The sequence below is a fragment of the Triticum urartu genome, chromosome 3, assembly GCF_003073215.2.
Source record: "Triticum urartu cultivar G1812 chromosome 3, Tu2.1, whole genome shotgun sequence".
In the NCBI taxonomy this organism is placed as follows: Eukaryota; Viridiplantae; Streptophyta; class Magnoliopsida; order Poales; family Poaceae; genus Triticum; species Triticum urartu.
In genome coordinates, this window is record NC_053024.1 from 588,893,977 (window position 1) to 588,965,052 (window position 71,076).

Sequence of the window (71,076 nt, forward strand, 5' to 3'; positions counted from 1 at the left end):
AATAAATATATTGCTCCTGGACTATCGATGTAATAAAGAGATGTGTGTTATTTCTGTTATTTCATCGAGTACTGTGTGTGCTAGCAAGTCGATCTAGGGACTAGCACGGTAAGCACAGAGACTTCGACTCTTACCGAGTCGGGTCGCTACAAGATGGTATCAGAGCACACGTTGATTGTAGGACGCGACCCATAGAAATGGAGAAAAGCCATAGGATAAAAACTATAGTTTTCATTTTCCATATATATCCTTTGGTCTCGTATCTTCTCTACTTCAATACTAATTTCTTCTCTTTTTCAAATGTAGATGTCGTCCGCCCTTGTTGAGTTCGAGCAGCCCGATGAGACCATGCCCTTTGGAAGGCAGCTGGTGAAGATCACGAAGCACCTAAAGATTGGGCTTCCCACATTCACTGGAACCTTCATCGCCACCCTGCCCGAGGAGACACGTTGGAGGATCGATGCTCATATCCCCAGACGCATCCTCGGAAACCGCACCAAGCCCATTTATTTCCATGTGGATACCGCAACATGGGGCTTGGGCAGGGGTATCGCTGCTCACATTGCTCTCGGACGCATTCGGGAGGTGTATGACGAAGACCTCAAGAGGACCTCCTTCGTGATGTATGGACGCCGCGACGCAAACGGAGATGTGGTGCGTACCCTGGAGGACGAGACGATAGCATCCCATATCCAGGACATGGAGGAGCACATTCGCATGATGGAGCTGGAGCTGTCCGACAACATGGTCGTCATCAAGAACCTCATGACCCGCAAGGCCGAGCTAGAGGAGGAGCTCCAGGACGCTCGCATCGAGCACGAAGGAGAGCTGGACACACTACAGGAGAAGATAGACGACCTGAAGCTTGAGGTCGAGGAGGCCGAGGAGAAGCTGGATGAGGGGGAGAACATCCAGGAGGATCACTCGTATGGTGCCTATGTCAGCCAGGAGAGAGACCAAAATGATGAGCTCGGAGATGACGACACGGAGAGGGATGCAAGGACACCCGATGTCAACATGGTTGACTGGTCCTCATCTGATGAGAGTTAGATTTTATACCACCATGAGAGTTTAGAAATTCGATTTCGTTATCCGATTAGTTTTATTTCATTTGTAAGACCTTGTCAAATCTTGTGACATGGCTTACCTTAGGTTTGATTATTTATGTGAACCTCTTTGTTTGAAATTGAATTGGAGTGATTTGAAGTTTTATTGCTATCGTGTGCATATGGGTAGTGTGATTTTACTCGCTAGGCCTTGTTCTATTCTAACTCCTCATCCACTCTGAAACCCATCAGATGCCTCCAAGACGTGACCCCGGATTCAACTTTCCGCCGGAGCTTACACAATTGATCCAACAACATAATGCTCTTATGCAGATGCTCATTCAGAACCAGAACCAGAACAACAACAACAACAACAACAACAACAACAACAACAACAAAAACAACCCACCGCCGCCACCCCCGGTTGACAGTCTTACCCATTTTCTGAGGCTGAACCCACCCGTGTTCTCCAGCAGCACGGAGCCGATCGTCGCAGATGACTGGCTCCGTAAGATAGGAAGGGAGCTGGCCACGGCAGGATGCAATGATGCGGAGAAGGTGAAGTTTGCTGCCCACCAGCTGGATGGACCGACAGCTGCTTGGTGGGAAAACTACACCACCACATACCCCATGGAGAATGTGACTTGGGATCAGTTCCAGCGGGCGTTCCGCACTGCTCATGTTTCAGCTGGAGCCATGATTCTGAAGAAGAAGGAGTTCCGCAGCTTGCGCCAGGGAGGACGCACGGTATCTCAGTATGTTGATGAGTTCAGTAAGTTGGCCCGTTACGCCCCAGAAGACGTGGCCACCGATGCAGCCAAGCAGGAGAAGTTTCTGGAGGGACTGGACGATGAGTTGGGAGTTCAGTTGACTGTGGCAACATTTTCGGACTATCAGAAGCTGGTTGATAAGGCTATCATTCTTGAAGGCAAGCACCAGTAGATGGAGAAACGTAAGAGGAAGTACGGTCACGGGAAGTATAGCTCGGGAGTTCAACAGAAACCCCGCTACAGCCCGTACTCAGGGAGTTCTGGATCAGGCACTAGCAAGTTTGGAGGGAATCACCATAACCATGGGGGCCACAGTCATCATGGCGGGAATGGACACAACCACCATGGTCACAAGCAGGGCAATGGTAATGGAGGAAATGGCAATCAACAGCATTTCAATTCTTCCACGCCGATGAAGAAGGACCTGAGTCACATCACCTCCTTCAAGTGCAAGAAGACAGGACACTACTCCAATGAGTGCCCTGAGGCGCAGAATGGAAATGGAAATGGCAATGGGAATTCTGGAGGCAAGAAGCCCAATCCTTTCACTAAGGGACATGTGAATCATGTCAATGTGGAAGAGGTTTATGAGCAGCCTGACGCAGTGATTGGTAAGTTCTTGGTTAATTCTTTTCCAGCACTCATTCTTTTTGACACTGGTGCATCGCATTCATTCATATCAAGGGGATTTGTGGATAAACATAAGTTGCCTACCATAGCTCTTAAGGCACCCATTCTAGTGAGTTCCCCAAGAGACGAGTCTATGGCTAGTCAGGGATGTTTCCAATTGCCTTTGAACATAGGGGGACATGTTTTTCCCACAGATATGATTATACTAGAATCGCAAGGGTTGGATGTAATCCTATGGATGGATTGGATGTCCAAGTATGAGGGAAACATTGATTGTGCTAGTAGATCGATTTTTCTCACCACCCCGGAGAAGAAGAGGATCAAGTACGTATCCAGGCTTAAGCCTAAGGGGACTCAGGTGAACTCTCTTACGGGAGTTGTCCAGGAAGAAGTACCAGTGGTGAAGGATTATCCCGATGTATTTCCGGATGAGTTACCGGGTATGCTGCCAGATCGAGAGATTGAGTTTTTGATTGAGTTGCTGCCAGGCACGGGGCCTATCTCCAAGAGGCCGTATCGAATGCCTGCTAATGATTTGGAGGAAGTCAAGAAACAGATTAAGGAGTTACTAAAGAAAGGGTATATTCGCCCGAGTTCATCACCTTGGGGAGCCCCAGTACTTTTAGTGGAGAAGAAGGATGGAACCTTGAGGATGTGTGTGGATTACTGCTCTTTGAATGAGGTGACCATCAAGAACAAGTATCCCCTACCGATGATCAATGACTTGTTTGACCAGCTAGAAGGAGCTAGTGTTTTCTCCAAGATCGATCTTCGATCGGGTTATCACCAGTTGAGGATTTGTGAGAAGGATATACCCAAGACAGCTTTTACCACAAGGTATGGGCTTTATGAGTATACAGTCATGTCCTTTGGTTTGACTAATGCCCCTGCCTATTTTATGAGCATGATGAACAAAGTATTCATGGAGTTCCTGGATAAGTTTGTTGTGGTATTCATTGATGACATATTGGTTTACTCCAAGAATGAGGAGGAACACGCCGAACATCTGTGTTTAGTTTTGGAGAAGCTCAGAGAACATCAACTTTATGCCAAGTTCAGCAAGTGTGAATTTTGGCTGAAGGAAGTCGGATTCCTTGGACATGTAGTGTCAGGTGAAGGAATCGCAGTGGACCCTACCAAGGTAGAGTCAGTCACGGAATGGAATGCACCCACCACAGTTGGCGAGATTCGTAGTTTTCTTGGGCTTGCAGGATATTACCGGAGATTTATTGAAAATTTCTCCAAGATTGCTAGGCCCATGACATCATTGTTGAAAAAGGACACCAAGTTCGTTTGGACTGAAGAGTGTGAAGCCAGCTTTCAAGAGTTGAAGAAGCATTTGGTTACTGCCCCAGTGTTAGTCCTGCCTGACGTACACAAGGACTTTCAGGTGTATTGTGATGCTTCACATCAGGGACTTGGAGGTGTTCTTATGCAAGAGGGGAAGGTTGTAGCTTATGCTTCACGACAGCTTCGACCTCATGAGTTGAACTATGCCACGCATGATTTGGAGTTGGCAGCCATAGTGCATGCACTCAAGACATGGAGACACTATCTTATTGGGAATCGTTGTGAGGTTTACACGGATCACAAGAGTTTGAAGTATATCTTCACGCAGAAAGAGTTGAATCTCAGGCAAAGGAGATGGTTGGAACTTATAAAGGATTATGACATGAGTCTGCATTATCATCCAGGAAAAGCCAACGTTGTGGCAGATGCCTTGAGCCGTAAGAGTTATGTTAATACCCTTACAGCAGGAGGTTTACCTCAGGAGTTATGTGATCAGCTTAGAGACCTTCAATTGGAAATAGTTCCAAGAGGTTATGTTGCCGCACTCGAGGTGCAGTCCACCTTGTTGGTAAGAATCAGAGAAGTCCAGAAGTTGGACCAAGGTATTGCTGAGATCAAAGAAATGATGAGCAAAGGGAAAGCGGAAGGATTCCGTGAGGATGAACAAGGAACCATATGGTTTGAGCAATGGATTTGTGTACCCAATGACCCAGAGATCAGGAAGTTGATTCTTAAGGAGGCTCACGACTCACCATATTCGATACACCCAAGCAATACCAAGATGTATTTGGACTTGAAGGAAAGTTTTTGGTGGGCCGGTATGAAGCGGGAAATTGCCGAGTATGTGGCAATATGTGATGTATGTCAGAGAGTAAAGGCAGAACATCAGAAACCAGCAGGATTACTTCAGTCGTTGCCAATACCTGATTGGAAATGGGATAAACTTGGTATGGACTTTATCACGGGGTTACCCAGGACCCGTTCAGGTTATGATTCCATTTGGGTGATAGTGGATCGTTTGACCAAGGTTGCTCACTTCATTCCAGTGAAGACCACCTATACAAGTGCTAAGTTGGCAAAGATATATATGACCAGGATCGTATGTCTGCATGGAGTTCCAAGGAGCATCGTATCGGATAGAGGAACACAGTTTACCTCAAAGTTTTGGAAACAGTTACACGAAACTTTGGGTACCAGGCTAGAGTTCAGTACAGCCTTCCACCCACAGACTGATGGGCAGACAGAGAGAGTCAATAAGATTCTAGAGGACATGTTGAGAGCGTGTGCGCTAGACTATGGGTCTAGTTGGGATGATAACTTACCCTACGCAGAGTTCTCATACAACAACAGCTACCAAGCCAGTTTGCAGATGGCCCCTTTCGAGGCATTGTATGGAAGGAAATGCAGGACACCTTTGATGTGGGATGGAGTTCGAGATCGCAAGTTGTTTGGACCTGACTTGATCAGGGATTCTGAGGAGAAGGTCATATTGATTCGTGACAGACTTAAGATAGCCCAGTCAAGGCAGAAAAGTTATGTCGATGCTAAACGCAAGGAAGTGATCTATGAAGTGGGAGATAGAGCATATCTTCGAGTGTCTCCACTTCGAGGTATTAAAAGATTTGGAGTCAAAGGGAAGTTAGCACCACGATTTGTGGGACCATACAAAGTTCTGGAACGTAGAGGAGAGGTTGCATACCAGTTGGAATTACCAGAGGCTTTGTCGGGAGTTCATGATGTGTTTCATGTTTCCCAGCTGAAGAAGTGTCATGCAGAGATGGCGGACATTCCCTTGAGAGATACAGTGCCACTCGAGGCAATTCAGTTGGAGAATGATCTGACTTATGAGGAGAAGCCTATTAAGATTCTTGAGACTGCAGAGAGAATCACTCGTACCAAGATCATCAAGTTCTGCAAGGTTCAGTGGAGTCACCACACCGAGGAGGAAGCTACTTGGGAACGGGAGGAAGATCTTAGACAGGACCATCCGCACCTTTTTGCTGGCCAACCCGAATCTCGAGGACGAGATTCATCTTAAGGGGGTAGGTTTGTAACACCCCAATTTTATTAATTTGGATGTTAATAGAATCATTCAATGCATATCATATTTCTTTGCATTTTTGGAGTTTTTGAAATATTCAAATAATATCTTTTCCACTAGAGAAAAACAAATGAGAGGGGATAAGATGACTTCCTCAAAATATAAAAGAGTGGGAAATTTTATTTTGAATATTATTTGAAGTTTTGGAGTTTATTGGTATTTTTTTATTTGCAAAAAGTGCATTAATTGCATTAGGAAAATATTTTCAAAATGTTCTATGCTTAAGTTAATGTTCATTAGGCTCTAAATATTACATAGTTATTTTAGAAATTATTGTGGTGTTTTTATAAATTCATTTGAATTGTTTAGGGACATTTTAGTCTTAGGTTAAAAAGAAAAAGAACACGCACTCACCCGCCCTGGACCGAAACCAGTTCGGCCCAGGGACGCGCGCGCTCAGCCAGCCGCGCCAGGCCAGCCGGCCCAGCTGGCCATTTGGCCCAAGGCCAGCGCCCCAGCGCCCGAAAACCCCCGCATCGGTCGACCGCTCGCGCTCCCCTCTCGCTCACCCCCTCTCACTGCCGCTGCCAGGCGGGCCCCACCCATCAGGCCATCCTCAACCTCCCGCACCGCGCGGGATAGACACTCGCCGCCACGCTCCCGCAACCGCCGGCCACCTCCCTCGCGGATAATGTTTATCCGTTCGACCCCGAGCCCTCTGCCCTCGCCTATAAAACCCCCTCGACCCCCTCTGTCGACCTCGCTGTCCCGCTTCTCCACACGCCGCTCACAGTCGCCGCGCTGCCCGTTTGCATCTCGCTGGAGCCACGCACCTCGCCGGAGCAATTCGTCGCCCGTAGACCTCTCCGACCCTTCCTTTTTCTGTAAAACTTCTTAGCCCGCCGAGACGCATCCTTTGACACTATTTTTGCCCCTAGATTCCATCGGAGACGCCGCACCGTCGACGCCGGAGCCGCCGGAGCCCGGAGGGCCGCCGTCTTCGCCCCGCCCCGTTCAGACGCCGCCGACGCACCCCGATGCCACCATCCGGATGCCCTCGACGCGCCGCACCTCCCCATCTTCTTCCCCGTCGACGAGGACCACCGCAGCCGCCGTCCCCTCCGCCACCGAGCGCCGCCGCCGTCCTCTACTCGTCGCCGGCCACCACCACCCGCTGTAAGCCGCCGCCCCCCTCGCCGTTAGATCGAAATCCACGGCCTAGATTAGATTAGGTTAGTGTTTTTTTAGTTGAACCGGTACGCGGTTAACCGCGGTTTTTATTTAAACTACCGGTCGGTTTCCTTTAGACCGTGCGGTTTTATTTAAACCGAGCGTCGTTTTATTTAGTTAGCTCGCCGCTGTTTTTCTTATTTAGCGGCCGTTCGCCGTATAGCCTCCGCAGCGGACACTGCTCGGCCAGCCAGGAGCCGCCACGTGGCCAGGGACCTGTCTTGCGATAGTTTCCTTCACTAATTAGTCCCTGTAAATAGCAGATTAGTCCCTGATCTTAGATTAGCCATAACTTTTTAACCGTAGATCCAAACTCGATGAAACCAGCGGCAAATTCTTCGTATTGTTTAGATCTATCCAGTAGCATAGCTTTTTGCAAACTTTTGTTAGATTCAAATTTGAATTTATTCAGATTCGAATTCAACTTCAAATAGCCATATCTCCCAAACCGTAGCTCCGATTAAGTTGATTCCTTTTGCATGCTGTCACCATAACTAAGCCCTATCACCTGGACCTTTGTCACAAATTTTTTTCACACACTAGGTTCTGCCCTTTATATTTTTACTAGTATGCATAGTAGCACTATACTTCACATCACTCCTTGAACCATAGGACTATGTTGTTTTGCACTTAGAATATTTTCATGCTAGTAGTGTGATGTTTGTTCATTTGGTTTTTCTGAGACTTTTGCTTCCTGTTTCTTCTTGGTTCTCTCTGAATTGTTGCTTATGTTTGTTTTCTTTTGCGATAGATTGTCGGAGTGCGAAGCAGAATATTATCAGTCTTTAGAATTCAACAGCAGTACCAAGGCAAGTTGCATCTTGATCATGTTTCATTACCTATGTTTTTATTATGCACTTAGTTCTTTGCGGTAGGACTGCATGGTAGGAAACTGGTGCCACATGACTTTGCTTTTCACCCAGTAGTTCATTGAGTAGGTCTGAACCATATAACTTTGTCACCATCGTTTTACTTTATGTTGCTATGCTAAGTAGACGTGGATTGGGGAGTGATCATTGTGAGAGATGAGTGACAGTGTAGTAAATAAGACCTAAGTTAAATAATGAACTACCTGGGCGGAAACTTGTGGGAATGGTGGCGAAGTACAGTGGGGCACACATGGGAAATCCATGGTGGTGCACCACTAGTGGACCGTCCGCTCAGGCTCAAAGAGATCAATCGTATTCTCATGTCTAGAAGCTTACGTGTGCAGCCACATGCCAATATGGGCTCTGGCTTAGTTGAGTAGTTAGTGTGCCCCTTCCGGGATGGGCTAGCAGATGTAGAATGATGTAGGTGTACCGGCCTATCCGTGGGTTAAGGGGGAACATTTTCGAAAGGCTATGTCTCGATCTTCCGATCATGGAGGTGGTCGAGTCTTGTGGGGAAAAGTGCACAACCTCTGCAGAGTTTTCAACCTAATCGATTAGCCGTGTCCCCGGTTACGGACAACTTGAGCATCTAGTAGTGGAAATGTCGGGAGATCTCCTCACCTTTAATTAAACAGTTGGGTTTTAAATGAAACTTGGGGACGGATGGAGTTGGATTTGCCAACTCATCCTATGCAAATGTGTAGTAGTAGAATAACAAGCTTTTCTAATAGGGAAAAACTAGCTTTATGCAAAAACTAAACTTAGAGCTTTCCACCAGCCAAACTGCATGTAAAAGTAGGTTCATTACACTATGATGTGACTTGCCAGTACATTCAATGTACTGACCCATTTGGCTGCAACTTATCACGTTGCAGATATATCCGACGAGGATTAAGGTGCGATAGGTCGATGTTCTACACTCAACCTTGCTCGTGGAGTTGGACTCATTTACTTCTTTGCTTCCGCAGTATTTGCTTATTGGCTTTAGCCCTATTTTGTAATAAATGTATTGCTCCTGGACTATCGATGTAATAAAGAGATGTGTGTTATTTCTGTTATTTCATCGAGTACTGTGTGTGCTAGCAAGTCGATCCAGGGACTAGCACGGTAAGCACAGAGACTTCGACTCTTACCGAGTCGGGTCGCTACAATAAATTCTAAAAATGATTTAAAACTTTAGAAAATTATATAAAATAAACCGTAGCTCAGATGAAAATACTTTGTACATGAAAGTTGCTCAGAACGACAAGAGGAATCCGGATACGCAGCCTGTTTATCCGCCACACATCCCTAGCATAGCAAACCTGCAACATTTCACCTCCGGTTCATTTGTCTGAAAACGCGAAACACCCGGGAAAACTTTCCCGGGGCCCCCCCCCCCCCCCCGCTGGTATCACCTATCCCTGCGTTAGATCACCTCTAGCACCGCGTATTGCCATGTTATACTTTGATTGCTCTGTTATTTACTATGTTCCCCTCTGTTACTTCTTTCTGGTAGACCCCGAGACTGCCGGTGACCCCCCAGTTCGACTACGGTGTTGACGACACGTCCTCCTTGCCAGAGCAACCAGGCAAGCCTCCCCCCTTGATCACCAGATATCGCCTACTCTTCTCTATACTGCTTGCATTAGAGTAGTGTAGCATGTTACTGCTTTCCATTAATCCTATCCTGATGCATAGCCTGTCCTTGCTACTACTGTTGTTACCTTTACCTGCAATCCTAATGCTTAGTATAGGATGCTAGTTTATCATCAGTGACCCTACATTCTTGTCCGTCTGCCATGCTATACTATCGGGCCGTGATCACTCGGGAGGTCATCACGGGTATATACTATCTACTTTATACATGATGCGTGTGATGACTAAAGACGGGTCGGCTCGAGGACCACCCGCGGTTGATTCACGAATTGGGGGCTGGAAGGACATACTTTCCCGACAGCCCTCTGTGTGGATATTTGTGGCGAAGCGACAAGGCAGGTTGAGACCACCTGGGAGAGAGGTGGGCCTGGCCCTGGTCGGCGTTCGCAATTATTTCAAGATAACACGTTTAACGAGATCTTGGTATTTGATCTGAGTCTGGCCACTGGCCTATACACACTAACCATCTACGCGGGGACAGTTATGGGCACTCGACGTCGTGGTATCAGCCAAAGCCTTCGTGACGTCAGCGACTGAGCGGCGCGTGCCGGATTGGACTGGAACGCCTGCTAGGCTAGGTCTGCTTCCGGTCGCCCTCGCAACGTGCAGGTGTGCAATGGGCCCAGACCCCTGCGCCATAGGATTTAGACCGGCGTGCTGACCTCTCTGTTGTGCCTAGGTAGGGCTGCGACGTGTTGATCTTCCGAGGCCGGGCATGACCCAGGAAAGTGTGTCCGGCCAAATGGGATCGAGCGTGTTGGGAAATGTGGTGCACCCCTGCAGGGAAGTTAATCTATTCGAATAGCCGTGATCTTCGGTAACAGGACGACTTGGAGTTGTAACTTGACCTTATGACAACTAGAACCGGATACTTAATAAAACACACCCTTCCAAGTGCCAGATACAACCGGTGATCGCTCTCTCACAGGGCGACGAGGGGAGGATCATCGGTTAGGATTGTGCTATGCGATGTTACTTGGTGAACTTACCATCTACTCTCTTCTTCTGCTGCAAGATGGAGGTTACCAGAAGCGTAGTCTTCGATAGGACTAGCTATCCCCCTCTTATTCTGTCATTCTGCAGTTCAGTCCACATATGATACCCTTATTCCATTTGATACCAATGCATACATATGTAGTGTAGCTCCTTGCTTGCGAGTACTTTAGATGAGTACTCACGATTGCTTTGCTTTCCCTTTTCCCCCTTCCTATACCCGATTGCTGCGACCAGACGATGAAACCCAGGAGCCAGACACCACTGTCGATGATGACTACTACTACTCGAGAGGTGCCTACTACTACGTGCAGCCCGCTGACGACGACCAGGAGTAGTTTAGGTTGATCCCAGGCAGGAGGCCTGCGCCTCTTTCGATCTGTATCCCAGTTTGTGCTAGCCTTCTTAAGGCAAACTTGTTTAACTTATGTCTGTACTCAGATATTGTTGCTTCCGCTGACTCGTCTATGATCGAGCTCTTGTATTCGAGCCCTCGAGAGCCCCTGGCTTGTAATATGATGCTTGTATGACTTATTTTATTTGTAGAGTTGTGTTGTGATATCTTCCCATGAGTCCCTGATCTTGATCGTACACGTTTGTGTGTATGATTAGTGTACGATTAAATCGGGGGCGTCACAGGAAGGACCATTCATAATCTCCCAAGTGTTGAGCAACAACACTTTCTGACATTATGACATCCTCAAAAGTGAAGAGACGAAGGCTACGGGGAACACAACACTCCTACGCCGATTTTACACATGAGTTTCCCTTACTCTTGTCATTACGTTTCTTCTTAGCTTTGTAGCATAATAACATTTCTGAGTCCGACTCGATGAAATAAAATTTGCATTCCCAATAACTACTTTGAGTGTTTCCGACTGTTCTAACTTGGCAGAAAGTTGTTGGCTTCATCACACTCGGGAGCTGGCCACGCTCGGGGGCTAGGCCACTAAAAGGGCTCAACCTAGCCAACAGTCTAATTTAGAACAAAGTCCACCCTTAAGGTGCAATCCTTGGAGAGTGTCCCTCGGCGGCTCGGCCTGTTCTCTTTCTACCTTAGCAAAGAAATCAAAGGTAACTCGGAAGATTGTGGTGACCTCTTGTCACCAGCTAGCCGACAATCCGTCTGTCTAGTTGGCAAGAAAAAAGCGAAGGAAAACCGAGCGACAGGACGATCAATTGCGAAAGATTCAAAGGGAAAAGAGTCAGAAAAAGCAATTTCAAGTGCAGGAAAGTAGTTAAGATATAAAGTTAAAACTGTAGCATCACCATCATCGGCCGGGCTTAGGTTTTACACTTCCACTCGGCATACCAAGGCAAATATAACTGTTTTTCAAACTCACTCCTCAGACTCAAGGTCAACATCAGTTAGCTCCAGAAAGTCATCCAAGTCAACAAAGGACGTTACCCGGCTGGCGGCACAGTGAAACCTTGGGAAGATCTCATCAAGGTTCACCTCTTCTCCTTGCTCGTTGACGGGGTGCCGTTCTTTAAAAGTTTTCTCTTTCGTTGTAACACATGAATATACGTGCTAGAAAAAGGAAGAAAAGAAGCAGGAAGAAAAAATGTGTGAACGATATCTTGGGCTAGCTGGGATATCCCCACAAGGACACGCGGCAGTTGGAGGACGCGGCCGAAGCGCAGCAGCAATCAGCAGAGTTGGTGGTTTGTTAAAGTTCCCCTTCATTTAATCATCACTGGCGGAAAAGCGCGAGAAGGAGACCCACTGATTTCAGCGGAGACCTTACTTAAATCTACTCCGACGAACACAGGATCTTCTCTCTCTCAAGCAGCGGATAGAGATCCCCTGTTCCATTAATTCCCCCCCCTCTCTCTCTCTCTCTCTCTCCCGGTCCCCCGGCTGGCCCGCGCGGGCGCCCGCCAGGTGTCGGCCATGCGGATTCCACGTGGACGCCGCCGCCCGCCGCCGAGTCTCCACCACCTCCTCCTCCTCGCCGCCCTCTGTTCCTCTGCCCTGAAAACCGCCGCCGCCGCTCCCAGTACAGGAGGCACCGGAGAAGGAGGAGGCGGCCTCGCCAGCGTCACCGGCAGCATCATGGTACGCCGACTTCTTTAGCACCTCCATTCGATTCAGCAGCATAGTGGCGCAGCGTGGTGATTGAGTTGAGACTGAGACCAACCAAATGGTCTCGTCGTCGATTAAAAAAGAATCAGATGGCGAGCGCCGAGCGAGCCCATTGATAGACCAGCAAGTCGCCTTTCGTGAACGATGGTGATTGCTCAGCGATTTAGCGAATTGCGTACTAGTCTGCTGGCTTGGCCTCGTACTATGCTACTGTTCATGTCGTGACCTTGCCTGTCAAGGTTGGCAGTTGGCTGATGGCACTTGGCACCAGCGAACTGTCCGCTTCCTGGAGTGCCCTACTGCAGTTAAGCCGTCCAGGCCGGCTGCTATTTTTTCTTTCAGGTGGTGGACTGGTGGGGGTGCCAAATTGCCGATGAAGGATGAGATTGCGCGATAAGAACTCGCTTTTGTTGTAGTGTTTTTGACATTTCGCAGCTGATTCCTGCTTATCACTGCATTATGCAGGCACTTCAGTTTTTTTTCTTTAATAATATCCGTGGTTCTGTTGGAATGTGACAATGTGGGCAATAAATATAGCTGGGCCTACTATTGGATTTCTTCATTAGTTTAGTTGGAATGGTGTGCCCAAGTTTCTGACTACAGGTGTTCTCTTGAGGATAAAAAGTGATCTGGTTTAATGGTTGTACATGGTACATGCTGCATGACACTACTAACTAGACGTTGCTCCCACACAGTCACATTTTTTCCAGATTGGTATATTTTTTCTTCTAAATGTCTGGTGTCTGACCATAAGGTCAATGATTCATGTGTAATTCGCTCTTAGGAAAGCTTTCTTATGGTTTATTATATTGTGGAAACAGACGTGGGCCGCGTGGCCACCAAAATGCGCATGGTTATCCTTGCCAACGAGTGGGAAGATTCATTCATATACCCTTGTTTCCAAATACCACAAGATTTGGAAGGCATGGACTTCTCTACTGTTAAATTTAGCAATGTTCTTCTCAATTTTTTATTACTGGGCCTATCGATTTACCTCTATATTTTCAGGACACGAAGGATGCTATTCCTGCAAAAGATATTTCGACAAAAGAACCAGTAGGCGGTGTGATTGCCTTGAAGGAGTCCATGAAGTACTTCGATGCTGATTTTTTCAATGATTCAAAAGTAATTACGAAGGGTTCCCTTAGTTTTCATGTCCTGATGTGCTAATATTTTTTCCAATAATTATGGTGTTAACATTGTTGTTTTATCCACCTATGCTCTGCTTGGTTCTGCCAGCTACGTGAGATGGAAAACGGCGCAAAAGAATTTAATGTGCCTGCATTTAGAGAAAATCGAAGGTTGGTGGCTATTAAGGATGGTGGATTGCATGACCCTTCTGTTCTAGTCTTCCAATCATCGTGGAGTAGCAAAAGCAAAGTCAAGGAGAGTGAAACGTTCGACTATCCTCAAGCCTCTATGATACAGCGTCCTAGCAATGATGAGGATATTGCCTTTATGTCGGTCAGTTTTATTAACCATTTTATCATACATTGGTTATGGACTTCAAATGAATATCTTTTGATTCAGTAATCTCCATGTCAGATAATTGAGCTTGGTGAGCTTATTAGGACAAAGAAAATAACATCACGTGAACTTACTGATGTATTTTTAAGGAGATTAAAAAGGTTTGGCTTTTTTTTTCTTCCTCACGTTTTTCACATGGACTTATATGAGTATAACATTAGACTGAGTATTGTTTGTTAATTATGTAGCATTTGATATTTTCATTAGGTATGGTGCTGTTCTTGAATCTGTTATTACATACACTGAAGATTTAGCATACAAACAAGCAAAAGAGGCAGATGACTTGCTGGAGCAAGGAAAATACCTTGGTATGTGACTATGTGAGAAATCTTCTGGGAATTATAAGATGGCTATTTGATTTTTCCTAAATCTTTTGTTTCATCGATAACATTTTTCGGCATACATAGCTTCCTGTTAAGATTGATTCTCACTTTATTGAGGAGGAGTGGAACAAAATGATGATCAGTAGCATCTTGCGCAACCTTCTACACGTGTTTTAAAACTCCGAAGGGGGGAGTCTCTCGATTATGTGAAATTAGTTGCAAGCAAGGCCATCCAGTGTCAGTACTATGCTAATGCATAAATGTTGTACTGACAACTTCTCATACTAGGTCCCCTGCATGGCATTCCATATGGCCTGAAAGATATAATTGCAGTACCACAGTACAATACAACTTGGGGCTCAAAGACATTCAAGAATCAAGTTATTGATATGGAAGCTTTTGTATACAAAAGGTCTGTTCATCTCTCCTGCAGCATAGTGTTTAAGCAATGTTTGTTTTTGAAATAAAACTGCAAGGGAGACCCCTGCCCTACAGTATGAATAGGCGCCCAAATTGACGTCCTATGGTCACTTTCTGTGTTTAAGCAGTGTTCTGAGTTCCATGTGTATCATCCTTCTACAGATTGAAGTCTGCTGGGGCAATCCTCGTAGCGAAGCTTGTGACAGGTTCACTCGCCTATGATGATATATGGTTTGGGGGAAGAACACGAAACCCATGGAACATTGAGGAATTTTCTACTGGTTCATCAGCAGGGCCGACAGCTAGCACCAGTGCAGGTTTACTTGTAAACATATTTGCACCTGTAACCAAACGAATAATATGTATACTAAATGAAACTTCTTTTCATTCTCCTAGGAATGGTTCCCTTTGCAATTGGTTCAGAAACGGCAGGATCCATAACATATCCTGCAGCTAGATGTGGAGTAACTGCTTTGCGCCCATCATTTGGAACAATTGCACGGACCGGCGTCATGAGCCTTTCTGAGAGTCTGGTACGTTCATGCAAATTATTCATTTTCCCTTCAGATTGGATTCAGCCTTGTGAATGATGAGTTTATTATCGTAAAATGGCAGGACAAACTCGGTCCTTTCTGCAGAAGCGCAACAGACTGTGCTATTGTATTAGATGCAATCCGTGGCGCGGATGCTGGTGATCCCTCGTCTCGTGAAATTGCTTTAGAGGACCCATTTCATGTTGACATCACAAAATTCACTGTTGGATATCTTGACAGCGCTGAGATGGAGGTAACTGGGACCCTAAATGTGTTCGGCAGTCTGGTTCATGTAATGAAATTGCTCGTTCCTGGTCTGATCCTCGGACAAACTCTGTTCTTGATTTCATAATACCAGGTTGTCAAGGTCCTCTCCGCCAAGGGTGCTAAGCTTGTGCCTTTCAAGTTGAACTACACCGTCGAATCGGTTCAGTCCATTCTAAACATCACGATGGACGTCGATATGCTTGCACATTTTGACAATTGGCAACGCGAAGGACACGACGATGAGTATGAAGCTCAAGACCAGTGGCCGGTGGAGCTTCGTCGCGCACGATTGGTCCCAGCAGTCGACTATGTACAGGTGATGTACCAACCATACCAAACACATTGACAATACTTATTCACTGGATCCGGTCTTATTTTTACTATTCCGATGAACAGGCACAGAGAGCGCGAGGTAGGCTGATCAGGGAGGTCCAGGAGAGCTTCACGGTTGACGCGTTCATCGGCAATGTGACCGACTGGGAGCTCGTTTGTCTGGGAAATCTCGTGGGGTTGCCCATCGTCGTGGTGCCTACGGGCTTCAAGAGCATCGAGCACCCACCAAAAGGCAACACGAGGAGACGAACCACAGTGACGACGGGCATATATGCTCCCCCTGACCATGACCACATTGTAAGCTTTCTTCTTGTCCCAGGACATCTTACTTACCTTGAGCAACGGCACCACTAGAGTTCACAGCAGGAAACTTGTTGACATGAGGAACGGTGATGATGCTGACCATGTTTGTGTGTTTTGGATTTGATTGCAGGCTCTGGCGCTGGCGATGGCGTACCAGTCCGTCACCGATCACCACAAACAACGGCCACCGATTGACGCAAATTAGAAAATGCTACACAAGTAATTAGCCGGCTGATGAGATGGTATTGAGAAGAAAACTCCGTGTGCTGTTTCCCTTGAGATAAATAAGATATTTCTACGGCGGCAGAGGGCCATAGATTGAGTTACATTGGGGGATGCATGAATCCTCGCTGGAGCGACACGCCACAAATTCTGCCACTGATTGGAGAGAAGTGCAAACTGGAGTGGGGGCAAATCAGTGGAGTGATGGTATTTCTTGTGTAGAAGTAGATTTGAAAAATGCAAGCAAACTCTTGTGAAACTTGTAAACTTTGGTGGGGGCCCTGGCCCTTGTTGAGCTCTATGCAGATCCGTCTCTGCAAAGACCAAGTTTTTGGTCATGGCCAAAATATTGGCAGGATATCTATTAGCCACAATTCATATACCATGTGCGACTTGCGGTAAACGTCTTAGCCTTCCTGGCCGCATGTTAAATAGAAGGGTTGCGAGCCCAAATACGCGTACAGGTTGTTTAGATAGATACATCTTGTAAAGGAAGAAAACTAGGGATAAGAGGAGATAAAGATACAAAAGAGTTTAGCTAACTAACTACTCCTCCGGCGGTGTTGATCTCCCTTCCTGTATACGCCTTGTACAAGTCTACACGCACGCAACCATATCATCATGTTTAACACCCTCCCTTAATCACAACTTCATCAAATTGAGATTATGTTTGAAGTCTTCAAAACTTCTTGTGGGTAGAGCTTTGGTGAAACCATCTGCAACCTGGTCTTGAGAGTGAATAAACCGAATCTCTAAGAGTTTATTTGCAACTCTTTCTTGAACAAAGTGAAAGTCTATCTCAATGTGCTTAGTTTTAGCATGAAAGACTGGATTTGCTGATAAATAGGTAGCACCTAGATTGTCACACCATAAACATGGAGCTCTAGTGCTTTTCATACCTAGTTTCTTTAAAATTGACTGAACCCATATGATCTCTGCTGTTGCATTGGCTAATGCTTTGTATTCTGCTTCTGTACTGGACCTTGAAACTGTAGCTTGCTTCCTTGCATTCCAAGATATCAAATTAGGTCCAAAGAATACTGCAAAACCATTAGTTGAGCGTCTGTCATCTAGACACCCAGCCCAATCTGAGTCAGAGAAGGCACTGATAAGTGTAGAGGATGACTTGCTGAAATTTAGACCAATGCTCAATGTATTTTTCACATATCTTACTATACGTTTTGCAGCAGTCATGTGAACAGTGGTAGGTGCATGGAGAAACTGACATACTTTGTTAACAGCAAAGGAAATGTCTGGCCTGGTCAGTGTTAAGTACTGAAGTGCACCTACCAGACTTCTGTATTTTGTGCCATTTTCTGAACTCAGGAGCTCTCCTTCAGTAAGAGACAATTTTTCTGTACTAGATAAAGGAGTGGGTGCAACCTTACAGCTTTGCAAACCAGCCTTTTTTACTAAGTATGTTGCATATTTTTCTTGAGAGAGGTGAAGACCATCCTTGTGTTGCTTGACCTCAATACCAAGAAAATAATGTAGATCTCCTAGATCCTTGAGAGCAAATTCTGCACTCAAATCCTTCAACAGTGTTGTTATTGCTTCATCAGATGAACTTGTCACAATTATATCATCAACATATATGAGAACAAATATGGATATACTTGACTTGTTATAGATAAATAACGAGGTGTCAGACTTTGAAGGAACAAAGCCAAGTGCTTGCATCTTTTTACTGAGACGAGAATACCATGCTCTTGGGGCCTATTTCAGTCCATACAATGCCTTGTCAAGCTTGCACACATGAAGTGGTGCACGTGCATTTGCAAACCCAGGTGGTTGTTTCATGTAAACCTCTTCTTCCAAAACACCATGGAGGAACGCGTTCTGAACGTCTAGCTGACGTAAACTCCATCCCCTGGACACAGCAATAGACAAAACAAGACGAATAGTAACAGCTTTCACAACTGAACTAAATGTGTCCTCGTAGTCAATGCCATACCGTTGTTTAAAGCCCTTTGCAACGAGTCTGGCCTTATAACGGTCAATGGTTCCATCAGCTTTCCTTTTTATCCTAAAAAACCACTTACAGTCAATGAGATTTTTACCTCGTTGTGGAGGAACCAAATGCCATGTTCTGTTTTTCCTAAGTGCCATGATTTCATCATTCATTGCTTTTCTCCAACGTGCATCACCTAAATCATCTTCAAGAGTATTGGGTTCTCCTGGTTCACCTGTTGAACACACTAGCCCATATTTTGTAACATGCTTATAATCAACAGGTTTAATCACCCCTTGTTGAAGTCGTGTTCGGCGCGGAGTAGCAACAGGAGCCTCTGCAGAACACTCCGACACAGAGGATCCAGGGTCTGGACCGGGCTAATCCTGTCCTGATCTCGAGGAAGATCCATGCAGGGCTCCAGAATCCGCAGCGTGAGCAGGCGACCCCGGGTTCGGATTTTCTGCGGTCGTGGCGCGTGGTGCAAGCGACGAGTTGGCCACAGAGGATCTGGGCCGGGGCGCATCATCATGGCCCAATGATTGCTGCCTGGACCCTGGGCTGACAGAGCCTGCCCCCGCATCCGCCGAACCAGTAGTGACGTGCCGCTTGTAGAAGCGCAGTTGGCCGTCCTGCTGGACCCGGCCCAGACTAGAGCCAGCCTGCCACCTGTCGGGCGATGGTTCACGCGCGCGAGAGGGGGCATTGCGTCCCGCCAGGCTCTGTTGCGTGGCTGACGCGGACTCGCCTGTATGTCCGCCTAAGGCGTCCGCACGCCCGCCTGCGTCTGTCGGGACTGACGCGGCAGATTCGCTGCCAGGCACGGATCCCGGGGAAGATCGGATGCGCGTCTGCAGCTCTTGCTCCGATCCCGAGGAGGATCTGTCCCCTGAACCAGGACACATGAAATAAGGACCAGTTGGTCCGTTTTCGTCACCATTTTCTGCGATTTTTGCACCACTATTTTCTGCATCATCACAAGGCTCATGGAGACTATTGGTAGGGTTAGTCAACATATGATCATCACAATTTGTAATACCCCCTTGATCATAGCCAGAAAGATGAGAAGTAGGAGCAAAATTTCTTTGCGGAGGAGTGTGCCGGCGTTAGGGTGTAGATCCGCAAAGGGGAACTTGGTCTCATCAAAGACAACATCGCGAGAGATGTAAACCCTACCAGTGGAGATGTCAAGACACTTGACACCTTTGTGTTGGGCACTATAACCAAGGAAAGCACGCTGTTTTGATCTAAACATGAGCTTGCTTTGTTGTAACCGAAGATTTGGCCAACAAGCACAGCCAAAAACACGGAGAGAGGTGTAGTCTGGTTTTGTGTGGAGGAGACGTTCCATGGGTGTTTCATTGTTGATAACACGGCTAGGTAACATGTTGATAATATGAACAACTGTCAGAAAAGCCTCATCCCAGAACTTGAGGGGCATGGATGCTCCGGCTAGGAGGGCCAAGCTAACCTCAACAATGTGCCTATGCTTGCGTTCGGCCGACCCGTTTTGTTGGTGAGCGTGCGGGCATGATACATGGTGAGATATGCCTATGCTTTGGAAGAAGGAATTGAGTTTCTCGTATTCCCCTCCCCAATCAGACTGGCAGCAAGAATCTTACTGTCAAACTTTCTTTCAACAAGTGCTTGAAAGTTGTGGAAAACTTGGAATACATCTGATCTTCTCTTGAGGAGATAGATCCATGAAAATTTGCTATAGGCATCGATGAAACTCACATAATACGTGTGTCTACCAACAGAGGAGGGGGCAGGCCCCCACACATCAGAAAAGATCAACTGCAAAGGTTTGGTGGAGACACTAGTAGATATAGGGTACGGTAATTGATGACTTTTAGCACACTGACATGAATTACAAATAGTTTCAATGTTTCGCCCACCAACAAACGGGAGCTTATTTTTCCTAAGTAATTTTTCAACCAAAGAGAAAGAGGCATGTCCTAAACGATCGTGCCATCGTGTGGACAAAAGCTTGATAGCACCACAAACTTGTTTATTGAATCTTCTAAACTCCGGAATCAACGGGTAGAGCCCTCGAACACATCTACCGCGATAGAGAACTTTCCTCGTGGCCTGATCCGTGATAAAAAAGAAATAAGGATGAAATTCGAGAAAAACATGATTGTCAATGGCAATTCTATGAACGGAGAGAAGATTTTTGTGGGCACTAGGAACATGCAAGATTCTTTTGAGATGAATTTTACAACTAGGGGTATTAAAAATTGAATGGCCAATGTGACGTATGCCCATACCTTCACCAGTGGTCGTGTGAATTTGATCCTTTCCATGATACTTCTCCTTCATGGTGACTTTCTTGAGCTCGTTGGTGATGTGGTTGGTGGCGCCGCTGTCAATATACCAGTTTGTGTCAACTCCATAGGAGCCATCGGCTGCAGCGGCAACTTTCTCTTCATCTTGCGAGGAGTCACCATCATCTTCTTCGTAGCGGTACCAACAATCCTTTGCCATATGTCCTGGCTTGCCACAGATTTGGCAGCGAGGCAAATCTGGGCGGGATCTGTTGGAGCCACCACTGCCACCACCGCGACGCCCTTTGGAGTTTTCGGAGCAGCCGCCACCGCGCGAGTTGTTGGAGTAGCCACCACTGCTGGAGCCAAACCCCACGGGGAGATGGGCGTGAGCGAGAGCCACCACCGCGGCCTCTGAACGCAGAGTTGGCCGACGATTTGAAGCCACCACCGGAGCCTTGGTACTGCGCCATGCATTGATCAAAGTTACTGAGCATGGCAAAAAGTTCATCAAGAGTTACCGGGGTGACGCGAGCATCTAGTGCGGAGACAAGGGGCTGATAGTCTTGGTCCAACCCATGGATGATGTAGGACATGAACTCGTCATCTTGGATGGGTTTGCCCGCCGCGGCGAGTTCATCGGCGAGACCTCTCATGGCGGCGAAGAAGGAGGCCACCGATTGATTTCCCTTCTGCGCATTGATCAGCGTTGTACGGATGTTGTTGACGCGGCTGGGTGACTGTGACGAGAACATGCTCGCCAGTGCCACCCAGAGTTCGTGCGCCGTGGTGATCGTGGTCACCGTGACGAGCACCTCCTTGGAGAGGTTATGGAGCAGGTATCCTAGGACCTGCTGGTCCTCCTTCACCCAAAGTGGATGAAGGGGATTCGGCTCGGTGGTCTCCTTGCCAGCGGCATCCTTGCTGGTGAGGTCCTTGGCCGTCTCTGTCGCTGTGCCGTCGACGTAGTGGAAGACGCCGGCGCCCCGCAGCTGCGGCGTGATCTGGGTCTGCCACAGAACATAGTTGGTGCAGGAGAGCTTCTCCGGGACTCCACCCTGAGCGGCAACTGGAAGGAGGCGAAGGAGGAAGACATGGCTGCGCATTTGATGGAGATGGATTAGCTAGGGTTTTTGGTGGAAGAAGAAGGCTCTGTATACCATGTGCGACTTGCGGTAAACGTCTTAGCCTTCCTGGCCGACGTGTTGCATATTAAATAGAAGGGTTGCGAGCCCAAATACGCGTACAGGTTGTTGAGATAGATATATCTTGTAAAGGAAGAAAACTAGGGATAAGAGGAGATAAAGATATAAAAGAGTTTAGCTAACTAACTACTCCTCCGACGGTGTTGATCTCCCTTCCTGTATATGCCTTGTACAAGTCTACAGGCACGCAACCATATCATCACGTTTAACATACCACACTATGAATTGAGTTCTGAGCATTTGCTTGGGCCGATTGTTGGTTAATCAGCTGGGCCTGAGAGCATTTTACTTGACAGAATAAGCTGGCTGAAAGGGCAATGTGTGACTTTTAGATGGTGGAGCATCGCTTGCACGACTGGCGACACATGTTAGTGGCGTACTTAGCCTACTTAACATGCCTGATCTAAGGCCTAATCTAAGGAATGCCAGCTATATTGATCTAATGGTGACAGGATCTTGACTTGACTAACATAATGCTAATACCCGGAGTGCTCTAAGAGACTCAGATTGAGTTGACTTGCAATTTCTCTCAAGTGGCAGCTGCTCATTCGCAATTTCACATGGATTCTGTACGGCAAACATGTGCAAGAACTTTTCGCTTTAATTAATGCAAAGTTCTGTGCAACTGAAAATTTGAATTACAACATTCAAAATTTTCTACTTGAATACAAGAACTGAAAATAATGGTGTTGCAATCTATGAAGTGTTGTGTGATTTAGCCCTTGAATTAAATTTATGAGTTCTATCCTTGTTATCCCCAAATGTTCTAGGTACGTGTGTATTACGTCCTCCGTGGTGCATTACGTACAAGTTTATCCTGCATTGTCAGATTGTTGACGTTGATCGAGTCCATATGCACTCATTAGTCATGACATGGAAAAGAGGTCTATGGCACCGGTGTTAGTGAATTGGCCCCCCATAATGTATCTACAGCACCGGGGTTGAGGTGCATCAGACACTGGCTGTGCTCTCTAGAATTTTTTGGAACATACAAAACACATAAACAATACGTATTTAGCATACCACATAATTTGCCGAAATTCCAAGGGCAGCTCAAGAACAAAATAAATCACAGTGTAGATAATTGACACTAGGACCACCAGTTAACAACCCAAATTAGATTAGCTTGTATTCTCAACTGGAATTTCCCTTCTTCTTTTTCTGTTATTGGAGATATGTTTTGAGTTTTGGATTTGAAATTTTCAGTTTAATTTGGATTAGCCACTATTCGCAACAAGATTTATCATTTTGAGTTTCTCAAGTAGCGGTTTAAACTTCAGTTTTTTTTTCTTGTGTGTAGTATGGTACATAAATGTTACTTCTATATCCTCTCTTTTTTTCTTATTAGAACTTCTCTAAGCATTTCGGACAATAATTGGGGTTGGATACCTTTTTCCGCTTCCCTTTCCTTTCGTGTAGTATCCGATTCATGTTGATACTTATCAAGTTATCATTTCCTTCAATAGTTCCTCGGCAATGGGGAGATCTTAAGTCGATTTGCCGACAATAAGCATTGTAATCCAAATGGATAACCTACCTTGCGCTGCCACTTTGGTTGTGTTCCTTTCACTTTTATGAGCAGTGCTTGTGAGATTCTCCTATGGATTTTGTCGAAAACCCCGCATACACCGAGTTCAATGTCCCAAGTGGAGTTTACTGCTTGCAGCAGGTGACTAATATAAAGATGAAATCATTGAATCACACATCGTCTTCTGTTTTGAACGAGAGGAAATACTCCATGTTATGAAAGATTTTTGTAGAAACTTGAGTCGACTCAACCATATCTTTGTTTTTGGTGATAGCACACACCATGAAAGATTTTCCCAGAAAAATTCAATCAGCTCAGCTAAATATCTCTGTACATGTTGGGGGGCTTACAATAATTTTTTCCTCTCATCTCCGATCTAAGAACCACTAAACCCTCTGTACATCACTGTACATACATGTGTCAGGGCATTGAGAACTGGAAATACGTTCTCCATCGTGGTATTCACATCGGAAGACAGAGAGGAAGCAAGAATAATAGGAGGAGGGGGTGAAGAAAGATGAGAGAACTCTTCGAGCCCTCTACTCCGAGGCCTCCTCCACAATGCTCTCGAGCTCCGGCCGCCACACGCCGACCCTGCAGCCGCTCCGCCGCCTCCGGTGGGCGCCCGACGCGGTCTTCTCGGACAGCAGCTCCGTCAGGTAGTTATCCTGCTCCGCGGTGCTCGCGGCGCCGCCGCCGCTCTTGCCCCGGCTGCTCGGCCGCCTGCTCTTCTTGTTGGAGCCCGGGCGGCTTTTCTTCCTCCTGTCGACCGCCGGCACCGTCGCGGACGGGATGAGGAAGTAGATGCGGCCGCGCTTGAGCTCGGTGTCCGGCGACACGATGACGAGCTTCTTGGTGGGGCACCCGACGCCGGCGGAGGACCAGGCCGTGGCGATGGTGTGGTTGGGGTGCTCGGCGAGGACGGCGCCGCCCGTGATCGGGCAGCTGAACTCGTCGACGCGGCCGCTGAGGTGGACGATGCGGACCACGTCGAAGGAGCCGCAGGGGAGCATGCAGGTCAGGCAGCACCGCAGGCTGTTGCCCATGCTGTCGTCGTCGCCGCCGGTGCTGGAGCTCGAGTCGACGGCGATGAGATCGATCGATCGATCGCTAGCCTGGCTTGTTTAATTGGCTGCTGCTTGTTTGCTTGTGGGTTGTGATGGCAGTGGCAACTGGCAAAAGGGGTTTATATAGCGCGCCAAGTGGAGTTTGCGGGGTGCCAGCTCAAGTCATAACTATCTTTGGTGGCTATTAAAATGTGTAGAGCTACGGCCACACCTAGGTATTACCCATCCATTTCCTTTTTAGGCCATATTTGGTTGCTTTAAGATAAAATTTTAACTACCAATTGATTTTATTTTAAAATATGAATTTAATAAATTTATTTATATGTTATAAGAGTGCACAATAATAGAGTGATTGTTGATCGGAATCTTTTTTTAATCGATTAAAGTACACTTTACATAGTGTTATCAGTAGAATACACGGTTTGGATGGATTGGTTTACATATTCATAAGAAAGTTGTTATACGTAATTTTACAAATAAAATTTCAAAATTTGATACGCCAGGGCTGTATCAAGGTGCTAAGCTATTTCCATGGCTAATCCTTCATAGCAGAATTCTCTCAGTGGACCTTTCATCAATCTGTTACTAGCCTCATAAACTCATTTATTAGCTCTGCCTCAACAACCCTGGAGAATGTCGTCCACCTCTGTAGTAGACTGTCATTTCAGTCCCGCGGTTTGGGGCCTTCTTGAGGACTGGCTAGGGATCCTTCCAACTCCCTCATGCACGATCGCCAATCGGTCAACACAGGGTTGAATGTGATCATAGGCACCACATCCAAGAAAACGCACACAATTCGTAGTAGTCGTCTACTATATGCATTGTGGAGCGGGTGAAAATAACGGGACAAGGTACATATCTGAAGTGCATCTCGAAGTATCCCACATACCATTTCAGGATATCCAATGCATCGTCGGCGTCCATTTGCCACACGAGTCTAGCAATGACACTGAGGAGTGGTAGTCCTCATGTAGTTTGTACATATTTTTTTTAAATACTTTGTTTTTCTCTCGTTCTCAATTAATAGAGGGTGTCCTGGGCAGGATTTTTTGAAAAAAAAACTATATCTGTTTTAGAGTTTAAATGAAACTCAATTTTAAAGTTTTCTCCAAAGACTTGTTGTCGAGAAACATTGGGGGAGGCCCTTATCATATGTTTACCAGTAATTAAAAGGTTATTTACATGATATGTTCGAAAGGATCCAATTCTCCTTAACCAATAGTATTACACGTGTTCAACGCCAATCAAGGAGGTTTCATGAGAATGGAAATCTTGTGTGTAGAACATATGAACTTCAAAATTCTTGCAGTGCAGAATTGATAATTTTAAGCTATTTTTATGTGATAATCGGTAGTTGGAATGCACACAAGAATGTTTTTGTCCTAAAATCCAAAATAGAAATTGAATTGGGAATGGGAATGGGCCAGTACCTATTGTTAGGTAGGTTGTTTAGCCTTGTACCCCACTACATATCTGAGTCTTAAATTGACTCTAGCTCCTTGTAGCCTTATTTAGCGAATCCTATAGTTTGAAAAATAAATATCTCGACTTGCACCTTTTCTTGTGAAAGTTTGACTTACAACTTTGTCTAGCTGACTACATATAACTTTTTTCAACGCAAATTCGAATGACAATAGAGTTCATGGACGCAGAATTCTCCGCGGGAGCGTCCCTTTCTCCCTGGCTATTCCCATGAAAGTGTGTCCCCAGCATTATTGATGGAATGAAATACGGCCAGCCTTTCTATACCAACTATATCTAGACATACTCCACACAAGAAAACGATATCTAGGCTGTAGGACAAGGAAAGGCACCGTGCACCATGTTCCCGGGGCCATGCAAGTTCGTTCAAGGCTTGCATTTTAAAAATGATTTGCCCCACTGGATACGTGTTCTCTGCCTTCCCATAGATTCCTTTTGGAGGCATCCCCATTAGTTTTTCACTAGCATCCAAAAACCGAGATGGCAGCTAGATTACTATTATGATTAGGCCAATAGTTTGAGACTGTTATGGTATAAGGATGGTGGTCATGGCGTAGCTAGCCAGCTTGTGTTCTTGGGCAGAAGTTGCCACGAAGGAGCCGATCGCATGCAATGATTAGGGGGGATCTTACCTGCATTATCTGTTGTGATTCTCACGGGGAACATTCCTAAACCCTAATGGCTAATGCCGTAGTAGAGTAGAGGGGTGGCTAAGCCGGCCTAAAATGCACAATGGAACCAGATGCTCTTGTGATAAACATGCTGATTTGGCCTTTAAACTTGACACTTAGTATGGAGCTTCCACACATATATGCTAGTAGGATTTACTTTGCAAAGATTGTTCCATCTTAAAATATCTGGAAAATTTAGCTACACGTTTTTGCCAATGTACGCTCTTGGTGAGGATGCTTTTAATTAAGAAGAAGAAAGATCTCCACTGCCACACTTGAAAAGATCAGATAAATCTTCTTTTTACAAATCGACTTTGTATATTGTAAAAAAAAGGGCTTGAAAGTGTTTGTTAAGTTCAGCTTATGAGCGAATTTAAGCTTAACTCGCGTCACTTAGGAAGCCACTAACTAGCCACACCTGTCGTATGCTAAACGAGCAAATCTTGATTAGCAGAGATCTGGAAATCTCATGCACCAACCAGATCGTTGAATGCACGCCCCTTGGTACGTAGTACGAAGTACGGATCACATTGCGAAAGTAGACTGAACATGTCTTGTACTACTAGAGTATTTGGATGCCGTTAGGTTCTTGTCTTATACTAGTGTATTATTAATTTTGATAACGTCTACTAGCATCACCCATGCCCAGCCTTTTACGGGAGAACAAAAATGGAGATGAGTAAACATGATTCTGATTTAGTAATGTTTATTATCACTCGAGTACACGGAAGAATAATCTTGTCACGAGTGGCGAAGGAACCTACGATGAAAAAGATGTTACCACCATGAGAATGACATTTCCCATGCTATGGGAAGCCACCGCGCGAGGTGCGATCGATCCGAGGGAGGCTCGTAAAAAACGATGGGCGTCCGGTCCGGAAGCTGCCAGGCGCGAGCGATTCACACGGCACGGTGACCAAATGAGGCGCACCCAACATTCCAAATCCCCTCGTCGAACCGCCCAAATCCAAATCCGCCGCCGCCCGGGAGCCGAGGCCGCTGCACTCCGGCGCTCCAACCCCAGCGGAGCAAGTTGGCGCCGCTGCCGGGGCCGTCCTGGACCGGGCGCGGGAACTCTGCGCCGCTGCACGGTCGCGTCGGGCGTACGTCGCAGGCCTCGCGGGACCGAGGAAGATCGCGGGCGCGCCGGCGGGGAGCAGCGGATCTATGGGGAGCGGGGCCTGTTGTTTCTTCCCCGTACGTGTTGGGCCGCACGTCTCCCCCGCGACGTCGTGCGTCGCACGACGACGGACCGCTGCCCGTGCGTGTAGCCTCCATGTTCCAAACAATATAGAAATCACACGGGTTGCCGACGGACCTTCCTGGTTGCCGTCCACTGCTGATCCACCAACGGTACGATGCGCTGTACGGTCAGTGGTTCGGGTGAGCAAGCGCGTCCGTTCGCTTGGCGGGTCTGCCGGTGTGTGTGCAAGTGCGCGGTCACGTCCGGCATCCAGGCACACACGAGCGCGAAGCCTTTAGAGCAACTCCAATGAGGCAACCCAAATGAACGATGACTTCGTCCGTTTTTTATTCGTTTGGGTTGGCCGCCCGCCTGGCGTCCGGTCTATTTTAGATATAGGTCGGCAGCGCGTCCAACGTGTCGACCCATATGTAACAGCATGGCCGGCTGGCCGCTTTATTTTGCATTGATGAATTTGCATTTAATCATATAGCCAAATATAACATAGTTTGAACCGAATAAAATAGCATAGTTTTACAAGCCGAATAAAAATAAAAATGTCTCATATAGTTTTGCAAACATATAAAAGAAGATAAATCTATTGGTTGCCAACATGAGCTCACATAGAGTTGGAATTCGAGCCGAGTCGAGCCAGCTCGGCTCGACTCGCTAGAGCTTGTTTCATTAACGAGCAAACTCGACTCGACTCGTTATTATAACGAGCTCAAATCCAAGATTGGCTCGACTCGTATAACTCGCGAGTTGGCTTGTTTAGCTTGTTAAGCTCGTTAAAGATATGAACATAAAACCCCTCAAATATTATAAAAATGATTATGTATATATTAAACATATATATCATTAAAATTTCCTTGTAACGCATGAGTCTCTTAGGCGGTTGGGCCTTCAACGGCTAGGCCTTGTGTTGTGTGCCTAGGACATAGGGTGCTGAGTGGCTAGTTTTTTTTTGTATTGGGAGTGGCTGATCTTTTGTACCGAGCCTAACGAGTTACAAGAGTACTCGTGAGATTGGCTCGTTTAACTTGGTCTATAAATGATTTTAAACTAAAGGTTGGCTCCACTCATTATTCTTCGAGTTCAAGTTGATTCGAGCCGAGTCACGAGCTACTCGTTTAGCTCATGAGCTTCGAGCTTTTTTCCCAGCCCTAAGCCCACATATGCTCAACCAAATCATTTTGCAGTTGCACGTGAATTTTCCAATCACGCATGTCATGATGAAATGGAATGAACTGTTCAAACGTTGTCGCTCCTCCATGCTCAGGCGCAACATTCTCATCATGAAACTGAAACCCTTGATCATACAGACGTTCTGGACGCTCGTCTTCTACGTTCATATTGTGCATGATCACACAAGCAGACATCACCTCCCACAGTTTCTGCATGCTCCAGGTATTAGCAGGATACCGAACGATACCCCATCGAGATTGCAAAACACCAAAGGAACGCTCGACATTCTTCCTAGCACTCTCTTGCTCTTGGGCAAATTTTTTCCTCTTCTCTCCGACAGGGTTGGGTATTGTCTTGACAATAGTGGTCCAGTGAGGATAGATACTGTCACCCAAGTAGTATCCTTTGTCGTAGTTGTGGCCGTTGACAGTAAAGTTCACTGGTGGCCTGTTACCTTCGGCAAGCCTAGCAAACACCGGCGAGAGCTGAAGCACGTTGATATCATTGTGTGATCCAGCCATGCCAAAGAAAGAGTGCCAGATCCAGAGATCTTGAGACGCTACGGCCTCTAGTATGACAGTGCAAGCCCTGGCATGGCCCTTATACTGCCCTTGCCAAGCAGTCTATGATGTCAAGCATCCCTGAGAAGCCCCTGCTGGCATTCATCGCCAACAAACGGACTATATCTTCAACAGCCGGCTCTCTCAAGTACTCATAGCCAAACACAACAATAACAGTCTTGCAGAACTTATACAGGGACTCTAGGCATGTAGACTCGCTCATACGGACGTACTCGTCAATGAGATCACCGGGCACTCTGTATGCAAGCATTCGGATGGCGGCAGTGCATTTTTGATAAGAGGAGAAACCAATCTTGCCAACAACATCCTCCTTGGACTCAAAATAGTCATCATAGCCGACCACCTCCTCTCTAATACGGTTGAAAAGATGCCTACTCGTATAGAAACGGCGGCGAAATTTTTGATGTTTGAACAACGGGTTTGTTGTATCAAAGTAGTCCTTCCAAAGAAGGAAATGCCCGCTCGCTCAGTTGCGATCAATGCCGGAAGGTGGCCCGGAATGGAGCCACGGAACAACGCCCGCTGGCTGTTGAGGTGGTGATGGACCAACACGGCAGCCAATATCTCCTCCTCGTTATTGGACGACGAATCATCGGAGTCGCAAAGAAAATTGTGGAAAAAGAACTCGTCGGTGGAGTCCATTTTGTACCTTAACAAACTGTCGAACAGTTTGCGGGCATCGACAAAAAAGACGGCCGGCAAAGGGAGTCGCGGCGCGCATGGACCAGCTAGCTGTCCGACGAGTGAGCCGGCATCCGGCGAGCATGCCGGTGAGGATCTGGCCGGGGCGGCGAGGCGGCTTCTTGGTCGCAGGCGGCTGTGCGGTGGGGGGCGGGGGGGAGGGGGAAGCAGTCGGCTCCCCGACGGCAAGACGTTTGTGGGCGGGCGACGTGAGAGTGGGCGGCGTTGCTAGGCTGATGTGGAGGCGCCGGCAGCTGGCAGTCGCTGGCAAAAATAGTCCGCGGCATCGGCGACGAAGGAGGCAGGCGAGAGTTGCTGTTGGATGGGAGGAGGCCAATGTGCCACCGACCAGCGGGCCCGGAGAAGGAGAAGACGAGCAAGGGAGCGTCCGTCGCGTGTCCGCGCCAACGCAAATCTGGCTAAAAAATGAACCGAAAATGGGTCGCCCGCCGACGAAAAGCGGGCGCGTGTTCATTTGAATCGGCCCGTTAGAGGAACTCTAATGGGGCGACCCATTTCATCCGCGGCCGTCCGTTTGGGTCGGCGCAGACAAAAAAGCCGGCCCAACGCACCGATCCAAACGGACGCGTGTGTGCTTTCGTCCGCCTGCCGACCCATTCCCGGCCCATTTTTTAGCCTGATTTGCGTCGGCACGGACACAAGACGGACGCACGCGCGCTCGCCATCTTTCCTCACCGGGCCCGCTGGTCGGTGGCACATTGGATTCACACCCTCGCCCGCCTGCTACGTCGCCGACGTCGCCGGCCATTCTTTGAGATAAAAATGGATACATAGATAATTCTAGCGTACACAGATAAAAAGAAAAGACCACTACTCGTTGATTTCTGACTCCGACTCGGTAATGTCCTTCTCCGATGTCTGAATGTAGGCGTCAGCATACGCCTCGTCTTCAAAATCCTAACCCGCCGTTTCTCGTAGCTTCAGTTTCAATTGAGCTGTCTGCTTCCGCGAGCGCTTGTCCTCTCGATAGGCAGCTCGCTCCCTCCTCCTCGCGTCCCTCTCCGATCTCAATTGCTTGTAGAACTGGCGCTCGTCGACGATGTCCTGCGGGAAGCCTCCGCGTCACACCACCAAGGCTTCCACGTCCTTCTCTACGATGGCGAGGCAACGCTGCCGCCTCCGGTGGACACGACGATCCTCGTCGGTGAAAAGCCGCAGGAGAGGCGCCAGATCCTGCGCCCGCTGGCTCGACACGTTGGGAAAATTCATATCCCGACGAGGCCTCAGGAGGCGCCACGCCGCCGCGTCGTGCGCGTGGGCCGCCTCCTCTGCGGTGTCGAAGGTGCCGAGGACGAGACGTTTCTCGCGAAATCAGATCTCGGCGGAGAAGGCGCCGGAGCGGCGCTCGCGGACTCCGCGAAAATCTGAAGCGCCCAGGCGGCGGATCGACATGATGGCGCAGAGGCGGCGAGAGTGGGTGGCCGACAGAGTTTGGAGGGAGCGCCTTCTTTATAGCGAGCGCCGGCCGCGGCGCGCGCGCGAACCTTTCCCGCGCGTTGGTGCGCCAAAACCAGCGCGCTAGGCCGCTTTCCCCTGCGCGCTGCAGTGCCAAAACCAGGGCGACGGCATAATGTTAAACACGCGCGGTCATGAAATGGATCGACCCATTGGACGCACTGCCGATCCAAAACTAAAAAAGGGCGGACGGCGGGCGGACGGTCGACCCAAACGGACAAAAACGCCGTCCGTTTGGATCAGCCCGTTGAAATTACTCTTAGACCGTCTTTTATGTCCGCGCCGATTCAAACGAACACCAGCGGATCAAATGGGCCCATTGGAGTTGCTCTTAAATATGCCACCGGGGCAGTGCGCAGTTCGTCGTCGCTTGGATTTTCTGCCTGTCAGGCGAGCGCGTGAGCGACAGATGGGCGCGCAGGCGCGCACGTGCGCGCAGCGGTGGTTCAGCTCAGCTCCTCGTAGCTGGAGCCCTGGAGAGGCGAGGAAGGAAGGAAGGAGCGGCGAAGCTTCGTGGGGGTATACTCTATCCGGCCGCGCCGTACCGTACCTGCAGTCCTGCACCGACCGCCAAGATACTCCCATTCAGGCCACCATTCCCGGAGTGAACTGCTCGGGCCGCGCCGCTCCATGTGGCGGCCGCACGCGACCAACCTGGCAAGCCAGATGCCAGGCCCGGAAGCATGCGCCGGCGTCTGACCCCGTCTGCTGCCCTCTGGCCGCGCCGTGCCATGCACACTCTGGGCAAAAATCACTGTTTTGACCTAAGGACGAAATCAATTCACAAACTGAACTGTTTTAAAAAAAAAATCACCCAAATGATCTTTTTGTGTGGCGTCCGACAGTTAGACGCCACACTACACTGTGCAGCGCCTAACACACAGACGCTACACATCTGGACAGCATGGCACCCCGGAGCCAGGCCTGGCCCCATCCTTGATGGTGCAGCGCCTAGGCGAAAGGCGCTACACTATCATGTGCAGCGCCTAGACGAAAGGCGCTACACATGCACTTACTAACCGCCTCGGAGGCAACAGAGAGCAAGACTAAAAATTGCTAAATCAATGTGCAGCGCCTAAGAGCTAGGCACTACACTATGCAGTGTAGCGCCTGACTTCTGGGCGCCTGACTTCTAGGCGCTGCACGATTGATCCACCACGCGTGGCCTGACCGGCGAGCTTAAACGCATAGGGCGCGGCGTGACCTGACATGCCATGACATGCACAGTCAGAATTTGAGTTACTACCTGTTGTGGTCGATCTGCAGGTTGGCTGGCTCACGGGCAGGGGCTGGCTGCTGGTCACGTATTTGTAACCCATGCTCCTGCGGTTTAAAGCAAGCAAGCACGGACCCTTGGACGGTCACTGCGGATCTTCTCCATCCCTGTTGTGTGTCGGCCACTATGCAATCAGATCAAATGATCTTCGTAGAAAGAAAAAAAAGAGCCCGGGGTATGATCAGAACGAGCATATGTGCATGGATCGATTAAATAAAAGGAATATGTAGCCAAAGATCAACAAGAGTGAGTGCGCGCGGGAGAGAGTAGTATATTTCCGTTTAGTTTCGCCAGATTTTGTCTCTCCTTCAGTAATGACCAGGCATTGAGCAGTGAAGTACAACTAGCCAGAGACGGAGGCAGGGGGGTGCGAGCAGGGGTCAGACACCCCCATGGCTTCACCCCCCCTGTGAGTTTCCGTTACTAGGGAGTACTAGTAGACATCAGTACGAATACGTAAAGTGCAGACCATTTGTAGACCTATGTTGAAAGCTAATGGCCTAGCAGGACACCTTTCCAGCCCAAAGCCCAACGTGAGAAAGCATCGCTAGTTGTACATATCAGAAAGAAAAGAATTACGTGCATCCGTAATATCAGGCAGTCAGTTTCCTATCTACCCTGTAATTTCGTTCGTGGGAATCGTGGCTTCTAGGTCTGCTGGCACCGCAAGGCCCTACGCCGCCGTCTCTCGACTCTCGCTGCTTCCACCGCCGTCTCTCGGCTCTCGCTGCTTCCACCGCCGTCTCTCGGCTCTCGCTGCTTCCGCCGCTGCGTCACAGGGTAGAGGGCACTCCACTGTCCACTCCGGCGACTGAGTCCACGATGGGGACCATGCCGGTTTGTCTGCTGCACCGGCATCACGCACCACAAGATCTGTTTCAATGAACCAAAGGTACATCACTGGCAAATAATAATCTTTTTGAATTAATACAATTCCGTTGAAGGCAGTGGTTTATAATTTACTAATTAGATACAGTAGAATTACAATTTAAGAATCTAATTTTACTGCTCATTTATTTCAATCACTGAATGATGAAGAGAGAATACAACTAAACATATTTGGTTTTCAAGCCCGTTGCTTCTAGCTCCGACTGTCATGGCAAATGCAAATCTTTCTACATAATAATTCGAACCCAAGTCCAGTTGATGTGCAACTCACGGATATGTAGTTTTCTTTTATATATTTCTCCCTCCGTTCCAAAATAAATGTCTCAACTTTACTGGGACAAAGAGAGTACTGAACGTATGTTGCAATACAATGAAGTTACATTTTTGAGACTATATTATTATGTTGTGTCTCTCGAACAATTATTATCTTCCTCGCCCCCCTCATGTCTGAATCCTGCCTCCGCCCCTGCAACTAGCATCTAGCCAGTGTAGTTAATCAAGAACAGTGTCGGCCGGCCCGTGGTGGTAACAGTAAAACGGAAGCACAGAGCTGTCGCTACTAGCCACTGCAGGGCAGTACGTACGTAAACAGTAAATGCGCAACAGAACTTACCAGCAGTAGGGATAGATTCATCGCATGGCATATCTACCTACAGCGAGCAAGGCAGGGCAAGTGCAGGTGGTAACTCAAATTTTGACCGTGCATGTCATGTCACGCCAAACACAGCTCAGTCGGTCAGGCCACAGGCGGTGGATCAATCTTGCAGCGCCTAGACGTTAGGCGCTACACTGTATATCGTGTAACGCCTAGCTCTCAGGCGCTGCATACTGACTTAGCAATTTTCAGCTTTGTTCTCTGTTGTCCCGAGGCGGTTAGTAAATGCATGTGTAGCGTCTTTCGTCTAGGCGCTGCACATAATAGTGTAGCGCCTTTCGCCTAGGCGCTGCACAATCAGGGGTGAGGCCAGGCCTGGCTCCGGGGTGCCACGCTGTTCAGATGTGTAGCGCCTGTGTGTTAGGCGCTGCACAGTATAGTGTGACGCCTAACTGTCGGGCGCCATACAAAAAGATCAGTTGGGTGAATTTTTTCCCAGGACAGTTCAGTTTGTGAATTGATTTTATCCTTAGGTCAAAACAGTGATTTCTGCCCACACTCTGTACTTGCACTGCACCTGGAATTATTAATAAGGGTTTTGAAATCTAAGACTGGATGAGCACTCGTAATGAATATGGTCCGTCAAATTCCACCACCTGAGGCCCGTCCTCTGGGGACTGAAAAATGTTTTTCAGCGTCAGAGATCCCAACCAGAGGTGCAACTCTGCATTGCCAATTTGCCACAGCCGTGAACAGAATCCGGATCCGGTCCTTCGCACTTCAGGCTTGCCCCTCATAATAGTATCAGTTGCTAGACTTTGGATATGTTCGTTCCTCGATGGTCCGGGGATCGGTCGGTGAGGACGCATATTTGGGTCCTTGGAAAAGAAGATGAATATTGCCGCGTTGGATGGCCGTGACTTGGAACTGGATTCCTCTGGCAATAGCAACAGCGGGCTAGATTTGTTCGATTAATTGTGCGATTACGACATATCGAAAGGACAGGAGCCCTACGTATCCCTGCAGTGCATTTGGATTACGACATATCGAAAGGACATCTCTCACTAGTCACTGGCATAAACAAGTATCGACAGTTCCAGATGGCACCAAACACAAAAAATGGAGATACAGTCATACAGTCCAATTTCTACCACTTCGAGTTATATATTTATTTTTCGAAACGAAGGCAAAATATTTGCTTCATCGATCAATTAAGAAGAGAATTGCCCAGTTAATATATGAAAAACCGGGTGAAAACCGATATAGACAACCCAAAAGCTGGTTACTCACGAAGCACAAAAGTTGTGCTTGAATTCAACTCATTTGATCAAATACAACTCATGGCTGCCAAACAAGGTGGGAAAAAAATTTCTCATGGAAACTCAACTTGTGTTGCCAATCCAAGATGATATCAAGAGTCTAGATGGTGTGTGTGTATGTGTTTCAAAATCTGACTGCTTCCTGTTGATGTACATATGGTATATTTACTCCAGAGATGTGTAGAAGAAGCTCCTTCTAGCCGCAAGAAAAGAATGCTCAAATAAAAACTCTGCTCTTCAAAATTTCATGTTTTCCTTCCCGAAAAACAATGCAATGTGGTTGGGATTCAGTCTTGCTGTACGAAGACCTTGTGTCTATATGCCTGTACTGTATGCGATGTAACATAAGATGGAGACTGTTCCTTTGAGTTGGATGCCCACAGCCAATAGCCTTTTGGCTATGTCTGCTCACCTGATTGGTTCTTATTAATATCGTCTGTACTTGGTACTTCTGCCGTGCCACATTCTAACACTGGTATTTCTGATGAGATGGGAGTGTCAGGAGAAGGTGGCTCTTCCTCACTAGTTTGGATGCCTGTAGATCGCGCAAGATCAATCCATTGCTGCATCAAACATAGCTGTCAGTAACGACTAGAGAAACCTGGAATGCAAGTATTATCATGCATAATATATGTATGAAGCTGAGTAGTAGACTGCAGAAATAAATCCTTCCGCGTTGTAGGATTTTTATTTCTGTCCCTGGAGATATTTAGCATCGGTTCAATCTTCTACCAGAGACAAACTTAGGGGTTGGGGTGGATCATTTCATCCAATGGATGAGCAATCTGCACCGCAAATAGTGGTTGAATGGGCTAGTGGCTCGGTCCAAAAGAATCAGTGTATCCAATTGTGCATTAATAGCTAATCCTATGGGTCAAATGATCCTCACTGTTGTGCATTCAGTTGCATCTAAATTGTGCGGAGCATTTGACCCGTAGGATGAAGTGGATCGGCCGTATTAGATGCAATTGGCTTTGTGTGCATGCACTAATATGCTCTTCATGCACATATATTCAGACATTCATCAATGCAACAATGTGCGTGTTGACGGATGAACCTTTGATTCTAGTGATGGATATTGATTATTTGATTATTTAGGTAAAATTCCTAGGATTGACATGGCGCGCCCTATTAAAACGGAGTGACACACGTGCACCCGTTAAGTGTGACCAGTGGAGCCTCCAATATTTTCTTAGCACATGTACAGGACACACATGTATGTGCGAGATGACATTTGTTGAGTACTGAGTTTGTACTGAATGTGTACGTGTGGGTTATAACTTACAAGTTAGATTTATGGATCTTGTAGTAATGTAATATGGTGCTACAAAGTGTGTGGCTAGGGCATGCTGTTAGTGTTGGAGTCGTACACTTGTATCCCAGGTCTGCTTTGTATGGAGAGAGGAGACCACATGTTGTAACCATAGCCTTAAGAGGTCTCCCATATCATGCTAATTGAAAAAGATTAAATTAGCCCCTATTCATCAATAGCTAACCTGCTCTCTGAATCACACGGTTTTTTTTTTCTTTGGATGGAAATCCCGATATTTGTTTGTTTAGTTCAATCAGCTTGATGGAACACCTTAACCAGAAAAAAAAAACTTAATAACAGAAGTACAAAATGCAGAAGTGGCAAACCTGTGTTCCAAAGTATGAATTGATTATCCGTGCAACAAAGGACAGCACGTCAGCAAGAATTGGCTGATTATAGTATGACACAAGATACTCTCCAAGCCGGTGCTCCACTAGACCAGCAATGACCTTAACATATTTGTCGGGGAAATGTTAGATATTGCAGAATAAGTCAAAAATGGAAGGAGAAATTGTAAGTTGTCTTATATGATCGTAAATCACTGGACAGGCTGCTTGATAGCATACCAGTTACAGCTGCAAGGCCTCAGTCTGCCTTTAGACTAACTCATTAATCCACAGTATGTTATATTACAGATCATTTTAACCATTGCTAAATTTCCTATCATGTGCCCTCACATGTGCAACTCGACAGACAAAACATATCTACATAATCAGCCAGAATCACTTGTGAACAATTTATTAGAATTAGAACTTCATCAAATATATATATATATATCTAAATTCTCGACCCTTCATTTGAAACTAGAAAGAGGATAATATGGAAGTACCTGATACCGCAGATTTGCTGATGTTCCAAGGAAGCCACTATACACAGAAGCTGCTTTCCAAATGGGAGCTCTTGGGCGTTCTGCCTCTATACTTGTAGGACTCAAAACTCGACGAGCAGCATACAAAACGTCCGAAGCAACTCCAGCTCCAATACTGGAAACAAATCCAACACCAGCAAGTTTCAGACCACCCACTAGTACCGATGCAAATCTCTGGTTCATGTCCCAATTCTGGCCCACGATACCCTTTTGAAATGCATTATCTGGCAGTGACCCTAACAATCCTCTGACAAGCTCCAAGCTCTCACCAGAACCATTGTCAGCAATAGATAAGAGCGAAATAGTAGGAGCAGGAAGCCAGACTGTAAAAAAGTCAACAACAGAACCTCTAATTGTATCAGTAAGGACATAGTCGATCTCTTCAAAAAACCGTCCTTTCCGTTTTTCATATTGTGCTAAGACAGCTGTAGTTATTGATATACCCTCTTCGATAGCTAATCTATTCAAGAATTGGGGATCTGCCAGTAACCTTTCACGGAAACCCTGCACAAAATGATCATTTTCAATATCATCAACATGCAGTAAGTTCTCCTAGCTATAAAGAAGCAGAATCAATTAGACCGCTCAAGGCCTGGCCCAGCCCTTGTAAACCCAGTTTCCCAAAATATTTTTCACATCTTTCACATAATATCACTAGTAAATATTGATTATTTCTGGCAGTTCTTTCCTTTCGGGATGCCAGGCGGGGCTGATCCTGGATGAAATCTGACAGGGCTGAGCCGTCCATAAACAGTTCTGATAGAATTTTTTTTCAAATATAATCAAGGAAGGAATATACTATTCAAGCACTAGTATGCATCTGTATGGTCAAGCACCAACCCATAAATAGATAACTACAAGGGAAAAGAGTGAAAGAGTAAAGCAGGTGCCTACTTGGAACCGGTGAATCAATTCATCCACGACAGGGTATTTCTCAAGGTCAAAAAAGTTCTGCAATATCTCAGGAGAAACTACACCAAGATCTATTCCTTTCTGAATATCCTGTAATGAAATAAATGCAAAAATTTACATTAGCTCAAACATAAGAAAATGCGATGTTATTAGAAATCATAACTGCCTGACATAGCAAGTTTTTAGCTGCGTTAACTTTTTAAAGAGCTCATTACTGGTTTTCTAGAGTAACATCATTTACGGCATGTTACAGTTAGTAAGAAATATAATGCAAAGGAGTGCCAAAGATATGCTGATAGAGCAAGTGATAACCTGGGGCAGAGCTTCACGCCTCCTACCAGCTGCATTCATAACTCTAGCGATTTCAGCACGGTCAAAGCAATTTCGACTGCATGGCTTGGCAGCAGAATACCACAATATATCCGCTACTGGGATTTCACCTTCTCGCCTTATACCTTGCCTCTCAGGATCAAGAAGGATCACAACTTGCTTTTTCTTTTGCATCTTTTTAGATATTCTGGCAGGAACACCAATTCCTCGTGACCCATACATAACATGGCTTGCACCAGTTACAACAACGAGCATCCCTGAAGGATCTCCAGTACTAATTTCCTTCACTATTATTTGGGACATGGTATAATCATCAACTACTCTTGCCTGTGCAGATAGATATGAGCTAGGGCCAAAAGGAGAGACACGAGAGGATGAAGTCTTGTCTATCAATGATCGGCCTGAGATGGATGTAAAGCCAGAAATGAAGCCTGAGCCAGCTGGAGGAGCATACAACTTCCTCTGCTCTTTTGAAAGGCCTTTGATTCCTTCTGCTTGGACAGTTCTTACCACCTAGTCAAGAAATGTATTAAGTACTTTTCACCACAGAGAAAACTAAGCTATCTTATTTGGTATGCTCCATATAAGAATACTTCTCAGACAAGGGCCAATGTAGAATAGGTGCTTACACGTCGAGTAAAAGCACTTGATGGCGCAAGGCAGGAAAAAGCTTGCCAGCTGGAATAATGTAAAATCAATACTGAATAACTACAACTATCAAGTCTACAGCCTTAGAAAGTCAGAAGTACCAATGAACAAGGTCATGATGATAAAAATACGCATAAATAAACACATGCAGATGCAGTTTTGCTGGGTGATGTGTGTGAGAATGATGAATTACCTCAAGTGGAGTTCCACATGCAATAAGCTTGATTCCATTATCACGGCAGTAGTTTAAAAGAGGTTCATACTCCTGCCAGCGCTCCGGTGCCCAGTGAGATGTGTACAGCCTTAAGCTGTTGCCGTCAATTCTGAATTAAGACAGGCCTGTTAGAAGTTCGTCGAGGAAGTATTGCAAGGCTGATAAATCACAATCGCTCTCACAGAAATACACTATTTCCCCATAAAGGTGAACAGGGATTAAAAATTTCAACATATTCTCTTAAATTCGTGGGTCCTGAAATGTTTTTTATCGCAAAATTTCAGACGAGATTCAAATTAATTCAAATCAAATTTGAACTGGGTCTAATTCAGTGAGTTTTGATTGAAATAATTTCAACTTTTTTTGGAAATTCCAAATATTTCCACGAGGTCCTAAAATTTTCCGTTATCGATATTCTAAATCCTGAGTCGAAACTACTCCTAACTTCCGAGTAATATACTGTACATCTATCTGAATGAAACCACAAAATGTATTTTGAACGAAAAAGCTCCGGGCACATAGAAAATTCTACCCAGTACTGTATGTATCTCGGTTAGAATTATGAACTCTTGCAACTAGGAACAGGTAAAATCCATTCAATCAACAGAAAAAGCAGTAACAACCTCCCGTCCATGAACTGGTTGAGCTGCTCCTGGAGGTCGCAGGGGAAGGCCTCGAGCGAGAGCGAGAGGGTCCTCCCGGCGTCGGCGCAGCGAGCGGCCAGCTTCCGGACGATCTCGAGCTCGAGCAGCCGGTCGTCGCGGTCGGGCACGAGCTCGGCCTCCCCGAGGTAGACGACCCGCGCGGCCATGAGCTTCTCCCACACCCTCCCGCGCGCGTCCTTGCCCACGGCCTGCGGCTCGCCGATGACCGTGGCGTCGTACATCCTCGACAGGGCCGCCTCCCCGTTGGGCTCCTCCGCTGGGGCCGGGGCCGGAGCGGGCGGTGGTGGCGGGGCCGGCTTCTCGTCGTCCGCGGCGGAGGCCGCGAGGGGGAGGTACTGGAGGGCCGTGGACGCCGCGGCCAGGGACGGGACGAGCAGGAGGAAGTCGCGGCGTGAGGCGGCGGCGGCGCAGAGGCTCCCGCGGGACGAGGGGGAGGACGCGGGAGAGAGGGGCGGTTTGGCGGGGACGAGGGGTTTGAACTTGGCGGTGCCAGGGTAACGGGACGGCGCGTGCGGCAGCATTCTGCCCGGGCGGAGACGTCGCCGGAGGCGCGCCGGCGGCCAGAGGAAAGTGGAGCGAGGCAACAAAGAGATGGAGTAGCCCGTGGCCGTTGGCTAACTATCCCTTGCTGGTACTACAGCACGGCAGTACGCCTCCTCTCCTCTGTAATAAGAGTAAAAATCACGAAATTTTGGAAACGTTTCTCGTCGATCGTACTACGCGATTTGAAGTGTTTGAAGCTAGTCGACATTGCGTGCAAGTAGCGGACAAAGAGGCACCACGCCGCAGATCGTACCATAATTGTTTGGCAGAGGGGGAGAAGACACAGACAGCAGTGGATTTTTGGGCGGAATTCGTCCGGGTGGAAAAAAATTCATGGCAGGTAGCTCTCATTCTTCGGGTTTTGTGGCGGGAACTTGAGCATGCATACGCGGCGTCTCAGGGAGCTCGCATAGGCCTGGTGCCTGATTGCGTGATAGGAATGGCTACTAGCTGCCGACCATACCACTGGCTCGCGTCTCCGCGAGCATATCTCAACCAGTCAGCCTCGTCGGAGACAAGTGAGTGGCTCACCTTCCGCACAAACCTGTTGATGCGCAGCATAATACTCCTATCAAATAGCAAATGCAAGCCTGCAACTCTTCTCAACGACTGAAAATAATCTTTTCTCATGTATTACCTCCTCCCAAAATTCTTGTCTTGTTTGTCTATATGGATGTATCTAATACTAAAACGTGACTAGATACATCCATATGTAGACAAATACTAGTATAAGACAAGAATTTTGGGAGGAGGGAGTATATGGTTCTTTCAGGAAGCAGGGAACTCGCTAGTGCCGCGTAATTGTACAGAGAAAACTCAGCATTACAGCTAGACCCAGGGTGGGGAAAAACTGGGGGAAAAGAAGGTGTATCGGTTTTAGGATTTGTTCTTTCTTTCCTGAGGAATTTTCAGGTGCACACCTGGCCGGAGATAGCTACATCCAAGAAAATCCTTGACACGGCGCCCCTTGGGGAGTGGTAACTGTATCTGCACATATCGCCGAAATCACCGAGCAGTGGTGACATGAATCTCAATGCGGTAACACCAATGTTGATGCTGCATATGACTGGCTCAAAATTCACACCTATATTTACATCCTACTTCAGCTGCGCCTTTCTGCGTATCCTTTTGTGTCTTCTGCTAACTTTGCCCATATACTAGCAATATTATCTGACTGTTCAACCTGCACATTGACAAAATGCAAGGACGTCAATTTAGTTTGCTTTGGTAATGATCAGATTATTGGTACTGTGAAATGCAATGTTTATTTTCAAAGAGTTGTAGAGAGCTCGTAGGTGTTCAAAACAAGACGGTGTTCCACCAGTAAGCTGCATGCACCTGCTGGTATTATATAATTTTGAGTTTCATACAATGCCATCTAGGTTGCTTGATGTGAACTTTAGAAATTTATTTATTCACGGTGTTGCAAAGCTAAAATAGTTCCCATGCGCGATGAACTTTTCTTGGCCAAAAAGGCGACAGACATAGACTGCCAATGCGCTACAGTGGACCAAAATACATTTCAGATGTTATCTATACTATCCAATCAAACACTACTTTGCTATCCATACATACAGAACAAATTATGTCTTCCAAAACGATATCATACACAGTGTACATTTTCACATCACCACCAAATTACCATGAAGCATAAATGTTTGACATATGGACATTAGTTTGCTCCTCTTAATCAGAGCTTATCATTTCCTTTTGCTATAGAGAAATAAACACAACAAATAACAATATACCATATCATTTATATTTTATAGTCGACATGATGTACTCCTACAAACTAATAACACTACAGGGGCTTTGCTGGTTTGAGATAGTTGCAATTGGACACCCCTACCAGTCACTAGGTCGACATGGTTTCTACTTTCTGCAAGCCTTGGAAATGTTTCTTTATGTGTTGCTCAAGCTCTAGGTAACCAACCAGCAGAAACATGAAAAAGGAACATGCTTCACATGCTCTTAGGTCGATATAAAGATGCAAGATAAGAAAGGTGAGACTGCAAACATCAAGTGGACCGACAACTCACTTCTGCTTCATGCATACAAATATACTCCCTCCGTTCCTAAATATAAGTCTTTTTAGAGATTCCACTACAAACTACATACGGATGTATATAGACATATTTTAGAGTATAGATTCACTCATTTTGCTCCGTATGTAGTCCATAGTGTAATCTATAGAAAGACTTATATTTAGGAACGGAGGGAGTACAGTCCAAAGTTGTGCAGTGGAAAATTCATACAGCCATGGTCACCACATACCAATTTCCAAGTGTTCATTTTGCACTTTTGCAGAAAAGCGAGCAATTGTGCAGTAGCCACAGTGGGCATCATTACTAACTTCTGGTTTCAAACTGGGCAATACTATGCAATGGTATTGGGTAACATTTTGGGTTAATATGGGATACTGAATTTAAAAATAATGGGGCTATGAAGATATATTTACAGCAAATCGCAATAGGTAATATGGTAGACAGATACTCAACTGATGTATTTATCTTTTGATTTTGCATTACAAAAATTCAAAGGGTCATACAACCGGCAACCAAAAGAATGATTCAGAATTGAAGTTTGAAATTATACCTGACTTGTTACAAAGCCTTTCATCATCTCCACCAAATCCTGGCGTATCTCTTTATTAAATCTCTTAATTTCATTCATGTTGTTTTCCTGCATTAGAGAAGCTTATTTCAGAGAAACCCCAAATAGTCCATGCCAAACAACAAAATGAGAACTTAAAATCAACAGCATAGTCATGTCCCAAGTATTACCAAAATTCTAACATGTGGTTTGATAACCTACAGGCTACAGAGGGATGTGGCACTTCCCACACCAAGAAAGAAAAAAGAAAAGAGAAATATGATAGGCACTTTATTTGACTTGAAAGAGACTGTTTTATTACATAGATGTGCCTCGTAATATTTCTCAGTCAACTCAAATAGATGCTATCTGGGTTGAATGACAGGCTTAAAGACTCTCTAATATTGTCGACACAAACAAATCCCACAGGACAAATACAGCCTACACATTCAAGTTTATGTACTGACTTACTGAGAAAAACAGGTCCCAGTAGGTCAACGTAGTATATCTCAGTCATACCTGGCATTGTCATCATTTAAATAGTAGGAATCTGTCTTGAAAACTAATGGCCAATCCGTATATACTACATATAGAGACTTCAGTTACTTCACTGACAATTAATGTAGTCGGAATACTTTCCACAACTCATATAACCATACTGAACTAATGATCTTGACTCGTGAATTTTTAGCAAAACGAATATCCGCCTGCTGCAGCAATTGAAGCTACAAGTTCGTTCCAACTTCTGAGAGCTTAACTCGGACATAAATTTTTTAGTGTGCATAACACTGTGTTTGCTAATAGTACACCTCAGACATCACTATGGTAAAGGTAAATTAATAACATTAGTTCAGACTGACTGACAAAGTCAAACGATGCATATATACAGAGTTCATTATAGTGTTCATGACATTTAACTAGTGCCAGGCAACGTTTTGAAGCTCGGTGTCGAAACCAAGATCAAATGCATTTTATTTTGATTTTGGCTGATAGTTTTCGATAAAATGTAAACTGCAGTATGAAGCTATTGCTCTCCCCAAATACTTAATTGTGCTTGTGTAACCATTGCAAGAATATTAACCATAAACTAGGAAATGTTGTCATCTGACCTTATGGCATAACAACTTTGAATTGTGCAATTTAAAAATAAATAGCAATTCATATCTCAGAAGGCCACTATCAAGTACAATACGCACATTGTACTCTTAATTCAAAAGTTTAGGTGATTTACCTTGATAAGTTCATACTCTTTGCGTGCATGACTTTTCGCGTCTTCTGATGTTCTTATTGTTTCTTTCAGTTCTTCAACCTTCTGATACCTCGTCCTCTCCTGATCTATTCCTCTTGATGACACAGATTCAAGTTTCGCCACCCGGTTGTGCAAAGCAAATAAGTCTGATGATAGACTTTGGATATGAAGCAAAGCATTAGAGCGATCAGTAAATGCATTGTGAACAGAAGTCATCGTCTCCAGGTATTTATGGATAGTGTCCTGTAAAAAAGCATAAACACCGTTACAGATCAAGGAACAAAAATAATCAAGAAGATCTGTATCCAAGATAATGTTACTCTCACTCCAACTTCCCACATACCAGATGTTTCACAATTTCAGCATCCAGTTTTGTCTGAGACCTGCTGACTTTGACAACAGCATTTGCAAAATTGTTAATATTAACAGCTCGAGTTCTGTGAGAACTGCATGCAGATTGGTCCTTTTCAAATTTCGCCAGCTTAACGAATGTCATTCCCAAGTGAGCTGTAGTTGTTCTAAAATCCTCATGAGCTTTAGCAAACACCTCTGCCTACAAATTATGTAGAAGAATAGACTTAGCTGGTGTTCTTTTGTACACTGCCGCATGGTACCGGAAACCTGATATGATATTAATTTCTTGATCAAGTTGCAAAATGCAAATGTAGTACATGTACTTAACAAGCACGCATAATTTAATTCCTCCATTCGGGTACATGTTAATGTAGTACATGTTGCTTCTGTCAAAACTACACTAATTATGCATAAGAAATTAAGAGTAACCATCAGAATGAGAGTAACATGAGTGATCTAATAAACCAGACAACAACACACACAAACACACACAGCTACCTGCTGAGATGTCGCTGCGAGTTGCTGCTCCAGTTGCTCGAGCTTGGCCTTGTGGAAGAGGAACTTTGCGTCAGTCTCCTCCTCCACTGGAGGCGGCCTCACCGCCATCAACCCATTCGCGACCGTCTGCTTCAGGTCCTTGAACATACCAAAAAAGTCTCGCCCGCCCTTTGTAGGCGTCGTTGGTGTGGTAACAGCCGTCGGCGAGGCAGCAGTGATCGCGGGGTTGAACCTGGGAGACTCACCCTCTGAGGTCGGGATACCGCTAGGATCAGTGAGGAAGGTACGGAAGTCATCGCTCCGGCTGACAGTGGGGTGCGCGGCGATGCGGCAGAGGTAGCGCTGGACCGCGACGCAGCGCTGGTTCACGAATTCATGCCGCTGCATGACCTGCCCTTCCACGATGCTCTTGTCGGGGCGCGCCGGGACGAAGAGGCCGCGGTGGGTGGCCGCGAGGCGGTCGGCGAGGGCCACCACGTCGCGGAAGCGCCGCCGCACGCGGAACTCGCTGCCGTCGGCGGTCCGGGTGGTGACGAGGTAGGAGAAGTAGCTGCCGGAGCCCGGGATGACGCCCGCCGCTCCGGTGGCGGCCTCGTCGTGCTTCTTCGGGTCGGTGACGGTGATCTGGTAGGACTCCGGTGACGGCTCGCGGGAAACGACCGGGGCGTCGGGGGTGGGGAGGATCGGCGAGGAGTCGTCCTCGCCGTTCTCTTCGACGAACGGGTCGCGGTGCGGGGGGGCGGGGGGGGGGGGGGGGGGCGAAGGGGAGGGGGGGGGGTGGAGCAGTGGGTCGGTAGAGGCAGCGGCCGATGCGGCCGATGAGGAATCGAGGGCGAGGGTCTCGAGGTGTTGGTCGGCGGGGTGGTTCACCGTCGCCGGGGACTCGGCGGCCATCATGGCGGCCGCCGGCGGTTAGGTGGGGGTTGGGGGGAAAGCGAGATCTGGCGGGGAAAGCCGGCGACGAGTCAAGTCGGGTGAGGGAGCCAGGGAGAAAGGCGAGCGCCGTGATACGTGTAAGGCAAGCCTACCTCCCTTTCGTACCCTACGCCCGCTGCCATGTGGGTCCAGCGCGCGCATCTACCCCTTTTCTTTGACTTCCATTTTTCCATACTGCAGTGTCAGTTGCGACGGGACTGCAGGTATATCCTAGAGAAAGACAGGACCGTTAATTAATTAAAACGAGAAAAGTTTTTCTCTTCCAAAAACACTCAGATTTATTAATCATCAGACGTGTAAACACCCCTGAAAAGTAAATAAGTTACGTCAAAGTCCTTGGATAAGGTCACACGGGATACACAAGGAGATATACCATGTTGTATGCTCTTCACGGATGATGTGGTCTAGTCGATGATAGTCGGATGGGGCTAATACAAAATTAGAGCTATGTAGACTAATCTTGGAATCGAAATGTTTTAGTCTTAGTAAAACTAACATCGAGTATAATGTTGGGGAACGTAGTAATTTCAAAAAAATTCCTACGCACACGCAAGATCATGGTGATGCATAGCAATGAGAGGGGAGAGTGTTGTCTACGTACCCTCGTAGACCGTTCGCGGAAGCGTTATATCAACGCGGTTGATGTAGTCGTACGTCTTCACGTCCGACCGATCCAAGTACCGAAAGCACGGCACCTCCGAGTTCTGCACACGTTCGGCTCAGTGACGTCCTCGCCTTCTCGATCCAGCAAGAGGGGCGAAGTAGTAGATGAGTTCCGATAGCACGGCGGCGTGGTGACGGTGTTGGTGAAGAACAATCTCCGCAGGGCTTCGCCTAAGCACTACGAAAACTATGACGGAGGATAAACTAGAGGGGACAGGGTTGCCGGCACACGGCTTGGTGTTTCTTGATGTCTTTTGGGTGCTAGCCCTACCCCTCTATTTATATGTTGAGCCTTGGGGTCAAAACTTGGAGTAAAAGCCTCCTCAAAGTCGGTTTCACCCGAAAGGCAAGAGTCCTTCTCGGACTCCAGGGCTAGACGCCAGGGTTCTCGGCGTCTACCCCCTAGACTGGCGTCTAGCCTCTGGTCTTCGCAAAACTTCCTTTTGTACTTTCCCAAAGCCTCGTGGGCTTTCCCCTTTTGCCCAAATAAAGTGTTCTCGTACCCAAACATTTCGGGAAACATCCGGAACCCCTTCCGGTGAATTCCGGAACCCTTCCAGAGATCAAACACTACTATCCCATATATCAAACTTTATCTCCGGACCATTCCGGAGTTCCTCGTCATGTCCGTGATCTCATCTCGGACTCCGAACAACATTCGGTCATCAACATACATAACTCATATAGTACTATATCGTCAACGAACGTTAAGCGTGCGGACCCTACGGGTTCGAGAACTATGTAGACATGACCGAGACACCTCTCTGGTCAATAACCAATAGCGGGACCTGGATGCCCATATTGGCTCCTACATATTCTACGAAGATCTTTATCGGTCAGACCGCATAACAACATACGTTGTTCCCTTTGTCATCGGTATGTTACTTGCCCGAGATTCGATCATCGGTATCTCAATACCTAGTTTAATCTCGTTACCGGCAAGTCTCTACTCGTTCCGTAATACATCATCCCGCAACTAACTCATTAGTTGCAATGCTTGCAAGGCTTATAGTGATGTGCATTACCGAGTGGGCCCAGAGATACCTCTCCGACAATCGGAGTGACAAATCCTAATCTCGAAATACGCCAACCCAACAAGTACCTTTGGAGACACCTGTAGAGCACCTTTATAATCACCCAGTTACGTTGTGACGTTTGGTGACACACAAAGTGTTCCTCCGGTAAACGGGAGTTGCATAATCTCATAGTCATAGGAACATGTATAAGTCATGAAGAAAGCAATAGCAACAAACTAAACGATCAAGTGCTAAGCTAACGGAATGGGTCAAGTCAATCACATCATTCTCCTAATGATGTGATCCCGTTAATCAAATGACAACTCATGTATATGGTTACGAAACTTAACCATCTTTGATCAACGAGCTAGTCAAGTAGAGGCATACTAGTGACACTCTGTTTGTCTATGTATTCACACATGTATTATGTTTCCGGTTAATACAATTCTAGCATGAATAATAAACATTTATCATGAAATAAGGAAATAAATAATAACTTTATTATTGCCTCTAGGGCATATTTCCTTCAGTCTCCCACTTGCACTAGAGTCAATAAACTAGATTACACAGTAATGATTCTAACACCCATGGAGCCTTGGTGCTGATCATGTTTTGCTCGTGGAAGAGGCTTAGTCAACGGGTCTGCAACATTCAGATCCGTATGTATCTTGCAAATTTCTATGTCTCCCACCTGGACTAAATCCCGGATGGAATTGAAGCATCTCTTGATGTGCTTGGTTCTCTTGTGAAATCTGGATTCCTTTGCCAAGGCAATTGCACCAGTATTGTCACAAAAGATTTTCATTGGACCCGATGCACTAGGTATGACACCTAGATCGGATATGAACTCCTTCATCCAGACTCCTTCATTTGCTGCTTCTGAAGCAGCTATATACTCCGCTTCACACGTAGATCCCGCCACGACGCTTTGTTTAGAACTGCACCAACTGACAGCTCCACCGTTTAATATAAACACGTATCCGGTTTGCAATTTAGAATCGTTCAGATCAGTGTCAAAGCTTGCATCAATGTAACCATTTACGATGAGCTCTTTGTCACCTCCATAAACGAGAAACATATCCTTAGTCCTTTTCAGGTATTTCAGGATGTTCTTGACCGCTGTCCAGTGATCCACTCCTGGATTACTTTGGTACCTCCCTGCTAGACTTATAGCAAGGCACACATCAGGTCTGGTACACAGCATTGCATACATGATAGAGCCTATGGCTGAAGCATAGGGAACATCTTTCATCTTCTCTCTATCTTCTGCAGTGGTCGGGCATTGAGTCTTACTCAACTTCACACCTTGTAACACAGGCAAGAACCCTTTCTTTGCTTGATCCATTTTGAACCTTTTCAAAACTTTGTTAAGGTATGTGCTTTGTGAAAGTCCAATTAAGCGTCTTGATCTATCTCTATAGATCTTGATGCCCAATATGTAAGCAGCTTCACCGAGGTCTTTCATAGAAAAACTCTTATTCAAGTATCCCTTTATGCTATCCAGAAATTCTATATCATTTCCAATTAGTAATATGTCATCCACATATAATATCAGAAATGCTACAAAGCTCCCACTCACTTTCTTGTAAATACAGACTTCTCCAAAAGTCTGTACAAAACCAAATGCTTTGATCACACTATCAAAGCGTTTATTCCAACTCCGAGAGGCTTGCACCAGTCCATAAATGGATCGTTGGAGCTTGCACACTTTGTTAGCTCCCTTTAGATCGACAAAACCTTCCGGTTGCATCATATACAACTCTTCTTCCAGAAATCCATTCAGAAATGCAGTTTTGACATCCATCTGCCAAATTTCATAATCATGAAATGCGGCAATCGCTAACATGATTCGGACAGACTTAAGCATCGCTACGGGTGAGAAGGTCTCATCGTAGTCAATCCCTTGAACTTGTCGAAAACCTTTTGCAATAAGTCAAGCTTTGTAGACAGTAACATTACCGTCAACGTCGGTCTTCTTCTTGAAGATCCATTTATTCTCAATTGCTTGCCGATCAACGGGCAAATCAACCAAAGTCCACACTTTGTTCTCATACATGGATCACATCTTAGATTTCATGGCTTCTAGCCATTTTGCGGAATCTGGGCTCACCATCGCTTCTTCATAGTTCGTAGGTTCATCATGATCTAGTAGCATGACTTCCAGAACAGGATTACCATACCACTCTGGTGCGGATCTTACTCCGGTTGATCTACGGGGTTCAGTAATAACTTGATCTGAAGTTCCATGATCATCATCATTAACTTCCTCACTAATTGGTGTAGGTGTCACAGAAACCGGTTTCTGTGACGAACTACTTTCCAATAAGGGAGCAGGTACAGTTACCTCATCAAGTTCTACTTTCCTCCCACTCACTTCTTTCGAGAGAAACTCCTTCTCTAGAAAGGATCCATTCTTGGCAACGAATGTCTTGCCTTCGGATCTGTGATAGAAGGTGTACCCAACAGTCTCCTTTGGGTATCCTATGAAGACACATTTCTCCGATTTGGGTTCGAGCTTATCAGGTTGAAGCTTTTCACATAAGCATCGCAGCCCCAAACTTTAAGAAACGACAACTTTGGTTTCTTGCCAAACCACAGTTCATAAGGCGTCGTCTCAACGGATTTCGATGGTGCCCTATTTAACGTGAATGCGGCTGTCTCTAAAGCATAACCCCAAAACAATAGCGGTAAATCAGTAAAAGACATCATAGATCGCACCATATCTAGTAAGGTACGATTACGACATTCGGACACACCATTACGCTGTGGTGTTCCGGGTGGCGTGAGTTGCGAAACTATTCCGCTTTGTTTCAAATGTAGACCAAACTCGTAACTCAAATATTCTCCTCCACGATCAGATTGTAGAAATTTTATTTTCTTGTTACGATGATTTTCAACTTCACTCTGAAACTCTTTGAACTTTTCAAATGTTTCAGATTTATGTTTCATTAAGTAGATATACCCATATCTTCTTAAATCATCTGTGAAGGTGAGAAAATAACGATATCCGCCACGAGCCTCAACATTCATCGGACCATATACATCTGTATGTATGATTTCCAACAAATCCGTTGCTCTCTCCATAGTACCGGAGAACGGCGTTTTGGTCATCTTGCCCATGAGGCACGGTTCATAAGTACCAAGTGATTCCAAAAGTCCATCAGTATGGAGTTTCTTCATGTGCTTTACACCGATATGACCTAAACGGCAGTGCCACAAATAAGTTGCACTATCATTATCAACTCTGCATCTTTTGGCTTCAACATTATGAATATGTGTATCACTACTATCGAGATTCATCAAAAATAGACCACTCTTCAAGGGTTTATGACCATAAAAGATATTACTCATATAAATAGAACAACCATTATTCTCTGATTTAAATGAATAACCGTCTCGCATCAAACAAGATCCAGATATAATGTTCATACTCAACGCTGGCACCAAATAACAATTATTTAGGTCTAAAACTAATCCTGAAGGTAGATGTAGAGGTAGCGTGCCGACCGCGATCACATCGACTTTGGAATCATTTCCCACGCGCATCGTCACCTCGTCCTTTTCCAGTGTTCGCTTAATCCGTAGTCCCTGTTTCGAGTTGCAAATATTAGCAATAGAACCAGTATCAAATACCCAGGTGCTACTGCGAGCTCTAGTAAGGTACACATCAATAACATGTATATCACATATACCTTTGTTCACCTTGCCATCCTTCTTATCCGCCAAATACTTGGGGCAGTTTCGTTTCCAGTGTCCAGTCTGCTTGCAGTAGAAGCACTCAGTTTCAGGCTTAGGTCCAGATTTGGGTTTATTCTCCTGAGCAGCAACTTGTTTGTTGTTCTTCTTAAAGTTCCCCTTCTTCTTCCCTTTGCCCTTTTTCTTGAAACTAGCGGTCTTATTGACCATCAACACTTGATGCTCCTTCTTGATTTCTACCTCCGCAGCCTTTAGCATTGCGAAGAGCTCGGGAATCGTCTTATCCATCCCTTGCATGTTGTAGTTCATCACGAAGCTCTTGTAGCTTGGTGGCAGTGATTGAAGAACTCTGTCAATAACACTATCAACAGGAAGATTAACTCCCAGTTGAGTCAAGTGATTATGATACCCAGACATTTTGAGTATATGTTCACTGACAGAACTATTCTCCCCCATCTTGCAGCTATAGAACTTATTGGAGACTTCATATCTCTCAATCCGGGCATTTGCTTGAAATATTAACTTCAACTCCTGAAACATCTCATATGCTCCATGACGTTCAAAACATCGTTGAAGACCCGGTTCTAAGCCGTAAAGCATGGCACACTGAACTATCGAGTAGTCATCAGCTTTGCTCTGCCAGACATTCATAACATCTGGTGTTGCTCCTGCAACAGGCTTGGCACTTAGCGGTGCTTCCAGGACGTAATTCTTCTGTGCAGCAATGAGGATAATCCTCAAGTTACGGACCCAGTCCGTGTAATTGCTACCATCATGAAGGAAATATGCCCTAGAAGCGATAATAAAGTTATTATTTATTTCCTTATATCATGATAAATGTTTATTATTCATGCTAGAATTGTATTAACCGGAAACACAATACATGTGTGAATACATAAACAAATAGAGTGTCACTAGTATGCCTCTACTTGACTAGCTCGTTAATCGAAGATGGTTATGTTTCCTAACCATAAACAAAAGAGTTGTTATTTGATTAACGGGATCACATCATTAGGAGAATGATGTGATTGACATGACCCATTCCATTAGCTTAGCACCCGATCGTTTAGTATGTTGCTATTGCTTTCTTCATGACTTATACATGTTCCTATGACTATGAGATTATGCAACTCCCGTTTGCCGGAGGAACACTTTGTGTGCTACCAAACGTCACAACGTAACTGGGTGATTATAAAGGAGCTCTACAGGTGTCTCCAAAGGTACATGTTGGGTTGGCGTATTTCGAGATTAGGATTTGTCACTCCGATTGTCGGAGAGGTATCTCTGGGCCCTCTTGGTAATGCACATCACATAAGCCTTGCAAGCATTGCAACTAATGAGTTAGTTGTGAGATGATGTATTACGGAACGAGTAAAGAGACTTGCCGATAACGAGATTGAACTAGGTATTAAGATACCGACGATCGAATCTCGGGCAAGTAACATACCGATGACAAAGGGAACAACGTATGTTGTTATGCGATCTGACCGATAAAGATCTTCGTAGAATATGTGGGAGCCAATATGATCATCCAGGTTCCGCTATTGGTTATTGACTGGAGACGTGTCTCGGTCCTGTCTACATTGTTCTCGAACCCGTAGGGTCCGCACGCTTAAGGTTTCAATGACAGTTATATTATGAGTTTATGAGTTTTGATGTACCGAAGGAGTTCGGAGTCCCGGATGAGATCGGGGACATGACGAGGAGTCTCGAAACGGTCGAGACGTAAAGATCGATATATTGGACGACTATATTCGGACATCGGAAAGGTTCCGAGTGATTCGGGTATTTTTCGGAGTACCGAAGAGTTACGGGAATACGTATTGGGCCTTATGGGGCCATACGGGAAAGAAGAAAAAGGGCCTCAAGGGTGGCCGCACCCCTCCCCTTGGTCTGGTCCGAATTGGACTAGGGAAGTGGGGCGCCTGTTGGGGAACGTTGCAGAAAATAAAAAATTTCCTACTCGTTTCACCAAGATCCATCTAGGAGTTCATCTAGCAACGAGTCATCGGATGCATCTACATACCTTTGTAGATCGCGTGCGGAAGCGTTCAAAGAACGGTGATGATGTAGTCGAACACGACGTGATCCAAATCACCGATGACCAAGCGCCGAACGGACGGCACCTCCGCGTTCAACACACGTACGGGACGGGAGACGTCTCCTCCTTCTTGATCCAGCAAGGGGGAAGGAGAGGTTGATGAAGATCCAGCAGCACGACGGCGTGGTGGTGGATGCAGGGCGTCACAGTAGCAGGGCTTCGCCTATACTACGAGAGAGAGACGTAACGGGGAGAGAGGGAGGCGCCAGGGGCTGGTGTGTCAAGTCCCTCCTCTCCCCCACTATATATAGGAGGGCCAAGGGGGGTGGTGCGCCAGCCTAGGAGATCCAATCTCCTAGGTGCGGCAGCCAAGGGGAGGTTTCCCTCCCCCCAAGGCACCTAGAGGTGCCTTCCACCATTTGGACTCTTCCCTTTAGTGGAACCCTAGGCGCATGGGCTTTTGGGGCTGGTGCCCTTGGCCCATCCAGGCCAAGTCGCACCCCCTACAGCCCATGTGGCCCCCCGGGACAGGTGGCCCCACCCAGTGGGCCCCCGGGACCCCTCCGGTGGTCCCGGTACAATACCGATAACCCCGAAACTTGTCCCGATGGCTGAAATAGCACTTCCTATATATAATTCTTTACCTCCGGACCATTCTGGAACTCCTCGTGACGTCCGGGATCTCATCCGGGACTCCGAACAACATTCGGGTTACTGCATATACATATCTTCACAACCCTAGCGTTACCGAACCTTAAGTGTGTAGACCCTACGGGTTCGGGAGACATGTAGACATGACCGAGATCGCTCTCCGGTCAATAACCAACAGCGGGATCTGGATACCCATGTTGGCTCCAACATGCTCCACGATGATCTCATCGGATGAACCACGATGTCGAGGATTCAATCAACCCCGTATACAATTCCCTTTGTCAATCGGTATGTTACTTGCCCGAGATCCGATCGTCGGTATCCCAATACCTCGTTCAACCTCGTTACCGGCAAGTCACTTTACTCGTACCGTAATGCATGATCCCGTGACCAGACACTTGGTCACTCTGAGCTCATTATGATGATGCATTACCGAGTGGGCCCAGTGACACCTCTCCGTCATGCGGAGTGACAAATCCCAGTCTTGATCCATGTCAACCCAACAGACACTTTCGGAGATACCCGTAGTATACCTTTATAGTCACCCAGTTACGTTGTAACGTTTGGTATACCCAAAGCACTCCTACGGTATCCGGGAGTTACACGATCTCATGGTCTAAGGAAAAGATACTTGACATTGGAAAACTCTAGCAAACGAACTATACGATCTCATGCTATGTTTAGGATTGGGTCTTGTCCATCACATCATTCTCCTAATGATGTGATCTCGTTATCAACGACATCCAATGTCCATAGTCAGGAAACCATGACTATCTGTTGATCAACGAGCTAGTCAACTAGAGGCTTACTAGGGACATGTTGGCGTCTATTATTCACACATGTATTATGATTTCCGGATAATACAATTATAGCATGAATAAAGACAATTATCATGAACAAGGAAATATAATAATAATGCTTTTATTATTGCCTCTAGGGCATATTTCCAACAGTCTCCCACTTGCACTAGAGTCAATAATCTAGTTACATTGTGATGAATCGAACACCCATGGAATTCTGGTGTTGATCATGTTTTGCCCTAGGGAGAGGTTTAGTCAACGGATCTGCTACATTCAGGTCCGTATGTACTTTACAAATCTCTATGTCTCCATCTTGAACATTTTCACGAATGGAGTTGAAGCGACGCTTGATGTGCCTTGTCTTCTTGTGAAACCTGGGCTCCTTGGCAAGAGCAATAGCTCCAGTGTTGTCACAGAAGAGCTTGATCGGCCCCGACGCATTGGGTATGACTCCTAGGTCGGTGATGAATTCCTTCACCCATATTGCTTCATGTGCTGCCTCCGAGGCTTCCATGTACTCCGCTTCACATGTAGATCCCGCCATGACGCTCTGCTTGCAACTGCACCAGCTTACTGCCCCACCATTCAAAATATACACGTATCCGGTCTGTGACTTAGAGTCATCCAGATCTGTGTCGAAGCTAGTGTCGACGTAACCCTTTACGACGAGCTCTTCGTCACCTCCATAAACGAGAAACATTTCCTTAGTCCTTTTCAGGTACTTCAGGATATTCTTGACCGCTGTCCAGTGTTCCTTGCCGGGATTACTTTGGTACCTTCCTACCAAACTTACGGCAAGGTTTACATCAGGTCTGGTACACAGCATGGCATACATAATAGACCCTATGGCCGAGGCATAGGGATGACACTCATCTCTTCTATATCTTCTGCCGTGGTCGGACATTGAGCTGAGCTTAATTTCACACCTTGTAACACAGGTAAGAACCCCTTCTTAGAATGATCCATATTGAACTTCTTCAATATCTTATCAAGGTATGTGCTTTGTGAAAGACCTATGAGGCGTCTCGATCTATCTCTATAGATCTTGATGCCTAATATATAAGCAGCTTCTCCAAGGTCCTTCATTGAAAAACTTTTATTCAAGTAGGCCTTAATGCTGTCCAAGAGTTCTATATCATTTCCCATCAAAAGTATGTCATCTACATATAATATGAGAAATGCTACAGAGCTCCCACTCACTTTCTTGTAAACGCAGGCTTCTCCATAAGTCTGCGTAAACCCAAACGCTTTGATCATCTCATCAAAGTGAATGTTCCAACTCCGAGATGCTTGCACCAGCCCATAAATCGAGCGTTGGAGCTTGCACACCTTGTCAGCATTCTTAGGATCGACAAAACCTTCCGGCTGCATCATATACAATTCTTCCTTAAGGAAACCATTAAGGAATGCCGTTTTGACGTCCATTTGCCATATTTCATAATCATAGAATGCGGCAATCGCTAACATGATTCGGACGGACTTCAGCTTCGCTACCGGTGAGAAAGTCTCATCGTAGTCAACCCCTTGAACTTGTCGATAACCCTTAGCGACAAGCCGAGCTTTATAGATGGTCACATTACCATCCGCGTCTGTCTTCTTCTTAAAGATCCATTTATTTTCTATGGCTCGCCGTTCAACGGGCAAGTCAGTCAAAGTCCATCCTTTGTTTTCATACATGGATCCTATCTCGGATTTCATGGCTTCTAGCCATTTGTCGGAATCCGGGCCCGCCATCGCTTCTTCATAGTTTGAAGGTTCACCGTTGTCTAACAACATGATTTCCAAGACAGGGTTGCCGTACCACTCTGGTGCGGAACGTGTCCTTGTGGACCTTCGAATTTCAGTAGGAGCTTGATCAGAAGTATCTTGATCATCATCATTAACCTCCTCTCTAGTCGGTGCTGGCACCTCAGGAACATTTTCTTGAGCTGCGCCATTTTCCGGTTCAAGAGGTAATACTTCATCAAGTTCTACTTTCCTTCCACTTACTTCTTTCGAGAGAAACTCTTTCTCTAGAAAGGACCCATTCTTGGCAACAAAGATCTTGCCTTCGGATCTGAGGTAGAAGGTATACCCAGTAGTTTCTTTAGGGTATCCTATGAAGACGCATTTTTCTGACTTGGGTTCGAGCTTTTCAGGTTGAAGTTTCATGACATAAGCATCACATCCCCAAACTTTCAGAAACGACAACTTAGGTTTCTTGCCAAACCATAATTCAAACGGTGTCGTCTCAACGGATTTCGACGGAGCCCTATTTAAAGTGAATGCGGCAGTCTCTAAAGCATACCCCCAAAAGGATAGCGGTAAATCGGCAAGAGACATCATAGATCGCACCATATCTAATAGAGTGCGATTACGACGTTCGGACACACCATTACGCTGAGGTGTTCCAGGCGGCGTGAGTTGTGAAACTATTCCACATTTTCTTAAGTGTGTGCCAAACTCGTGACTCAAGTATTCTCCTCCTCGATCTGATCGTAGGAACTTGATTTTCCTGTCACGTTGATTCTCAACCTCACTCTGAAATTCCTTGAACTTTTCAAAGGTTTCAGACTTGTGTTTCATTAAGTAGACATACCCATATCTACTCAAGTCATCAGTGAGGGTGAGAACATAACGATAGCCACCGCGAGCCTCAACACTCATTGGACCGCACACATCAGTATGTATGATTTCCAATAAGTTGGTTGCTCGCTCCATTGTTTCTGAGAACGGAGTCTTGGTCATTTTACCCATGAGGCATGGTTCGCACGTGTCAAATGATTCATAATCAAGAGACTCTAAAAGTCCATCTGCATGGAGCTTCTTCATGCGTTTGACACCTATGTGACCAAGGCGGCAGTGCCACAAGTATGTGGGACTATCATTATCAGCCTTACATCTTTTGGTACTCACACTATGAATATGTGTAGCAATACGCTCGAGATTCATTAAGAATAAACCATTTACCATAGGAGCATGACCATAAAACATATCTCTCATATAAATGGAACAACCATTATTCTCAGATTTAAATGAGTAGCCATCTCGAATTAAACGAGATCCCGATACAATGTTCATGCTCAAAGCTGGCACTAAATAACAATTATTGAGGTTTAAAACTAATCCCGTAGGTAAATGTAGAGGCAGCGTGCCGACGGCGATCACATCGACCTTGGAACCATTCCCGACGTGCATTGTCACCTCGTCCTTCGCCAGTCTCCGCTTATTCCGCAGCTCCTGCTTTGAGTTACAAATGTGAGCAACTGCACCGGTATCAAATACCCAGGAGCTACTACGAGTGCTGGTAAGGTACACATCAATTACATGTATATCACATATACCTTTTGTTTTGCCGGCCTTCTTGTCTGCTAAGTATTTGGGGCAGTTCCGCTTCCAGTGACCACTTTCCTTGCAATAAAAGCACTCAGTCTCGGGCTTGGGTCCATTCTTTGGCTTCTTCCCGGCAGCTTGCTTGCCGGGTGCTGCAACTCCCTTGCCGTCCTTCTTGGAGTTCTTTTTACCCTTGCCCTTCTTGAACTTAGTGGTTTTATTGACCATCAACACTTGATGTTCCTTCTTGACTTCTACCTCTGCTGATTTCAGCATAGAAAATACTTCAGGAATGGTCTTCTCCATCCCCTGCATATTGAAGTTCATCACAAAGCTCTTGTAGCTCGGTGGAAGCGACTGGAGGATTCTGTCAATGACCGCATCATCCGGGAGATTAACTCCCAGCTGAGTCAAGCGGTTATGTAACCCAGACATAGTGAGTATGTGCTCACTGACAGAACTATTTTCCTCCATCTTACAGCTGAAGAATTTGTCGGAGACTTCATATCTCTCGACCCGGGCATGAGCTTGGAAACCATTTTCAGCTCTTCGAACATCTCATATGCTCCATGTCTCTCAAAACGCTTTTGGAGCCCCGGCTCTAGGCTGTAAAGCATGCCGCACTGAACGAGGGAGTAGTCATCGGTACGTGCCTGCCAAGTGTTCATAACGTCTTGTTCTGCAGGGAGAACAGGTGCGTCACCCAGCGGTGCTTGTAGGACATAATCTTTCTTGGCAGCTATGAGGATGATCCTCAGGTTCCGGACCCAGTCCGTATAGTTGCTGCCATCGTCTTTCAGCTTGGTTTTCTCTAGGAACACGTTGAAGTTGAGGACTACGTTGGCCATTTGATCTACAAGACATATTGTAAAGATTTTAGACTAAGTTCATGATAATTAAGTTCATCTAATCAAATTATTCAATGAACTCCCACTTAGATAGACATCCTCTTCTAGTCATCTAAGTATAACATGATCCGAGTCAACTAGGCCGTGTCCGATCATCACGTGAGACGGACTAGTCAACGTCGGTGAACATCTTCATGTTGATCGTATCTTCTATACGACTCATGCTCGACCTTTCGGTCTTCTGTGTTCCGAGGCCATGTCTATACACATGCTAGGCTCGTCAAGTTAACCCTAAGTGTTTTGCATGTGTAAAACTGTCTTACACCCGTTGTATGTGAACGTAAGGATCTATCACACCCGATCATCACGTGGTGCTTCGAAACGACGAACTTTAGCAACGGTGCACAGTTAGGGGAGAACACTTCTTGAAATTGTTGTGAGGGATCATCTTATTTACTACCGTCGTTCTAAGCAAACAAGATGAAAAACATGATAAACATCACATGCAATCAAATAATAATAGTGACATGATATGGCCAATATCACACAGCTCCTTTGATCTCCATCTTGGGGCTCCATGATCATCTTGTCACCGGCATGACACCATGATCTCCATCATCATGATCTCCATCATTGTGTCTCCATGAAGTTGCTCGCCAACTATTACTTCTACTACTATGGCTAACGCGTTTAGCAATAAAGTAAAGTAATTTACATGGCGTTTCTTAATGACACGCAGGTCATACAAAAATAAAGACAACTCCTATGGCTCCTGCCGGTTGTCATACTCATCGACATGCAAGTCGTGATTCCTATTACAATAGCATGAACATCTCATACATCACATATAGATCATTCATCACAACTTTGGCCATATCATATCACAAAGCACTTGCTGCAAAAACAAGTTAGACGTCCTCTAATTGTTGTTGCATGTTTTACGTGGCTGAAGTAGGGTTCTAGCAAGAACGTTTTATTACCTACGTGAAAGCCACAATGTGATTTGTCAACTTCTATTTACCCTTCATAAGGACCCTTTTCATCGAATCCGCTCCAACTAAAGTAGGAGAGACAGACACCCGCCAGCCACCTTATGCAACTAGTGCATGTTAGTCGGTGGAACCGGTCTCACGTAAGCGTACGTGTAAGGTTGGTCCGGGCCGCTTCATCCCACAATGTCGCTGAAGCAAGAAAAGACTAGTAGCGGCAAGAAAGTTGACAAATCTACGCCCACAACAAATTGTGTTCTACTCGCGCAAGAAGAACTACGCATAGACCTAGCTCATGATGCCACTGTTGGGGAACGTTGCAGAAAACAAAAATTTTCCTACTCGTTTCACCAAGATCCATCTAGGAGTTCATCTAGCAACGAGTCATCGGATGCATCTACATACCTTTGTAGATCGCGTGCGGAAGCGTTCAAAGAACGGTGATGATGTAGTCGAACACGACGTGATCCAAATCACCGATGACCAAGCGCCGAACGGACGGCACCTCCGCGTTCAACACACGTACGGGACGGGAGACGTCTCCTCCTTCTTGATCCAGCAAGGGGGAAGGAGAGGTTGATGAAGATCCAGCAGCACGACGGCGTGGTGGTGGATGCAGGGCGTCACAGTAGCAGGGCTTCGCCTATACTACGAGGAGAGACGTAACGGGGAGAGAGGGAGGCGCCAAGGCTGAGGTATGAAGTCCCTCCCTCTCCTCAACTATATATAGGGGTGCCAAGGGGGGTGGCCGGCCCTAGGAGATGGGATCTCCTAGGGGGGCGGCGGCCAAGGGGTGGGGGGCTTGCCCCCCAAGCAAGGGGGCGCCCCCCTTAGGGTTTCCCCCCAACCCGGCGCATGGGCCCTTGGGGGGTGGCGCCCCAGCCCACTTTGGGCTGGGTCCCTTCCCACTTCAGCCCATGGGGCCCCCGGGATAGGTGGCCCCACCCGGTGGACCCCCGGGACCCTTCCGGTGGTCCCGGTACAATACCGGTGACCCCGAAACTTGTCCCGATGGCCGAAACAGCACTTCCTATATATAATTCTTTACCTCCGGACCATTCCGGAACTCCTCGTGACGTCCGGGATCTCATCCGGGACTCCGAACAACATTCGGGTTACTGCATATACATATCTCACAACCCTAGCGTCACCGAACCTTAAGTGTGTAGACCCTACGGGTTCGGGAGACAAGCAGACATGACCGAGACGACTCTCCGGTCAATAACCAACAGCGGGATCTGGATACCCATGTTGGCTCCCACATGCTCCACGATGATCTCATCGGATGAACCACGATGTCGAGGATTCAAGCAACCCCGTATACAATTCCCTTTGTCAATCGATATGTTACTTGCCCGAGATTCGATCGTCGGTATCCCAATACCTCGTTCAATCTCGTTACCGGCAAGTCACTTTACTCGTACCGTAATGCATGATCCCGTGACCAGACACTTGGTCACCTTGAGCTCATTATGATGATGCATTACCGAGTGGGCCCAGTGATACCTCTCCGTCATACGGAGTGACAAATCCCAGTCTTGATCCATGTCAACCCAACAGACACTTTCGGAGATACCCGTAGTCTACCTTTATAGTCACCCAGTTACGTTGTGACGTTTGGTATACCCAAAGCACTCCTACGGTATCCGGGAGTTACACGATCTCATGGTCTAAGGAAAAGATACTTGACATTGGAAAACTCTAGCAAACGAACTATACGATCTTGTGCTATGTTTAGGATTGGGTCTTGTCCATCCCATCATTCTCCTAATGATGTGATCTCGTTATCAATGACATCCAATGTCCATAGTCAGGAAACCATGACTCTATCTGTGATCAACGAGCTAGTCAACTAGAGGCTTACTAGGGACATGTTGTGGTCTATGTATTCACACATGTATTACGATTTCCGGATAACACAATTATAGCATGAATAAAGACAATTATCATGATAAGGAAATATAATAATCTTTATTATTGCCTCTAGGGCATACATAGGCAACACCATGTCCCTAGTAAGCCTCTAGTTGACTAGCTCGTTGATCAATAGATGGTTACGGTTTCCTGACCATGGACATTGGATGTCATTGATAACGGGATCACATCATTCGGAGAATGATGTGATGGACAAGACCCAATCCTAAGCATGCACAGATCTGTAGTTCGTATGCTAAAGCTTTTCTAATGTCAAGTATCATTTCCTTAGACCATGAGATTGTGCAACTCCCGGATACCGTAGGAGTGCTTTGGGTGTGCCAAACGTCACAACGTAACTGGGTGGCTATAAAGGTACATACAGGTATCTCCGAAAGTGTCTGTTGGGTTGGCACGAATCGAGACTGGGATTTGTCACTCCGTGTAACGGGAGGTATCTCTGGGCCCACTCGGTAGGACATCATCATAATGTGCACAATGTGATCAAGGAGTTGATCACGGGATGATGTGTTACGGAACGAGTAAAGAGACTTGCCGGTAACGAGATTGAACAAGGTATCGGGATACCGACGATCGAATCTCGGGCAAGTATCATACCGCTAGACAAAGGGAATTGTACGGGATTGATTAAGTCCTTGACATCGTGGTTCATCCGATGAGATCATCGTGGAACATGTGGGAGCCAACATGGGTATCCAGATCCCGCTGTTGGTTATTGACCGGAGAACGTCTCGGTCATGTCTGCATGTCTCCCGAACCCGTAGGGTCTACACACTTAAGGTTCGATGACGCTAGGGTTATAAAGGAAGTTTGTATGTGGTTACCGAATGTTGTTCGTAGTCCCGGATGAGATCCCGGACGTCACGAGGAGTTCCGGAATGGTCCGGAGGTAAAGATTTATATATGGGAAGTCCTGTTTTGGTCACCGGAAAAGTTTCGGGGTTTATCGGTAACGTACCGGGACCACCGGGAGGGTCCCGGGGGTCCACCAAGTGGGGCCACCAGTCCCGGAGGCTTGCGTGGGCCAAGAGTGGTGAGGGACCAGCCCCTGAGTGGGCTGGTGCGCCTCCCACAAGGCCCAAGGCGCAGCAAAGGAGGAGAAGGGGAAACCCTAGGCTTAGATGGGCCCTAAGGCCCACCCTAGGGGGCGCCCCCCTCTCCCCCTCTTGGCCGCCACCCCAAGACCCATCTAGGGCTGCCGCCCCTCTAGGGGTGGGAACCCTAGAGGGGGCGCACCCTCCTCCCCTTCCCCTATATATATGAGGCCTAGGGCTGCCTCACGCGATTGATCTCTCGTTGGTGCAGCCCTCCCTCTCTTTCTCCTCTCCCGTGGTGCTTGGCGAAGCCCTGCAGGATTGCCACGCTCCTCCATCACCACCACGCTGTGCTGCTGCTGGATGGAGTCTTCCTCAACCTCTCCCTCTCTCCTTGCTGGATCAAGGCGTGGGAGACGTCACCGGGCTGTACGTGTGTTGAACGCGGAGGTGCCGTCCGTTCGGCACTAGGATCATCGGTGATTTGGATCACGACGAGTACGACTCCATCAACCCCGTTCACTTGAACGCTTCCGCTTAGCGATCTACAAGGGTATGTAGATGCACTCTCTTCCCCTCGTTGCTGGTCTCTCCATAGATAGATCTTGGTGACACGTAGGAAAATTTTGAATTTCTGCTACGTTCCCCAACACCATCCACATTCTAACATAACCAACACATATTTTGCCAATGAACAATTCAAGGATAGAAAATAGAAGATATCATACTTGTCAACCAGCATCCAAAGAATGATTTTTTGCGGAGAGTCTTTTTTACCTCATCCCGGTGCAGGTCGGGCATGGGTAGTGTAGGTTGAGTCGAGCGACGCAACTGGACCATCGGCACAGTGCAGGGATACCTCTGGCCGACGGTGTTGGCAAAAACCAGGGGGGTGCAAGCGCGGATTGGGGAGGTTCGACGCAGGTGGATCCAGGGGACGGTGGCGCAACCCGTGGGTAGTTGCTTGATGGCCGCCCAATTCTCATCCTCCATGAACGGCCGATCGAGGTCAGAGAGGCTAAACTGTCTCTCATCAATGGTCTAGAGATTGATGTTGAACTCGCGGGCCCCTAGGGTACCAAGAATACAGAAGAAATGCTCAAACGCAGCGGCATCCATGTCCTCATCGATGGAGACAGTCTGATTACCCACCCGAATGTTGAAGATGTGGTTCTTTTGTCTTTGATGTGCAGCATGAATCTTCGAAAACACAGTGTTCGTGTCTCCCTCTTGCAGCCGGACAAACCGCGCCCACTGCCTTGCGATCGAGTGATCAAGAGAGGCCAACCCCAGGTATGCACGCTTTACTTCGCTACGGAGCCAGGCCTCGGGCGGGGAGAGCGGACTCATCCTGTGCCATGTCCAGCCGATAGATAATTAGTTAACGTGCTAGAAGTATCTGTGTGAATATGTTGCTGAGGGTGCGAGCACTCCAACTCAAGAGTACCATGCAGTAGCTTTGAGAAGAGAATAGATGCGCCAAACGAATCTTGATCTGGAGGGATAGACGTCCAGGTGGACTGAACCACCTGCTGAAAGCCAAAAACGCTTGAAGTGGAATCTTCGTCTACTGTGCGCTTGGGAGGAGCAATATACAACTAGCAGACAATGATCAGATGCGGCAGTTCTGATCCTAATGATATGCCTTTGTCTACTTTTATTGAGAATAATAATGAATCTTTGGATGTGAATTTTGTTGGTATGAATAATTTTGGTAACAACGCATATAGAGGATGAAGGAAATATGCCCTAGAGGCAATAATAAAGTTATTATTTATTTCCTTATTTCATGATAAATGTTTATTATTCATGCTAGAATTGTATTAACCGGAAACATAATACATGTGTGAATACATAGACAAACAGAGTGTCACTAGTATGCCTCTACTTGACTAGCTCGTTGATCAAAGATGGTTAAGTTTCCTAACCATATACATGAGTTGTCATTTGATTAACGGGATCACATCATTAGGAGAATGATGTGATTGACTTGACCCATTCCGTTAGCTTAGCACTTGATCGTTTAGTTTGTTGCTATTGCTTTCTTCATGACTTATACATGTTCCTATGACTATGAGATTATGCAACTCCCGTTTACCGGAGGAACACTTTGTGTGTCACCAAACGTCACAACGTAACTGGGTGATTATAAAGGTGCTCTACAGGTGTCTCCAAAGGTACTTGTTGGGTTGGCGTATTTCGAGATTAGGATTTGTCACTCCGATTGTCGGAGAGGTATCTCTGGGCCCACTCGGTAATGCACATCACTATAAGCCTTGCAAGCATTGCAACTAATGAGTTAGTTGCGGGATGATGTATTACGGAACGAGTAAAGAGACTTGCCGGTAACGAGATTAAACTAGGTATTGAGATACCGACGATCGAATCTCGGGCAAGTAACATACCGATGACAAAGGGAACAACGTATGTTGTTATGCGGTCTGACCGATAAAGATCTTCGTAGAATATGTAGGAGCCAATATGGGAATCCAGGTCCCGCTATTGGTTATTGACCAGAGAGGTGTCTCGGTCATGTCTACATAGTTCTCGAACCCGTAGGGTCCGCACGCTTAACGTTCGTTGACGATATAGTACTATATGAGTTATGTATGTTGATGACCGAATGTTGTTCGGAGTCCGAGATGAGATCACGGACATGACGAGGAACTACGGAATGGTCCGGAGATAAAGTTTGATATATGGGATAGTAGTGTTTGATCTCTGGAAGGGTTCCGGAATTCACCGGAAGGGGTTCCGAATGTTTCCCGAAATGTTTGGGTACGAGAACACTTTATTTGGGCAAAAGGGGAAAGCCCACGAGGCTTTGGGAAAGTACAAAAGGAAGTTTTGCGAAGACCAGAGGCTAGACGCCAGTCTAGGGGGTAGACGCCGGGAACCCTGGCGTCTAGCCCTGGAGTCCGAGAAGGACTCTTGCCTTTCGGGTGAAACCGACTTTGAAGAGGCTTTTACTCCAAGTTTTGACCCCAAGGCTCAACATATAAATAGAGGGGTAGGGCTAGCACCCAAAAGACATCAAGAAACACCAAGCCATGTGCCGGCAACCCCGTCCCCTCTAGTTTATCCTCCGTCATACTTTTCGTAGTGCTTAGGCGAAGCCCTGCGGAGATTGTTCTTCACCAACACCGTCACCACGTCGTCGTGCTGCCGGAACTCATCTACTAATTCGCCCCTCTTGCTGGATCGAGAAGGCGAGGACGTCACCGAGCCGAATGTGTGCAGAACTCGGAGGTGTCATGCTTTCGGTACTTGGATCGGTCGGACGTGAAGACGTACGACTACATCAACCGCGTTGATATAACGCTTCCGCGAACGGTCTACGAGGGTATGTAGACAACACTCTCCCCTCTCGTTGCTATGCATCACCATGATCTTGCGTGTGCGTAGGAATTTTTTTGAAATTACTATGTTCCCCAATAGTGGCATCCGAGCCTAGGTTTTATGCGTTGATGTTGTGCACGAGTAGAACACAAGTGAGTGGTGGGTGATATAAGTCATACTGCTTACCAGCATGTCATACTTTGGTTCGGCGGTATTGTTGGATGAAGCGGCCCGGACCGACATTACGCGTACACTTATGCGAGACTGGTTCTACCGACGTGCTTTGCACATAGGTGGCTGGCGGGTGTCAGTTTCTCCAACTTTAGTTGAACCAAGTGTGGCTACGCCCGGTCCTTGCGAAGGTTAAAACAGCACCAACTTAACAAACTATCGTTGTGGTTTTGATGCGTAGGTAAGAACGGTTCTTGCTTAAGCCCGTAGCAGCCACGTAAAACTTGCAACAACAAAGTAGAGGACGTCTAACTTGTTTTTGCAGGGCATGTTGTGATGTGATATGGTCAAGACATGATGCTAAATTTTATTGTATGAGATGATCATGTTTTGTAACCGAGTTATCGGCAACTGGCAGGAGCCATATAGTTGTCGCTTTATTGTATGCAATGCAATTGCACTGTAATGCTTTACTTTATCACTAAGCGGTAGCGATAGTCGTGGAAGCATAAGATTGGCGAGACAACAACGATGCTACGATGGAGATCAATGTGTCGCGCCGGTGACGATGGTGATCATGACGGTGCTTCGGAGATGGAGATCACAAGTGCAAGATGATTGCCATATCATATCACTTATATTGATTGCATGTGATGTTTATCTTTTATGCATCTTATCTTGCTTTGATTGACGGTAGCATTATAAGATGATCTCTCACTAAATTTCAAGATAAAAGTGTTCTCCCCGAGTATGCACCGTTGCCAAAGTTCGTCGTGCCCAGACACCACGTGATGATCGGGTGTGATAAGCACTACGTCCATCTACAACAGGTGCAAGCCAGTTTTTGCACACGCAGAATACTCAGGTTAAACTTGACGAGCCTAGCATATGCAGATATGGCCTCGGAACACTGAGACCGAAAGGTCGAGCGTGAATCATATAGTAGATATGATCAACATATTGATGTTCACCATTGAAAGCTACTCCATTTCATGTGATGATCGGTTATGCTTTAGTTGATTTGGATCACGTGATCACTTAGAAGATTAGAGGGATGTCTTTCTAAGTGGGAGTTCTTAAGTAATATGATTAATTGAACTTAAATTTATCATGAACTTAGTACCTGATAGTATTTTGCTTGTCTATGTTGATTGTAGATAGATGGCCCGTGTTGTTGTTCTGTTGAATTTTAATGCGTTCCTTGAGAAAGCAAAGTTGAAAGATGATGTGTTGGGAAACGTAGTAATTTCAAAATTTTCCTACGCACACGCAAGATCATGGTGATGTATAGCAACGAGAGGGGAGAGTGTGATCTACGTACCCTTTTAGATCAACAACGGAAGCGTTAGCACAATGTGGTTGATGTAGTCGTACGTCTTCATGGCCCGACCGATCAAGCACCGAAACTACGGCACCTCCGAGTTCTAGCACACGTTCAGCTCGATGACGATCCCCGGACTCCGATCCAGCAAAGTGTCAGGGAAGAGTTCCATCAGCACGACGGCGTGGTGATGATCTTGATGTACTACCGTCGCAGGGCTTCGCCTAAGCACCGCTACAATATTATCGAGGACTATGGTGGAAGGGGGCACCGCACACGGCTAAGAATATGATCACGTGGATCAACTTGTGTCTAGAGGTGCCCCCCTGCCCCCGTATATAAAGGAGAAAGGGAGGAGGAGGCCGGCCCTAGGAGGGGGCGCGCCAAGTGTGGAGTCCTACTAGGACTCCCTAGTCCTAGTAGGATTCCACCTCCCATATGGAATAGGAAAAGAGGAAGGGAAAAGGAGAAGGAAGGAAGGGGGCATCCCCCTTCCCTAGTCCAATTCGGACCAGACCAAGGGGAGGGGTGCGGCCACCCTTGAGGCCCTTTTTCTTCTTTCCCATATGGCCCAATAAGGCCCAATACGTATTCCCGTAACTCTCCGGTACTCCGAAAAATACCCGAATCACTTGGAACCTTTCCGATGTCCGAATATAGTCGTCCAATATATCGATCTTTACGTCTCGACCATTTCGAGACTCCTCATCATGTCCCCGATCTCATCCGGGACTCCGAACTCCTTCGGTACATCAAAACTCATAAACTCATAATATAACTGTCATTGAAACCTTAAGCGTGCGGACCCTACGGGTTCGAGAACAATGTAGACAGGACCGAGACACGTCTCCAGTCAATAACCAATAGCGGAACCTGGATGATCATATTGGCTCCCACATATTCTACGAAGATCTTTATCGGTCAGATCGCATAACAACATACGTTGTTCCCTTTGTCATCGGTATGTTACTTGCCCGAGATTCGATCGTCGGTATCTTAATACCTAGTTCAATCTCGTTATCGGCAAGTCTCTTTACTCGTTCCGTAATACATCATCTCACAACTAACTCATTAGTTGCAATGCTTGCAAGGCTTATGTGGTGTGCATTACCAAGAGGGCCCAGAGATACCTCTCCGACAATCGGAGTGACAAATCCTAATCTCAGAAATGAGGTGTTTGGGGGGGTGGAAGATAGCGGGCCACGTGGCGGGCAGGACATGTACCGGTTTTTGGCAGACAGGAGCGGGCGTGTAGAGCCTGCTTGTAGGGATAATCAGGCGGGGCTGGGGAGGGCGAGGGGGGGGGGCGCGGGATTGGGCAGTATACGTTGTTATCGTTTGGGTGAGCTGACAACAAGGGAGTGTTATTCCTCGTGGGGGTTGGGGTGGTGGAGTGTGGGGTGGGGGTGGCGCGTGGCAAGGGGAACGTGGGGGGGGGAGTTGGGCAGTATCTCATAGGTGCATTGGAGGACATGTACTAGATCTATGGGGGGGGGAATAAGAGCAAGTAGCGGAAATAGGCGGAAACGGATACGGGTGGCGGAACAAAGGGATGGAGGGCGGTCTGTCAATCACATTCAGGGGGTGCTCTGGTGGCTAATGGATATGAACCGGTTTGAGATGGGGGGCGTGGTGGGCAGAAATAACCAAACTCTTATTGTTTGAGTGGGTTAGAGTGAACATTGGGTACCAGGGGTGCTGTTCTGATTAACGGGGGGCGGGGGGGGGGGGGGGGGGGGGGGGGGGGGGGGGGGGGGGGGGGGGGGGGGGGCGGGGTGGGGGGGGGGGGGGGGGGGGGGGGGGGGGGGGGGGGGGGAGTGGGGGGGGGGGTTGGGGGGGGGGGGGGGGGCGAGGAGTAGAGGCATACTAGTGACACTCTGTTTGTCTATGTATTCACACATGTATTATGTTTCCGGTTAATACAATTCTAGCATGAATAATAAACATTTATCATGAGATAAGGAAATAAATAATAACTTTATTATTGCCTCTAGGGCATATTTCCTTCAGTCTCCCACTTGCACTAGAGTCAATAATCTAGTTCACATCGCCATGTGATACATCAATAGTTCACATCACCATGTGATTAACACCCATAGTTCACATCGTCATGTGACCATACCCAAAGGGTTTACTAGAGTCAATAATCTAGTTCACATCGCTTATGTGATTAACACCCAAAAGAGTACTAAGGTGTGATCATGTTTTGCTTGTGAGAGAAGTTTAGTCAACGGGTCTGCACACATTCAGATCCGTATGT

General features: G+C 46.6%; 4 protein-coding genes and 1 pseudogene across 7 annotated transcripts; 1 reads left to right on the forward strand and 4 right to left on the reverse strand.

The window, feature by feature from the left end:
• The first annotated feature begins 12,206 nt into the window (after positions 1-12,206).
• On the forward strand, positions 12,207-16,927 carry LOC125545177 (glutamyl-tRNA(Gln) amidotransferase subunit A). 2 transcript variants are annotated; one of them, XM_048709052.1, is made up of 13 exons: positions 12,207-12,569; positions 13,418-13,519; positions 13,605-13,721; positions 13,836-14,060; positions 14,142-14,224; positions 14,331-14,431; positions 14,735-14,858; positions 15,029-15,183; positions 15,263-15,399; positions 15,482-15,652; positions 15,758-15,982; positions 16,063-16,296; positions 16,433-16,927. In XM_048709052.1, the coding sequence occupies exons 1-13, from the start codon at positions 12,405-12,407 to the stop codon at positions 16,505-16,507; spliced, it is 1,914 nt and encodes a 637-aa protein (XP_048565009.1). In that variant the 5' UTR covers positions 12,207-12,404; the 3' UTR covers positions 16,508-16,927. The 2 variants fall into 2 exon arrangements, with proteins under 2 accessions (XP_048565009.1, XP_048565010.1); XM_048709053.1 differs by lacking the exon at positions 13,418-13,519 and having other exon boundaries at positions 12,208-12,569.
• Positions 16,928-21,220: 4,293 nt separating this feature from the next.
• Positions 21,221-21,359, reverse strand: LOC125549709 (annotated as a pseudogene).
• Positions 21,360-23,765: 2,406 nt separating this feature from the next.
• Positions 23,766-24,633, reverse strand: LOC125548775. Its single transcript, XM_048712316.1, has one exon. The coding sequence runs from the start codon at positions 24,519-24,521 to the stop codon at positions 24,015-24,017; it is 507 nt and encodes a 168-aa protein (XP_048568273.1). The 5' UTR covers positions 24,522-24,633; the 3' UTR covers positions 23,766-24,014.
• Positions 24,634-35,823: 11,190 nt separating this feature from the next.
• On the reverse strand, positions 35,824-41,805 carry LOC125545178 (protein RETICULATA-RELATED 6, chloroplastic-like). 2 transcript variants are annotated; one of them, XM_048709054.1, is made up of 7 exons: positions 40,787-41,805; positions 40,143-40,272; positions 39,284-39,814; positions 38,954-39,061; positions 38,021-38,563; positions 37,518-37,640; positions 35,824-36,442 (listed from the first exon to the last, which is right to left on the reverse strand). In XM_048709054.1, the coding sequence occupies exons 1-7, from the start codon at positions 41,347-41,349 to the stop codon at positions 36,278-36,280; spliced, it is 2,163 nt and encodes a 720-aa protein (XP_048565011.1). In that variant the 5' UTR covers positions 41,350-41,805; the 3' UTR covers positions 35,824-36,277. The 2 variants fall into 2 exon arrangements, with proteins under 2 accessions (XP_048565011.1, XP_048565012.1); XM_048709055.1 differs by lacking the exons at positions 35,824-36,442; positions 37,518-37,640 and adding an exon at positions 37,664-37,895.
• Positions 40,143-47,059, reverse strand: LOC125545179 (sorting nexin 2A-like). 2 transcript variants are annotated; one of them, XR_007299929.1, is made up of 7 exons: positions 46,065-47,059; positions 45,556-45,765; positions 45,195-45,455; positions 43,967-44,053; positions 42,456-42,554; positions 42,292-42,358; positions 40,143-40,272 (listed from the first exon to the last, which is right to left on the reverse strand). XR_007299929.1 is itself a non-coding variant. In XM_048709057.1 (6 exons), the coding sequence occupies exons 1-5, from the start codon at positions 46,959-46,961 to the stop codon at positions 42,474-42,476; spliced, it is 1,536 nt and encodes a 511-aa protein (XP_048565014.1). In that variant the 5' UTR covers positions 46,962-47,059; the 3' UTR covers positions 42,143-42,358; positions 42,456-42,473. The 2 variants fall into 2 exon arrangements, 1 of the variants encoding a protein (XP_048565014.1); XM_048709057.1 differs by lacking the exon at positions 40,143-40,272 and having other exon boundaries at positions 42,143-42,358.
• Between the last annotated feature and the right edge of the window lie 24,017 nt (positions 47,060-71,076).

Excerpts from the sequence above, each read along its gene's own strand:
- LOC125545177 (XM_048709052.1), top strand. The coding sequence starts at position 12,405 with ATGCGGATTCCACGTGGACGCCGCCGCCCGCCGCCGAGTCTCCACCAC. Across the intron at positions 14,061-14,141 it reads AGGATATTGCCTTTATGTCG|ATAATTGAGCTTGGTGAGCT; the intron begins GTCAGTTTTATT and ends TCTCCATGTCAG. Across the intron at positions 14,432-14,734 it reads GGAGCAAGGAAAATACCTTG|GTCCCCTGCATGGCATTCCA; the intron begins GTATGTGACTAT and ends TTCTCATACTAG.
- LOC125548775 (XM_048712316.1), bottom strand. The coding sequence starts at position 24,521 with ATGGGCAACAGCCTGCGGTGCTGCCTGACCTGCATGCTCCCCTGCGGC.
- LOC125545178 (XM_048709054.1), bottom strand. The coding sequence starts at position 41,349 with ATGCTGCCGCACGCGCCGTCCCGTTACCCTGGCACCGCCAAGTTCAAA. Across the intron at positions 39,062-39,283 it reads GGCGTGAAGCTCTGCCCCAG|GATATTCAGAAAGGAATAGA; the intron begins GTTATCACTTGC and ends ATTTCATTACAG. Across the intron at positions 38,564-38,953 it reads AATTGATTCACCGGTTCCAA|GGTTTCCGTGAAAGGTTACT; the intron begins GTAGGCACCTGC and ends CATTTTGTGCAG.
- LOC125545179 (XM_048709057.1), bottom strand. The coding sequence starts at position 46,961 with ATGATGGCCGCCGAGTCCCCGGCGACGGTGAACCACCCCGCCGACCAA. Across the intron at positions 44,054-45,194 it reads AAGAGTATGAACTTATCAAG|GAAAACAACATGAATGAAAT; the intron begins GTAAATCACCTA and ends TCTCTAATGCAG. Across the intron at positions 42,555-43,966 it reads AAGGCTTTGTAACAAGTCAG|GTTGAACAGTCAGATAATAT; the intron begins GTATAATTTCAA and ends GTCAATGTGCAG.